The 70,297-nt window shown below is 38.5% G+C and overlaps 5 protein-coding genes and 1 pseudogene across 27 annotated transcripts in view; 2 read left to right on the top strand and 4 right to left on the bottom strand.

Moving 5' to 3' along the window:
• The window catches only part of LOC131326710 (serine/threonine protein phosphatase 2A regulatory subunit B''beta-like), a 20,364-nt gene extending 4,288 nt beyond the window's left edge, over positions 1-16,076 (top strand). The window contains exons 5-13 of one of the 2 annotated variants that reach the window (XM_058359568.1): positions 2,228-2,333; positions 2,574-2,664; positions 5,074-5,215; positions 5,620-5,767; positions 5,888-5,997; positions 8,319-8,475; positions 13,845-13,970; positions 14,069-14,219; positions 15,532-16,076. In XM_058359568.1, the coding sequence (XP_058215551.1) occupies positions 2,228-2,333; positions 2,574-2,664; positions 5,074-5,215; positions 5,620-5,767; positions 5,888-5,997; positions 8,319-8,475; positions 13,845-13,970; positions 14,069-14,209 (1,021 nt within the window). In that variant the 3' untranslated portion in view covers positions 14,210-14,219; positions 15,532-16,076. The remainder of the gene's footprint in view (positions 1-2,227; positions 2,334-2,573; positions 2,665-5,073; positions 5,216-5,619; positions 5,768-5,887; positions 5,998-8,318; positions 8,476-13,844; positions 13,971-14,068; positions 14,220-15,531) is intronic. The other variant, XM_058359569.1, reaches the window with a different exon arrangement.
• Positions 16,077-16,560: 484 nt separating this feature from the next.
• Positions 16,561-20,238, bottom strand: LOC131326712 (putative pentatricopeptide repeat-containing protein At3g25060, mitochondrial; annotated as a pseudogene).
• A 2,409-nt stretch (positions 20,239-22,647) lies between these two features.
• LOC131325837 (diphthine--ammonia ligase) lies at positions 22,648-33,019 on the bottom strand. 6 transcript variants are annotated; one of them, XR_009199839.1, is made up of 13 exons: positions 32,842-33,019; positions 32,664-32,735; positions 31,292-31,371; positions 30,154-30,379; positions 30,038-30,070; positions 27,979-28,061; positions 27,814-27,886; positions 27,129-27,474; positions 26,611-26,942; positions 25,000-25,337; positions 24,393-24,753; positions 23,280-23,648; positions 22,648-22,906 (listed from the first exon to the last, which is right to left on the bottom strand). XR_009199839.1 is itself a non-coding variant. In XM_058358308.1 (13 exons), exons 1-13 carry the CDS (start codon positions 32,917-32,919, stop codon positions 23,373-23,375), a joined length of 2,220 nt encoding a protein of 739 aa, XP_058214291.1. In that variant the 5' UTR covers positions 32,920-33,013; the 3' UTR covers positions 22,648-23,372. The 6 variants fall into 6 exon arrangements, 3 of the variants coding, with proteins under 3 accessions (XP_058214291.1, XP_058214290.1, XP_058214292.1); XR_009199838.1 differs by having other exon boundaries at positions 22,648-23,072; positions 32,842-33,013; XR_009199841.1 differs by having other exon boundaries at positions 22,648-22,886; positions 32,842-33,013.
• A 1,432-nt stretch (positions 33,020-34,451) lies between these two features.
• Positions 34,452-40,517, top strand: LOC131325956 (uncharacterized). 3 transcript variants are annotated; one of them, XM_058358477.1, is made up of 4 exons: positions 34,460-34,612; positions 35,173-35,279; positions 35,359-37,296; positions 39,782-40,517. In XM_058358477.1, the coding sequence occupies exons 3-4, from the start codon at positions 35,710-35,712 to the stop codon at positions 40,163-40,165; spliced, it is 1,971 nt and encodes a 656-aa protein (XP_058214460.1). In that variant the 5' UTR covers positions 34,460-34,612; positions 35,173-35,279; positions 35,359-35,709; the 3' UTR covers positions 40,166-40,517. The 3 variants fall into 3 exon arrangements, with proteins under 3 accessions (XP_058214458.1, XP_058214460.1, XP_058214459.1); XM_058358476.1 differs by having other exon boundaries at positions 34,461-34,612; positions 35,168-35,279; XM_058358475.1 differs by lacking the exon at positions 35,173-35,279 and having other exon boundaries at positions 34,452-34,612.
• Positions 40,518-42,290: 1,773 nt separating this feature from the next.
• On the bottom strand, positions 42,291-52,204 carry LOC131325738 (protein PHR1-LIKE 1-like). 7 transcript variants are annotated; one of them, XM_058358158.1, is made up of 9 exons: positions 52,073-52,204; positions 49,584-49,673; positions 48,867-49,490; positions 47,680-47,869; positions 47,508-47,584; positions 47,370-47,409; positions 47,171-47,228; positions 45,464-45,533; positions 42,291-42,877 (listed from the first exon to the last, which is right to left on the bottom strand). In XM_058358158.1, the coding sequence occupies exons 3-9, from the start codon at positions 49,461-49,463 to the stop codon at positions 42,524-42,526; spliced, it is 1,386 nt and encodes a 461-aa protein (XP_058214141.1). In that variant the 5' UTR covers positions 49,464-49,490; positions 49,584-49,673; positions 52,073-52,204; the 3' UTR covers positions 42,291-42,523. The 7 variants fall into 7 exon arrangements, with proteins under 7 accessions (XP_058214141.1, XP_058214142.1, XP_058214143.1 ...); XM_058358159.1 differs by having other exon boundaries at positions 49,632-49,673; positions 52,073-52,184; XM_058358160.1 differs by lacking the exon at positions 52,073-52,204 and adding an exon at positions 49,936-50,077.
• Positions 52,205-55,259: 3,055 nt separating this feature from the next.
• Positions 55,260-69,225, bottom strand: LOC131326733 (histone-lysine N-methyltransferase SUVR4-like). Of its 9 annotated transcripts, none has more exons than XR_009200099.1 (10): positions 69,074-69,225; positions 67,338-67,569; positions 66,673-67,213; positions 63,532-64,100; positions 62,164-62,429; positions 60,114-60,180; positions 59,948-59,998; positions 59,163-59,254; positions 57,703-57,773; positions 55,260-56,158 (listed from the first exon to the last, which is right to left on the bottom strand). XR_009200099.1 is itself a non-coding variant. In XM_058359597.1 (8 exons), exons 1-8 carry the CDS (start codon positions 67,518-67,520, stop codon positions 55,636-55,638), a joined length of 1,776 nt encoding a protein of 591 aa, XP_058215580.1. In that variant the 5' UTR covers positions 67,521-68,591; the 3' UTR covers positions 55,260-55,635. The 9 variants fall into 9 exon arrangements, 3 of the variants coding, with proteins under 3 accessions (XP_058215580.1, XP_058215581.1, XP_058215582.1); XR_009200101.1 differs by lacking the exon at positions 69,074-69,225 and having other exon boundaries at positions 55,260-55,642; positions 55,933-56,158; positions 67,338-68,593; XR_009200102.1 differs by lacking the exon at positions 69,074-69,225 and adding an exon at positions 67,845-68,593.
• Between the last annotated feature and the right edge of the window lie 1,072 nt (positions 69,226-70,297).

The raw sequence follows: 70,297 nt of genomic DNA, 5'->3' as shown, positions 1-70,297 counted from the left end.
TAGAATACACATGCCGCAAAAGGGGCATACCATATGCATATCCCAGTCAATGAAATAAAAAAAGCACCTATGATTGTAGACCATTGGTATTTGAAAATGAAATCTGAGCCTTTGATATGGTTCGTAACCAACGCTTATTGGGGCATAACCATAGACCACCTTGGTCGTAACAAAAGACTACATTGGTCATAACGTGCACTATCATAAGTCCTAACCAAACACTGCTATTCGTTACAACCAAGCTTGATTCATGACCCAATTGATTTGCATTTAGTTGGCTCCTTGGTACTTTAACTTATGACACCACCACATTAGGATTGGGGCATGACGGAAGATCGCTAAGATCATAACCACTACATGCATATCCACCCATAATGGTATGTTCAGTATGGAAGTCTCCGATTTTTTGATAGTGAATTAATACTGGTTGTGGAGGGGTGTGTATCTCTGTATTAGGAAGGAGCTATGTTGAAGGCTGACTTCAACAAATCCGATGATCACATGTATTCGAGCTTTTTTAGTCTGTGTTGGAAAAGAAAGGTTCTGGAGATACCTGTATAGGTGGCAAAAGTGGCTTTATGGCTGTCTCAGGGTTGTCTTCCTTTCTGTGACCTTTTGTTGACGGGCCTGACGGCGAAGGAAAAGCAAGGGTGTGATTTAAAGCGACTCGGGGGCTCAGCAAGGGGGCTTGTTGGGCCACGCCCCTCATCACACACATGCACTTTCCCTTCCAGCCTCTTCAATTTTCCTTGTGGTGAGGTGCATTTCAAACTCCAGTTGGAAGCACAGTACCTCTCCTCTATTTTAACCCCCTCCTTCGAATCTTACTCTACCTTACTGTTGTTGCCTCTCGTTCCATTCACATCTCTTGGAACTTCTCTTTTCCATAAGAACCTGAATGTTTGGGTTGTTGATTGTGCTTTCTTGTCATCTAGCCTCCTGTTATTTCTCCGACTATCAATTTCAGTGATAAGAGGGTTTGATCTATTTTTCATCTGATTTTCCTCATGCAGCTACTGTGTTGAAAAACTTATTGACAGTGGTAGGGGTTCATTGTCAATGTGTCTCTTAAAACCTATGAATCGAAGTATCGCAGTGTCGGGACACGGCGGGGACACGTATGGGACCATAATTTAATTTAATTTTTTTACGGGGACACGGCTGGGGACACGGGAGGGACACTGATGTGGACATAGCAGGGGCCAAATTGTAAATTTTTTAAAATTTCGGGGGCCAAACTGTAATTTTTTTAAAAATTTTGGGGCCAAATTGTAATTTTAAATTTTTTTTGGGTGTCAAACTAAAATTATTTATTTATTTATATAAATAAATATACACATGGTGTGTCTCCTGCCGTGTCCCCATTTTTTTAGAATTCCCGTGTTCGCGTCCGTGTCGGTATCCATGTCCGTGCATCATAGCTTAAAACCAAATATTTTTTACTTTGCTTGGAATATGGCTTGTATAGAGCTAAAAAACTAATGATATATTGGTATGGTTTAGAAAAGGAGGCCACGTAGTAGTTTCCATTACTGTCCATGTGTTTATGTGTAAGATGAATGAAGAGACATGAAAATCAGGGGTTTTTGATTTGTCTTATTGCGTTGGCCTGATGGTTGAGCGTGTTCTTCATGGTGGAGGTAGACTGGGTAATGGCTTGTTCTCATATGCTTTCCATTTATTTCAGGAATTTGGGTCTAACCCCAAAGCTAGGTTGTTTTTTAGGTGCGTGTTTGGTCCAGCGTTTAGGTTATTTGTATTTTGAGACGTACAATGTGATTGAAAACAAATTTGATGACACATGGGATTTATAGGGTAACGAGCTTCTGTGCATTTGGTGGCACTTTTGTTCCAGTAAGTGCCCTTCTTTTAAAGAAAAGTTGGAAGGCCGTGTTGACTTGTAATCATTTTGTATTTGGGTTGGTTTTCTCTTTTCTACTTTTTAGGACTTCTTGTCCTCCAACTCTGTTCCATATTTTCTTATTTATTAGTGAATAATTAATTCTTTGTTGCTCAACAAAAAGGGAACACAAAAGAAAACTGCAGCGATAGATGTCTTAGTTTAGGCTTTCCATATCTGCTTGAACTGCTTGCCTTGTAGTACCTTATTTATGACCGCAAAATTACCAATTTGACAAATTTTAATTCATAAGTGCTGATATGTGTGGTGTTACTCTAATAGTTGGATACTTGGGTTTACTTTTTCTTATTGTTGACATGCCTGCAGGGATGCTTTTGTTGATTATTGGGTGGATAGCCAGATGATGACAAAGGAAACAGCCACCCAAATATTTACAATTTTGAAGCAGCCAGATCTCAAGTACCTCACTCAGGTGTCATTATTTGTTCCCGTTTGAAATCTGTTATGCAGTTAAATCTGTTGTTGGTTCTTTTTCCTGTAGATTAGTGAGATGTGAATGGAGAGTCTTGTCAGAGGTTTTAATGCCATAACAAAAGACGCTCTTGCATGCAATTTTTTTTTGAATTGATGATTGGTGTATACAAAGTTTTAGGTCTGATTCGTCTGAATGATTGATTAACCTTTTATTCCTCATTATTGAATCTGACTGTAGGATGACTTCAAACCTGTGCTTCGAGAACTTTTGGCTAGTCATCCAGGGTTAGAGTTCTTACAAAGCACACCGGAATTTCAAGAAAGATATGGTATGTTGAAATCTTTCAGTTAGTTTAAGTGTTGCTTTAATTTGGTTTTATTTTGTTGGCTTGACTTATTGGTAGTATTATGTTGGTTCCCTGGCTGCTGCTTGATTTCTATGCATGCCGATTGTGAAAGATCTCCATCTTTTTTTTTTTCAACAGAGATCTCTCCATCTTTGATATTTATGTTCTCTGTTCTGGAATCATATGGTTGCACCTATGGACTGCTCTGTGTTCTAATTTCTAAACTAAGAAAATTCAATACTATGCAACAGAAGTACAACCATTAGCTGTTTGCTAAATAGTGTTTCAAATCACAGTTGCTAAATAGTAAGTAGGATATAGCTTGTCAAGTAGTATACATTAGGTAAATTACAGACACCTTCCCTCTGTTTTTTTGACAAATACAGACAGACACCTCCCCTTTGGCTTCTGAATGTACTCTGCTCTCTGTTGTTTGAACTGATGATATACCCTGACCTCTGTTTATTAACTGACCACTATTGTGCAGCATAATTTGTTCACATTGTCCACTTGGAGTTGAAGAATGCCTAAACTACTCGCTTTCTTTACCACCTGAGCCAATAGCCCAAAACTCTCTCTCTCTCTCTCTCTCTACATTTCTGACCACCGATCTTCCAACCATGAGAGAGAGAGAGAGAGAGAGAGAGAGAGAGAGAGAGAGAGAGTTTAACGAGTGTCATCACCATATAAACTACCATCACTTCCTCTGCTCTAGACAAGTAAAAGGAACTCAGTTGATTCACAATCAATTCAACAGAGTAAAAGCAAATAGGCTCATATTCTTTATTTTGCATAGCCATTTCTTTAGTCCTACATTACATGGATTCCCCATTTTTGGGTAGGCACCTGTGTTGATACAGGTGTGGGATTCGTACCTGACACTGCTATATTAATCTGGACACTGCTATATTAATCTGGACACGACTATATTAATCTGGACACGACTGTATAGCTTTTTCTCTTTTTGTCAATGGAAACATAGAGTTAGTTGATGGATCTTACAGTTAGTATTGTTAGCAAGTTGCCAAAAAAGAAGAGTCAGAATCCAAGCTTTTGTGTTGAAAAATGGTTCAGCTTTAAGAGTTGGAGAAGGTTTGTCGTAAAAATCATGGATCTTACTGTCAGTTATGTTAGCAAGTTGCAGAGAAAGAAGTGAGAATCCAAGCCTCTGTTTTGAGAAATGGTTAAGCTTTAAGAGTTGGAGAAGAGTCTTTATCAAAAACCCCAGAGATGAACATCCTCCTCCTTTGCACATTAGCGATTGCAGAACAAATAGAGAGAGACCTGGTGCATTCCAAATCTTTTTTTGGTCGAGGAGAGAGATTGCAGATCACATAGAGAGAGAGAGATTGGTATGCCCCTGTTTGTTTTTGGTTGGGGAGAAGAGATCCTCGTTAAACTGAGAGAGAGAGAGAGAGAGAGAGAGAGAGAGAGAGAGAGAGAGATTTTTTGGGGGTTCGGGAGAATACATCTGTGTTAACTGCTGAGAGAGAGAGAGAGAGAGAGAGAGAGAGAGAGAGAGAGAGAGAGAGAGAGAGAGAGAGAGAGAGAGAGAGAGAGAGAGAGATTTTTTGGGGTTTCGGGAGAATACATCTGTGTTAACTGCTGAGATATCTGTGTTAAACAGTTGTCAGCATAAGACTATCTATTTTCTATGCTGGCATTTGGGGGCATCCAATCCAGGACTGTTTGAGCTGCAGATTGTCCAATGAGTTGTTAGGATTATGTTTTGAGTCTTCCCTTAAGTTGGTAGTATGTTTGGTAGTGTTAGTTTTGTATGGAGTTTACTTTTTGTGAGGCCTATAAAATGGCCTGTGAGGGGAAAGATGAACATCATTGGAGAATGGAGGGAAATATAAATATTTCGAGGATTCTTCTATCCCCCTCTTTGTCTCCACCAATCTCCCTACTCTCTCCCTTATCCTTCCATTTGTTTGTTTCATCATATGTGAAAAAATGACGATCTGCCCATTTGTCTGCCAGCGGGTAACAGTTTGATTGGCTTTTCTATTAAAGCAGTTCTACCTTGAAGAATTTGCACTTGTAGATGATATTATCTGAATTTCTCTTCCAAAGGTGCCTTGAATTCACTTTCGATTATACATTGTCTGCTTCTGTGCCTTTTGATAGTGAAAGTATGTTACATATCTAGCGATTGTAGTTTTTCTGTTGTTTTTGTCCTTTGATTCAGTTGAGTTTCTCGGGTTTGAATTGTCATTGCAATTTGTTGCTTGCATGAGCTAAATGAAGAGTGTTATCTCTGGTCCACAAAGCACATGTGTAGGCTTGACTGGTACCCAGTTCAGAGTTGTTCTCTTATTTACTTGTGCCATTAAAGATGATACATTCTTTTGATACGTTTTTAACATTTAACTTGTGCCAATTTGCCAGCTGAAACCGTAATATACAGAATATTTTACTACGTGAATAGATCGGGTAATGGGCGTCTTACACTCAGGGAACTGAAACGTGGAAACTTAATTGCTGCGATGCAACATGCTGATGAAGAGGAAGACATCAACAAAGTTTTAAGGTAGATAGTCTGAAAGTGCTTGTTCCTGGATGCGATCTAAGATTAGGAGTTTGGCTTTTTTCTGCTTAGTTTATTTCTTATTACTACTCTCGGTTTTCGCTCTTAGGATTCATGGGTTGGTCCGGGGTTTTCTTTCTGAAACTCTTGGTGTGGCTTCGTAGGATGGGCTGACCCAGATGGGAAATATTGTTGATAACCACATAGCTCCGCTGTTATATTACTCACGGCAGTTTAAACACATCCTTCTGGCAAAGTTTCCCCCACCCCCCCCTTCTAGCTTTTCTCTCTTTTTGAAACTTCAGCTTCTTAGAATCTACATATATCATACATTACTGCATTTATTGCATTCTGATACATGCTTGGTTCTTGCCTTCTTGTTTTTAACTTTTCCTATTTTTCTACAGGTTCTTTTCTTATGAACACTTCTATGTAATATACTGCAAGTTTTGGGAGCTGGACACAGATCATGATTTCTTGATAGATAAAGAAAACCTTATCAGATATGGTAACCATGCACTTACCTACAGGATCGTTGATAGAATATTTTCTCAGGTTTGTGTCATTCAGATAATTCTTTCTATTAAACATGCTGTTTGGGCAGAGAGATTATATATGAGAGTGCTTCGCCTATTTCTTCTTCTTATAACTTTTAATGATTCTATGTTTCCTCAGATACCAAGAAAGTTTACTAGTAAGGTTGAGGGCAAGATGGGATATGAAGACTTTGTATATTTCATACTGTCGGAAGAGGATAAATCATCTGAACCTAGTCTTGAGTACTGGTATGTACCTTCATATGTCAAGTGCAAGGACTACGCAGGCACTGTTTCTGGATTTTTTACGAATCATGATCTTTTTGCATCGTGTTTGATTCTTGAGAATTGAGATAAGGTGTAATTAAACTTGACGTAGTCTGAAGAATACAAGTAAGATGCTGGAATAAAACTTGCAGACAAACTCCCAAATTTCCTTATGTATATTGATATTTGGGATGGGTGCAGATGTCATTAGTGTGTGGCTTCAAGGAATTCCTAACTTTTAGCAATCTGAGCATCCTTTTATTCACATTCAGGCTCTTTGGATTATGGATTTGTGGAGGGATTTATCATGGTAAATGACGATGATATGGAAACAGCTTCTTCACCTTGTTGTTTGCTTATCTTTTCCTTTGTCGATATCTTTTCCTCCACAAAGCCCTCCATATATTCATCATCCAATTATAGCCTCGGCCTTCTTCTTCTCGTTTGATGGACCATATTCAACAAGGTGTCATTGCTCAACTTTCATCATAACTATGGACCAATAAGTATTTAGTCCATTTTAACTTTCAACTATTGAGTTGTGGGGTGTTAGGAAAAAGTACATGATTTGGAAGCCGAAACCTTCACAAAATAGGACAATCACAATTCACAAGCCTCCACCATTTGCACCTTTAAAATTGGTGAAAGTACACAAAGACCCCCTCAACTATCACTTTTTTCCACGGAGACTCCTTAACGTTTAAGATCACCCATACAGACCCCCTTAACTATATGAAATGAAAAATTGGCTTCTCTATTAATAGAATGAGGAGAAATGACAATTCTACCCCTAAAACCCTCATTTATAAAAATTGTCCACGCTGACACCCTCATCTTAACGGTCTTTTTGACAGAAGGGTGCTGATTGTTTAACGGTTATAGTTTTTTTTTTTGCTTGGCAAACGAAGATTTTTATTAAGCTCGAAGGGATACATCGAGAAGAAGAGAGAACAGAAGGTGCCTCTCAAAGAAACAAAACGAAAAAACAAGCAAACACCACCATAGCATCCAACCAAAGGTTGGATACAAACACCTCACCAGAAAGTTAACGGTGTTTGTTGAGGGGGTCCGTATGAGAAATTTTAAATGTCAGGGGGTCTGAAAAAAAGTGATAGTTGAGAGGGTCTCCATGTACTTCACCTTTAAAATTTTCCACAACTTGAGGTGAAAATAATAAAAGTGTCACAGGTCGAGCTATAACTTGAGCAACACTCTCTGTTTTTTGTTGATACTTTATAATAGCGGGTCTTGTTTAGGTTTGGGTTTTTGGTAGATTCCATTTGGTGGGAATGGGTCATGGAGGTGGTGTTTTCCCAGTCATATGTCCTGGTTGCGGGTCTGGTTTAGGGATGTTGGTTACTGGTCTACTGAATTTGGGTCGTGGGTCTAGTTTAAGGTTTATGAGTCATCTAAGTTGAGGTGGGTAGGTCAACATATCCGGTTTAGTAATAGAAGAAGAAAGAAGGGGAATAACAAATCTGGTTGTTTTAGAATGATCTTTTTGGTTTTAACTGACAGAAAACAATCCGAAAGTTAGTACTCTTTGTTCTTCTCAGAAACCTTTCTAAGAATCAACCCGGAGTAGAAAAAGGAGCCCTTGTTCAGGAAACAAACACAAGGACACTCATTTTGTTTTCCAGTGAGAGAATCTAATTGCACGTGTCTCGAAAATCTTCAGTGTTACCAGAAAATGTTTTTTGAGAACCATTTGCTGAAATCTACTGCAAAACCAGCTCCGTAGGACCTCAGTTAAATCTTATATACTATCAGGCTGAATTACTGTTATAGTTTCTATTTTGGCCTTATTCTTTGTATCTCTGGTTTTATCTTTAGTCTAGTCTAAGACTACTACCTTGATCGTTGACCTCGTGACAAAATCTGGTCGAGTAGCTGAGGCCTGCGTTCTAAGTTGATATCCTGCCTGTTGCAGTGAGAAATTGCTACTTACGAGTTGCTGCATGTCAGAAGTGTTAGAAACGGAGCGACAGGTTTTTTTACATTCGTCAAAAGTTGGAATGAAACCCTTTTAGTCATTTGCAAACGCTTAGTTCTAAAGTGCCAAGTCGCCAACTCTTTTTTTTTTTTTGCCTTCTAAAATGAGGTTGGGAGTAGGAAATTATATGCATTTTTCACTTCATCATCTATAATTTTTTCTCCTTGCTTTGTTTCCTCATTTTTTGTGATGTTTTTTTCATTCCAATATAACGCAAGATAGATGGCAAGATAGAAGGATTGATAGTCAGAAATCATGCTAAAGCCTTTTTGTTTATCTACTGCACTTGATATTGAATTTTCTTTATCAGGTTCAAGTGCATAGATTTGGATGGAAATGGGATTTTGACAAGGAATGAAATGCAGTTCTTTTACGAGGAACAGTTGCATCGAATGGAATGCATGGCCCAAGAGCCTGTGCTCTTTGAGGATATTTTGTGTCAGATAGTTGACATGATTAGACCGGAGGTTGGATATATTCTCTTTTATTTTTCCTGATTTGGTTCTTTATTTCTTCTGTTCTGGATGTCCTTTTGAAAGAAGTTTTAAATGACTCTAATGGACACTGTAATTGCTTGTGATGACGAAGTTGGCTTACATGGTTTTTAGGGTAATAACTATTTGGTAAGCTTTTTTTTGGTAATCAAACCATTTATTAGAAAACTCAAACAAGAGGAGATCCTCAAGATTTACAAATCACTAAGGCATAACCCTATACAAGAAAAAACCAAAACAACTAGAAAACACAAGGAGGAATATGCCAATTTACTAAACTAGCATCAACACTTTTAGCTGAGTTATATATATAAACACGTATCACATTTAGCTCCTTCATGCCTACTATAACTAGTTATAATAGGTTTTATACAGGCGGCTTCAACTAGAATCCCAGCTCTATTTATTGGTCTGAGCAAGATACGACTCATTCGAAATTAATTGAATGCACAATTCATAAAAATCAATCTTTCTGTGGAATTCCAGGTATTCTAGAGTTCCTTTCCCGCGTCAATTGCCAATTCTTGGTCATTGAGATTCATGGGCGATTTGGATGTTTATTTAGGGAACCCCCTTTTTTTTTGAATCCGCAAGAGGAAAAATGTTGGTAGCTGTTCAATACCACAGTACCTAGTCTTCCCTTGAAACATGTTTTTCTGTGTTGCGGGAGTGGATTTGTTTTATGCCATTGTGATTCTTAATATTCTGTGCAGCAGGATGGCATTGATAAATTCTTCGTTTGACCTTTTTTCCCTCCTGTTGAGGGTGGGGCTATCGCTATCTTTAATATGTGTCTTTCCTAAGTATCCTTAAATGTACTCGTGTTTTTCGTTAGTCATCTATCTTAGTTAGCATTTAGCAAGGGTAGTTTGGCTTGCATGTTTTCTACATTAATAACTATTTGCTAAGCTTGTAATTGCCAGTCACAGCATACCACATTACCTAGTCTTTCCTTTAATTATGTGTTCCTGGAGTGGATTTTTTTAATGTGATTCAGTGATTGTGATTTTTAGTATTGTGGTGCGGCACTTTGCATACGGGGTGACAGATAAATTCCTTGTTTGACTTTTTTTTTGTCTTGTTGAGGGTGGGGCTACGGTATCTTTAATTGTGCACTTCTTACTTGTCCTTAAATGCTATTGAGGGTGGGGCTACGGTATCTTTAATCGTGTACTTCTTACTTGTCCTTGAATGCTGGTGGTTACTTTATTTAGTATGAATACTTTGTTCTTTATGTTCCCTTGGGTTGATTAAGTGTGTGCCTATAACCTCAGTGTTATTCTGGTATTTGGCCAACTCAGAACCAATTGGCAATGAGTAGAGAGGCCGCCCAGGCTCATATGTTAGTTGTGGAGGAGATAATTAACCAATGTGGGATAAACTCCAACACTCTCCAGCAAGTGTGACCCCTGACACGCATGCAGAGAGAGAAACAAACGATCCATAACATATGGATCACCACAAATAAATGTGCACTTATGGCACAAATAAGGGGGAACAAATTCCCCAAAACCCTAGCTCTGTGGCATTTGTTGGCATTTGTTGTGGCATTTGTTGGAGCTTGTTCCACATCGGTTAATTATCTCCTCAAAACTCATCCTACCCTACCCAAAACGACTCATGCATACTATGATAATGACTCAATACACTCTACTAAACAAATAAAACGACCACATGGTCACTACTCAACTACTACGACTTACCATCAAAGCAACCAGAATCCTAATCTTGAATAAATACTCACTCAGCATGTTTGATCTCGACGCCCAATCTGACCCATGCAAAGCCACACTCACAAAAATTGGTTTTGCATAGGTCAGATTTGGTTTACGGTGATAGACGGACGGACGGACATCTACACTGCAGTTGTGCTGGCACTACTGTTCCATCCAACGATAATTTTTACTGTGTATCCAGATGTTGCGGCTATCAACTCATGGATCGCTGGGCTAAATCGATATAAAAAAGAACCTAGATTTGCCATAACGCTTGCTTAAGCTATAAATATGAATTATAAGATAAACGCAGCGCCTGTGATGCACCGGGTAAACATCATCATCCTCACTTTAAAGCTTGATGAGGCCAAGCCGAGCCAGTTGCCAAATGAGATGTTGAACTGGTCAATTGGGACCTCACATTTAGAGAAATAGGGCATGACAATTTCTTCCCAAAATACATGATTGAAAGGTCCCATATGCCTACGAGACAAAACAGGAAATTGATTGATGTATTGGTCAGAAATGCACTGGTTGTCGTTGACTTTCAGATTGTCAGCAACCCGGCAATGCATATGCCAAGGAACGGCTATGAACGATTTGACAGCTCCAACATCGGAGCACATAAATCGAAGGTCACCCACTGCAGACCCAGCTTTGGTGGTAGCTTTATATGAGCAAGGCGAAGGTGTTGCTAACCACTCAGGTTAATGAACCCCTCACAATAGAGATAGGGCTAAGAGCGAGGAATATTCTGCTTGCAAGCAAAGTCTGCATTGCCAATGTAGCTTTTTTGTGTGGCAATCCAGGTTGGTTGTGCAACAAATCAAGTTTTGCAAATTATGGGACTTGATCTTCGGATTATTGATGACCACTTAACCCCGGGTATAGGGTTTGGGGACCAAATTTCAAGCGCGATCTTTACTGCCTCTTATACATTAGGAGGACTTAGGATGCCAATAAGCGCAGTTCTTTTATCAAGTCAACACGGTGAATTCCGCAAGAACAGTGCAAGTGGCAACATGGATAAAAAATGGAATGGTAGCGACTCGAGAGGATGATTGTAGTTTTAGGCTTATTCTATAAGGCTCTTACCGGGGAGATTAAAGAGTTATCGGCAATCAAAAATATGTACGATCTTATTGAAGTAGGGAGCTATGCTGTGTCTGTTCGACCTTAATGCTAGAGAAGACGAAGTTAACTAGCGTTAGGTGTCTGATACATGAACCGAATAGATTGGTTTCAAAATTTTGACGCAGGGGTTTGACAAGATGCCCATGCAATTGTCTTGTGGGTGGAATCCCCACAGTTCGCGTAACACTTGAATTTTTTAACGCGTGGGCGCCGAAAGCTCAAGCAATGGATAATCCCCATTATTTTTTCGGTACTATTTCTGCCAATCTTGTGGATTACCAATTGTTGACGAATTAGCTACTCAGACATTTCAAAAACACAGGTCTGGATAATGTGTTGATTTGCCAACAATTGGTAATACATAAGATTGGTAGTGATAGCATCAAAAAAAATAATGGAGATTATTATCCATTGCTTGAGCAATCGGTGCCCAAGTGTTTAAAAAGCCAAGTGCTGCACCAACCTGTGAGTATTCCACCAGCAGGACAATTGCATGGGCATCTTGCCAAACCTTTGCGTCAAGGTTTTGAGACCAATCGATTCGGTTCATGTATCGGGCACCTGAAGCTAGTCTAACTTTCTCTTCTCTAGCATTAGGGTCGAACAGACGTAGCATAGCTCCCTCCTTCGATAGGATCTTGCATATTTCGATTGCTGGGAACTCTTTAATCTCCCCGGTAAGAGCCTTATAGGATAAGCCTAAAACTACAATCATCCTATCTCGAGTCGCTAACATTCCATTTTTTATCCACGTTGCCACTTACACCGTTCTTGTGGGATATGAGGATCGAGACCCGTAATTTGAACTTGATTTGTCGCACAACCAGTCTGGATTGCCACAGAAAACCACATTGGCAATGCATACTTTGCTTGCAAGCAGGATATTCCTTCCCTCTTGGTCCTATATCTATGGTGAGGGGTTCATTACTCTGAGTGGGAATCACAGCACCTTGGCCCTGGTCGTATAAAGCTACCGCCAAAGCTGGGTCTGCAGTGGGTGACCTTCGACTTATGTGCTTGAATGTTGGAGCCGTCAAATAATTCATAGCCGTTCCTTGGCATACACATCATTGGGTTGCTAAGAATCTGAAAGTCAACCATTGCATTTCTGACCAACACATCAATCAATTTCCTGTTTTGTCTCGTAGGCACATGGGACCTTTCAATCATGTATTTTGGGAAGAAACTGTTATCCCCTATTTCTCCAATGCGAGGTCCCAATTGGCTAGTTCAACATCCCATTTGGCAATTGGCTCGGCTTGGCCTCATCAAGCTCTAAAGTGAGGATCATGATCACGGTGCATCACAGGAGCTGTGTTTATCTTGTAATTCAAATTTACAGTTTGAGCAAGCATTAGGGCAAATTCAAGTTCTTTTTTTATAATGATTTAGCCCAGCGATCCATGAGTTGATAGCCGCAACATCTGGATCACACACGGTAAAAGCTATTGTTGGATGGTACAATGCCAGCACAATTGCGGTGTAGATGCCCTTCCGTTTAGCACCGTAAACCAATATTTTTTTGACGCTTCATAGATCAATTCCCTCAGACTGAATTAAAATAACCTATATTGAAATTTTGGTTCGAATCATTGCTTATTATTAAGATGGGTCACCAGTTTCTCAAGAAAGTTAGCTTCAATAAAAAGACTTTTCTTTTCATTCAAGGTTCCTAAGATACAGGAAAGTACCGACCGAACACAACAACAACACCGGCATATGAACACAGGTGTACCCACATGCACACATAGGCACAAGAATCAAAACATCAGTTTTCCGCCTGACAAGATGCTTAAGGTTTTGAACGCCTTAATTAGTAAGGAAAGCTACCCCGACAGTCGTGGTCCTCGTGGGGGAGGTTACACTTATGTCATTTGCGAAGTCCAGCGTATCCTTGAGAATAATCGAGTTCTCGCTATTATTTTAATATCTACGGGTAAAGGTCCTTTAAAGAAAGGGATGGAAGTGTTAGCAGAAGAAAATACGAAATTGTAGTTCACAATATGTTAATATTGCGCATTTTGTTAGCAAACCTACAAGTATCACTATATTTAAGTTCTAGAACATAATTTTCTCACATCTTATCCAAAATTCGTAAGAGAATAAACCACAGGAGAGGAAAAATGTAGACAATCACCAAATATTCCGCACTCACAAAAACCATGATCTCAAAAAAGTTGTGGAGGAGATAATTAACCAATGTGGGACAAACTCTAACATGCTTTATCGCTTTTGTTTGCAATATGCTTTTACTTTTCTCTTCTCTCTTTTGCATTCTATTACTGAACTCATATCATCCATTTATGGCTGGTTAGCCTGTTACAAAGCATTGTTTCAGTGCAATAGTTTATGATGGTATGCACACCTTCATCAAATATGTTCTGGTTGTGGTAATATGGGGTGAAGACAGGCATTCAACCTCCTGGATTGGTTGAACGAAAGCATTTAATGGCAGAAATGGAATTGAGACACTCCATACTTTCTTCCTTGCAGAATGAGAGCTATTTTACAATACGTGACTTGAAGGGCAATAAACTTTCAGGAAGCATTTTCAATATCCTTTTTAACCTTAACAAGTTCATGGCCTTTGAAACTCGGGATCCATTTTTAATTCGTCAGGTAAGCTAGCCAAGAGTCAGTGATTCTGGGGAATTTTTTGTTGTTTCAAAGCGGCTTAATTAGCTCTCGCAACGACTACCATGTTGTAATGTGAACAGGAGCGTGAGAATCCAAACTTGACGGAATGGGACCGGTTTGCCCACAGAGAATATATTAGGCTTTCAATGGAAGAAGATGCTGAAGATGCGTCCAATGGAAGTGGAGATGTTTGGGATGAATCACTCGAGGCCCCGTTTTGAGATCTGGTTGGTAAGCTATTGAAGTTTGGATTTATGATAAACATGAAAATGAGTTTCAATTCAAACAGCAATTTTGGTTTTGTTTGAGCTATATGCATACCATGTGAAGGTAACCTTTCTGTTTTGTCAGGTATAGTTGGAGGTCTATCTATGTACTTAATTAAATTCCACGATGCACCCATGGCGTAAGATTAGAAATCATAAACCATTGGTAACTGCTTATCTTTACAGTTAAGTGTCAGAAAGAGCTTGACTAGCAGAAAGAGAGGAGGAAAAGTGTGACGGAAAGCGAATAAGTGTCGCATGGTATTGGGATGACCAGATGATTTGAATTATTTGATCACCACAATTTCTTTAGGTGTTGGAAAATTTCTGGAGGGAAGTGTCTGCAAAACAGATGGTGGAAATTATCCAGCCATAATGTTTCACGTTATCCCAGCCTAGATAAGGAAACAAATGGTCCTGGATGTCTTTACAGTGTTCGGTCATCATCTACGTATAGTTAATAGTCCTTAATTCAGGTTTCTCCTCTCTCGGGACTTAATATGCTTTTGTTCAATTTTAAGATGGTTATAATTGTGCATCTCTTTTGTTTTCATACGTTGATTTTATGAATGAGTGGTAAACCCAGTTTGAAATAACTAGATGGGCTTTGAACAATTGACACTATTCACTTTCAAACATGCATAATACGTTTCTGGTTCATTCCTGGAAAAAATTTGCTGCCGAATGGAATCTCCAGCCCAAGGCTACCTGGAAGATGTACGATGTGGTAGACTTGCACTAAGTAGTCGATTAGAATATAAGATACTTCTCGGTAGCTTTCTTCTGTCAATTGGACATCCAGTAAAGCATGTTTATGCTATTAGGATTAGTTGTGAAACATATTTCTTGGAGAAGTAATGTCATTCAACATGTTGTCCAACCAAAACTCAACTACTTAAATTTTACTTCATAATGTATGTTTCCTTTTCTGCCCAGGGAAACCTTTAGGTTGTGTCTGCAGTATGGATTTGTGGAGGGATTTGCTAAGGGAAAGGAGATGAATAAGTTTAGCTTCTTCACTTGATTATGTTCTTATTTTCCCTCAACCTTTTCATTACCGTCCACAGATTGTAAATCCAAGTGCAGTCTGGTGGAAATTAAATGACAAAAAATTATGTTTGTTTTGGATCAATAAATCTACCATTGTGTAATGAAAGTGTTCCATACTTCCATACTTCCATGTTTTGAGACATAAGTTTAGGAGCCCATATGGGTATTCACGCTTTTTGCCAACACATTTACTACTTCTAAATCTTTTTATTTGTCTTAAATTGCAGCTGCTTATGAAGAATCAATGAACCTTTTCGTCAAGCTGCTCCCAACAAGGCGAGCATTTTTGGTGGATTGGTTCAATGGGCTCAGCACGCTTTCAAACCCAGCAAGAAATTTCAAGGTTGACCCATTGAAGTTTCTGTGTGATTTGCCATAGAGCGCCTTCTGGGCAAGAAAACATTTGGAAAATGATGCACTGAGAGGAGCATTATATGATTAGAATACTGCTTCAGACAGGGCAGGCTAATTGGCGATGAGTGGTTGATCAAAAAATAGTTCAGAAACTGTTGGCACTTTCTATTTATTTTAGTTGTAAGATACAGTCATTGTTTTTGTATCATCTTGTAGAGCTGTATTTGGTGGTGTTTGCATTCGAAATGGGGCTCAACACTGAGGGTTTATCTTCTTTTTTTTTCTTTTTCTTTTGGTTACTTGTTTTTGTTCTCGTCATCTTTTTGTTTTTGTTTCCTTTGTTCTTTGCAATTTAGACAAAGGGCGGTTCATAGTAGACTTGTGTTTTTGTTTTTAGTGTATGTTTTTCCGATTCAAATGTTTGTCTATTTCTCTTTGAGCATCCCGAAGGACGTAAATATAACCAGTGTTAGCTTGAATTTTGGTATATGAAGCATGGTTTCCTGACATCGCAATTTTGGCTATGGTATTGCTCGAGTCTTGGATTAGAGGAGAGATTTGGATACCCATCGTTTTTTCATTTCTTATAGAGCATGCTGAAGGACCACGTATTCTATTCTACTAATATATAAAGAGAGCATAAATTTGGTGCCACACAATAAGTGAAGCTGTATGAACTTTCTCTTATACCCAAATTGCCTTCTTTAAAATCTAATTTTACAAAGCATTCAACTCCCGTGGGCAAACACTGTAGGGGCAAAATAGTAAAATCACAACAATTGCCGTACCCAAGTTTGAATAGGCCCCTTCTGCCTTAAAGTGCTTCGTTCCTTCACCTTTGCCAGAAGTTAACTAAATCGCTTGTGTTTACTAAGAAACCATTCAACTCGAGCACCACAGTCTTGACTTGAATTGAGTTAGTTACATTGCACTGCAAGGGGGTTTTCACGAAGACCGACCAAAATTTGAATAATAGCTGGATCACGTAAAATAAGAAACTAATCTCAGAGTAATGTAAAGCACACATGCCAATTCATTGATCCCTAAAAATTCTCTTGACCTAGTTTCCACCAAGAGTATTTTCACTTGTGAACAAGAAAAGGATCCAGCTAGTTCCATTCCATTGCCCTCCTCACCATCATTCACTTTCTCCAGCTGACAACTATCTGGGGCCCCACCTGAAAAGGGATTCCAAAGGATGCATCAAAATAGAAACTGGCAGAAAGACTCATTTGCAGTAACAAAACAACACATGTTTCGTGTAAAGTGTAAACATGCAGTAGCCACATAATAATAACATAGCAGTTAGACCTGCATTAGGCTCAATCAAATATAACATCTACAGAAGCAAAGCACCCTTTCAGAAAACGTGAGTGAGATTTTACCGTTTACTCCGTAAAACGGAGTGAAATTCTAAAACTTTCTTGATTCAAACAACAAAGGAAAAAACCTGATTCGAAAGACAGTTGCAACCTAATCATTCTTTAGGTTGGAAGTAATTTTTTTTTTTGCTCAGCAAACGAAACATTTTATGTAACTCGAAAGGGGTACATCGAGGGGGAAAGCAGAAAAGCATAAACAAGCTTAACTGCGCAAAAGGAAACATAAACACACATCCAACCAACAATTGGATGAAAAGAAACATCTCAAAGATACATTACACTTTCACCTTTCCAATACCATCTAAATAACCCTTAAAATCCTCCACTGTGTAGATTTTAGGTTGCAAGTACTTGGCCACTCAATACCAAACCCAGATTGAAATTCATGAAGGCCATCGTTGTTCAGCCAGAAAATTAAGATAAACAAAAGTTGAATAACAGCTGGATGATGGATCACATAAACTAAGAAACTATAATTTAAAGCGCACATGCCAATTCATTGACCACTGAAAATTGTCTTTAAATAGGATCCAGAGAGTTAAATTCCTTTACCTTCCTTGACATCATTTGCTCCTTCATTACCTTCTCCAGAACCTTCGTCTCCATTGCCTTCCTCACTGTCCTCAAAACCTGCACCATCTACAGCCAAGAAAGACGATGCCAAATTAAATAATGTGAAGGTGGGGGATTACAGAAGATAACAAAAATTTGAATAACAGCTGGATCACATAAAATAAGAAACTAATCAGAGTAATATAAAGCATACATGCCAATTCAATGAGCGTCTTTTACAATTTGCTTCCGAGTACACTGCAGACTTGCATGGAAACAATATGCTGCAAGAACACCCCAGGCTTAGATTCTTGTTAGAATACTTTCAAAAACAAGCCCCTGATATGACAAAGACCTGTAATTTGATCTTATAAGAACTCTTCAAATGTGAATCTCAGACGGATATGGATGAAACGTTTCACAGACAAAGGGTTGAGAATAGAAAGTCAGCCTTATTCTTGTCGTGTCTATGTTATCAATCGTCACCACATGAGCAGACTCCATTCATGAAGTGTTGTAATCGCTTCACCTCCCTGACAACCATCTCCCATTCCACAATTCCAGACATGAACTTAGTCCCTCCATGAAAGTCCCCACAAACTCTTAGGTTCGTTGTGATCCCTAATCTGGTTCCTAGCGAAGTGCTCAATACCCCGAAAGCAATAGCAAGCATCTCACTGTGATTACACAACATTCTCACTTAGGCTTTCCTCGTCAAGATCATTCAGCACAAACTCAGTACTCGCTAAACAACCCTTGTCACTCATCTCTTGTTCCAACTTCCCCAAAATCCCTGCTATATGTTCATATTCAGCATGGCTCTTATCTTCCATAACAAAAGCGTGGAGCTTACCATTCACTTCCACAACACTGTAACCAGGTGTTTTCACCCCAGTTCGTTTCATGGCCTTTCTCACCCCAGCCACTTCATCCCACCGCCTTGCTGCAGCGAAGAAGTTAGAAACCAAAGCATAAATGCCTGGGTCATCCGGTTCAAACTCAAGAACCTTCTTTGCTGCCATTTCACCAATCAACAGCTTCCTATGATTTCTGCAACCTGATAGAAGAGCAACCCAAACTGCAATCCCTGGTTCATTTGGCATGGAATCTATGAGATCGCAAGCTTCTTCCACTTGCCCTGAACGGGCCAAAAGATCAACCATACCAGCATAATGCTTCTCACTTGGTTGGATCTTGAATTCACTAACCATGCGATTGTACCAGTATCGACCTTCTCTCACTAGACCCGAATGACTTAAGGCTGAGAGAAGAGATGCAAAAGTTGTATGGTCTGGTTTTAAATTTGTTTCCATCATTTGGAAGAACAACGAGAGAGCTTGTTCTCCATGTCCATGGATTCCATAACTAGCAATCATTGCGTTCCAAGAGATTAAGTCCCTAGAACTTATCCGGTCAAATAAGGCTCGTGCACAAGAAAGGGATCCACATTTCGAGTACATGTCAATCACTGCAGTGCCCGAGACTCGGTCAAAATTAAATCTTCTCTCAATATATCCATGAATCGACTTACCCAATTTCAAAAAACCAACTTGAGAACATGCTAGAAGTGCACCCACAAGTGATACTATATCTGGTTTAAATCCAAAAGTTTGCATCTCTATTAACAATTCAAGTGCATTTCCAGCAAAGCCATTTTGAGCGCAGCCAGAAATCAAAGCACTCCAAGAAACGACGTTTCTACAATGCATTACCCTAAAAAGACTGGAAGCAAGACCTAATTGGCCGGTCTTGGCATACATATCCACAAGGCTAGTTTGAACCACTACATCCATAGGAAGATCTCTTCTAATCAAATACCCATGAACAGAAAGACCCATCTTTGTGTCCCCTAGATTTGCACAAGCTTGAATCAATCCTATCATCGCTACCCCATCACCTTCCGGTCCTTCCTTCCGCATCAACCTATAATGGTCTATTGCCTCCTTAGCATGACCACTCTGCACAAACCCTGAAATCATTGTCGTCCAAGAAACGAGATCCCTTCTCGGCATCTTACCAAATACACCCATCGCTTCATCCATCTTCCCACACTTGGCATACAAGTTCAAAAGAGAAGACCCAACAAAAACATCATATTCATACCCACATTCTATTGCCTGGCTTCGAATTGCTTCACCCATTTCCAAATCCAACAAGCTTGCACATGCCTTGAGTGCTACCGTAAAGGTCGAGCTATCGGGTCTAACCCCTTCCAAAACCATCTGGTGATAAAGATCTATTACTTCAACACTGCGACTGTTACGCGAACAAGCGATGATCATAGCGTTCCAAGAATCTATGCCTCTGTGGGGCAATTTGTCAAACACTTCGCGAGCCAATTTAAGGTCACCAATTTTTGCATAAGCCGCTACAATTTGGCCATTAGTATTTCTCTGGTTAAAGATCCCAGATACAATTATGAAAGCGTGAATTTGAGCCACGGATGCTCTATCTTTGCAAGTCAAGAGGGTACTTTTCAGGCCCTTCGGCCATGGGAATAACCGCATGGGATGGCTCAAACTTCATTACCCTGTACCCCTTCAAAATTGCAGGGAAACCACTCCGTATAAAGTTAGCGTTTTGCAACCGCCAAGGGGAGCCTGCCACATCAATTGAGCAAAGTGAGACTGCAGCAATCTACATCACTTGAATAATTTCACATCTACATAAGGTAAAAATGACGGAAAAAAACATCAGTAAGAACTTTTTCCATCGTGTTCTGTGCATCAACGAGTCGACACGTCCTGTTTTATGTTTAGGCAGCAATGGGATGATTATCTCTAAATGTTTGGGAACTGCCTTAATTCTCAACTCTACCAGAGCTGCAACTGATGCACATTTAGTATGTGAAAAGTGCAAGTTCCGAACTAGGCTTAACCGTAAGATTGTCTCTTGGTGGGTCAAATACTCTGAAATTGTTGGCCGTTTTCCTGATGATAAATTTTTTGAACTCAAAGTCTGTGCAATGGGCGGATAAAAAAAAAAGGTCTGTGCAATGGATATTGCGTCAGACTTGGCCTATTCTTGAATTACCTGGAAAAATGGTAAAAGAAAACAATTTTGTCGGCCCCCTATCCACAGATTCTATATTTGTGGGGCAAAAACTCTATTTTACAGGAAATCCAGGCTTCTCATATTGTGTGGCGTCCGCAAGATCTTCTACCGTTAGAATCGCGGCTGAAATCTTTGAACAGCCGTGCGAATCTGTTTTTTCCGACCCTAATAATGTCGATTCCGTTCATAAAATTATGGAAATTGACACATATGCCGCCCCTAAAAAGTTATGATTTTTATTGAATTATTTTTCAAAAATATCCAAAAAAAAACAAAACAAAAAAAAAAACTCAACTTTTTTACAAGTTGGTAAAAATTTTTCACAGAAAAGCTAAGTGCACAGCAGCAGCTGTGCACAGACCCCGTTTTCTCCCGCTTTGGGTCGCGCAAAGATGATCGGAGCCGCTCATTTTGTTCAAAATATGTCGTTTAAGGTCTCTATAAAAATTGAGCTTCGTTCGATATCGTTAGAGGCGTTAACAAAACACCCAAAATCACTTCAGAATTTAGGCTCCGATCATCTTTGCGCGACCCGAGGCGAGAGAAAACGGGGTCTGTGCACAGCTGCTGTGTAGCAGCTGCTGTGCACGTAGCACTGCTCATTTTTTCAAGGAATGTTCCATCACAAGGCCAGAAAGAGCTGTTTCATAGAGAAGGGAGGCACCATTGAAGGTGAAAGGGCAAGGGAGAGCTACAGAGAGAATTGGGGCCAGCGATTGATACTTGCAGATAGTGATAAAGGGCGTTTGGATTTGATCAAATTTCTTAAGACGGTGGTAGAGAAATAGGGGCTAGATACAATTTTCTTGAGTTCAAATAGGATCACCCCTTTTTCTTTTTCTTTTTTCCCTTGAGGTTGGTTTCGGCGTTGAGGGTGCTTTTGTGTTATTTCTTTTGAATTTTATGGGGTGTTTTGTTTGCCATTGTTTATTTGGTTGATTTCGTGGGGTCTTTGTTTTGATTTGTTGTGCTTTGGTTGTTGCCTGCTAGAGCTGTTTGTATGGTTTGTAATTGACTGTTTGTACTGCTATTTGCGATATGGAGTACAATATATCTAGGATGATTTTGTTTGTCAATATATATGGGATGATTTTGTTTGTCAAAAAATAAAAAATAAAAAAAATAAAATCACCCATCTACGCTTTATAGCAATACGAGCATTGTTAGAACCACACTCATTTACACATCTACACTCAAGTATTTGGACTCCACATTGGATGCGTGCAGCATAAATAGGACCCACACACTTGTGGGTGTGAATGTGTAAATGAGTGTGATTCTGACATTTTTGATACAACATAGCAGTCCGTAGGACCGTGGCAAAGAGGTTTTTGTTTTTTTCTTAACCTTGTACTAAGACCAGTTCTTTTTCCTATCCATCCAACTTATTTTAATTGTTTGCACACTTGGTGTCCAGAGACAAATATGGGGTGTATTTAGTAACCCTCTCCCAATTAGTGACCTATCATACCATCTGTTAAATAAATAGGTAAGTATTCTTTTCCATTATGGATAGCAATAATATAACCGATCATTGCGGGTATAATGGTAGATGCCTACGACCAAGTTTTTATTATTTATTTTTCTTCTATATAGATTTTGAATATCTTTTTCTATGGAATTTATATGTTAATATTCCAATTAATATATGATCTAACCTTCCTAACCACAATTTTTTCTTCTAAAAATGGCATTTTAACAATTACTTGTTGACTTGGTTGAATCCAATTCATCAATCAAACAAGGGAAAAAATGTAATTGTTTACCAGATATATCAAATTGAGAATTCTTCGTCTTTCCTTTTTTCTTTTCCAACAGAATATTTTCTAAATTGATACCAGACATGAACGTCCAAAATCCACCAATTAATTGCAAAAGACCATCAATATGGACAGTACACAACAAGGCAACCAGAAAGCACTTTTTCCAGGCGAAGAAAACAAACTCAATCGACCAATTAAGGAGAGTGACTGAAAAGAAAGCAAGTGAAACACAAAGCCAAAAACCAAAGAAACAAAATTGAATGACAATAACAAGTTGGATCTTCACAAGTCTTCGTACATGTTTTTCGATCGCTTTCTAATTTCCAATGGAGCTTTTACAAAACAGCGGCGTTCTCTATTTTGGAGAAGCCGAAGAAGATGATGAATGTTCTATTCAACATCATGAGGAAGGAGGGTTGTCTTGGAAGCATATCAGGAAAATGTTCATGAAGCGGTAGCAACTGAAGAAGACAAATGCTACAAAACACAAAAATAGCCTGGAAAAACTGGAAAATCAACAGGAAGTTTATACATCATGAAATGTTGATATTGAGCAAAAGCGAAGCGGGAACATTCCGTGCAAGCAAAGCTCGTATTTGCTTATCAAGAGGACCTTCAAAATGATATTTGATTTTCGGGTCTGCAACTCTTTTTCATCCTTTTCTGTATATGAACTTAGTTGTATGAGAAAATAAGAACAATTAAGAGAAATACCAATGATTGAAGACCGTTCAAAGTATATAAAAGGGTTGGGTAGTAGACACCAAGTCACTTGATAAGCTAATATGGAACAATGTTTCCCTTTCATTTTTCTCAATATCAACAATCAAGATTTCAATTCATCATAAATAAATTTCTAGCAAAACTTACACTTTTCACTGGTTCTTTTTGTGCATGCGTTCATCTTCTCCTTGAACACACCATGATTTTCTTCAACTTCTTCCTATACCCTTCCTTGTTCCCTCACTTAATCTTGAACAGGCCCTCTGCTCTTTCAAATTCCCCAGTTTCACAAATCTGAGAAGGATTTTTTTGGGCAAATAATTCACAGGTAATCACGTCAACCATAGATGTTGCAGACCTCCCAGCCCCTAAGACAGGAACAAGGGTGAAAATTGGTTCCTCGCTAATCTGAATTCTCTTAGTCATTTCACCAAATTCCTCGAATACAACGGTGAAAATGCGCGACAATGATTCATGAGACATGAGCAGACATGATGGGTAATAGAACCTGAAATTCTACACAAGGAGGAAAGGATATATATATATCGATTAGAGATCAATAAACAGGTAAAAAAAAAAATTTAATATCTAGACAAATCATCAAAATAAAAAATTGAACATAAAACATGACTACAGAACATAAAGCTGGACTCCGGTTGAAAATTTTGAGATTAAATATATTATATGGAGTACTATAAGGTCATTGGCTGCTTCTAGAAACTTTGTTAACATTAGCACATGACAATAAATCAAGCTCACTAATAGTGAAACGTTTAATTCTATCAACAAAATCAACGGTATACCATAATAAGACTATAGAGCTGGATCACATTATATGGCTAATTACTAATACTCGTTTTGAAAAAATAAATCCATCAAGGATCTCTCCCCTCCTTCCCCCCCAACAATCATCCCCCGACGCACATCTCCACCCATCTTCTCCCCCCTCTCTCTCCCCCTCCATCCTGGCTACTTCTCCCTCCATTTCCCTCCTTCCCAGCACTGCGTGCTACATCAAACCCTAAAGATATTGTTTTTCCATTTCATTCTTCTAATATGTGAGTAGAGGCCTCCCACTTGATCTGCTATAAGAGGCCATATAAAATTTGAGCTTAAGCAATAAGTTGACCACTAAACGGATACACTCCCTAGTTCTTTTATTTAAGCAATTTGTGGTAACTGGAGATAAAACAAATAACAAGAGGCCAATCCATCAAAGATTAACTTAAAATGAAGGTTTCTTCCAGGAAAAAAACTAACCATTACATCATCCCAAGAGAAGTGGTTCTCTGAAAGGATTCTGTCAGTAAGGAAAATGCAAAACTTTGCTATTTTGTTCATCTGTCTCTCTGTCAGCGAATTTGGACAAACCCCATCAGCAGGATTTGCACCCGTACACTCTGAGCAGATCTTCACAGAAAGTTCATCCGTAATTGATAGGATAACTGCACATAGTTTTCCAGGAACAATACATTTCTGAAAGCAAAAATCATGCCAGGGTTCATGACCAAAACCCCCAAAACTTTGTCCTGTTTTGCTAGGTAGGACTTCGGCAACAGAACCAGTGCAGGTTTCCGTGTCATCCACAGCATAAAGGATGGGCTTTACTTCTATAGAAGCTCTACAATATTCATCCAAAGAATATTAAATTAACAGTAGTAAGAGAAAAGAATCCTAGAGTTCATGTTTATGGATTCTTAACTTCTTGTCATGTCTACTGGTATAGAGAAAAAAGTGATTAAAAGAATCCCGTTATATTCATGGATAAAAATAACCTTAAGTATAGCGCAGAAAGGTTCTATCCCAATTTCCAATGACAGATACATATTGCCACTAGACCCACCGACAAATGAGTAGAAATAATTACCTTTTTGGCAAATCAGGCACAAGGACATATAAAAATATGGAATCAAGCACTTCAGACTTGTTTTGACTACATGAATGAAGCAACTTCACTTGCTTCAGGAATGTCTCCAGCGTGTCCGGAATAGTGATTCTTTCTGATAAAGGAATACATGCCGAACAGTAAATGACGAAGAGAATGGCAGAGGTCGATATCGAACAGTTAAAGCATTTTGCCACAGCTTCACTATTTTGTAGTGCTTGTTCAAGCTCAGCAGCAGGGCCTCCACTGCATAGCAACATTGTTGGAGGGTCAAGCCCCAATTGCCCGGCCATATGAAGTATCTGTTTATGCAGGGTCGCCTGAAAGAGAACAAAATGTGAACTGATGGGCTCATCAAATGGAGATTGAAAGAATAGGAAAGCCAGACAAGTATTACGTGAACAGATTACATGTAAACATACACAAAGGTGAGTCAATTATTGTTATGTCTAAGGAAATCACTTCAAGTGTTCAATGCTAGCATATAATAGTTGAAAACATGTCACTGACAGCATGGACCAACACCTGATGCTGACCAAGAGGCTCAAGAAAAAGAAATTGAAAGCAGCAGCAATATCTGGAAATTGACCTGATTTCTAGGTGGACATGAAGGAACCATGCCTGCGCAAGTACAAGAGTCATCTTCCCATTTATGGTTACTGCAGGGAAAGTATGGTGCCGTCAATCTTTAATTCTATTTATAAGTCCTAGAGTTCAGGGTTTTGCTAATTAGCACAGTTTCTGCACATGAGAGTTTAGGCCGCCAATTAGCTGTCATATAAGCCAATTGTTGCAAGTCTTATTCTGATTTTAAAAGTCCAATTCCAGTTTCATATATAGGAATCTCACTCCTAGTTTATGTAGGAAGTCCCCTCAGTGTATGCCAAGAAAATATTCCTTCATTCAAGGAGAAATTTTACGAAAATATTTCTGAAGTTTTTCAAGAGCTGTTGTGCATCATGTGTGATGCAATCAAACCACAGAAGTCATGTCTAAGGCTACCAGGAAACATTCCTAGGATTACCTTCTAAATCTATTCCTGCTTCTTGAATGTCTGCATCTTAACCAGATTTCAACTAGTCCCTAATTCACCCCTCAGGCATTAGAGGTACCCGTGTCCTGTTTGCAGCACCCAGAATAGTAATCAAACAGCCTCAAAATCATTTCTCTTTTCCCTCAGGCGTCTACCTTTTTGCTACAGCTAGAAACCTGAAAGGCCGTTATTGTCCTACATCTCTTTAGCCACAAAAGGCTTCAAAATACCTTCCTTCTCATCGCTACACATTCAAGCTAGGCTCAGGCACACTCTTAGTGAAAGATTATCCCCTTATTCAGCATCGACAGAAACCTTTGCAATTCTTTAAAAATTATAACCCGTCTTAAAGATAGTTACTTGAAAATGACGTATTGAGAAGATTAAAACACTGTCCACATGTATAAGAGTTTGGCATGGCAAGATATAGAACAAAAAGGAGATGGAAGAGTAATACTATGATCCCCAGGAATAAAATAAAAAAGAGTGCTGAAAAAAGGTTTCATTTGGTAAGAGGGGATCAAATTAATGAAAAGTTAAAGGCTAAGTAGAATAAGTACCTGGCTATATGGTCCGATGCAACTAGGAGCCCAGCTGGAAATACTTTGCACATGCAAAACTCTTTTGCTTTGATCATTTGCCACTAGGACTTCAACATATGCCCTCCCTAAACCAGTTTGCAACAGGGGAAGTTCAATTGTGCTGCGGGATGGAACACCAAACTGGCACTTCTCCTGTGTAATAAAGGTCACATATGTTTCATTTGCCTTTGCAAACTCACACATATCAGCAATATACAGATGAACATAAAGAACATTCTCCCAAGAGAATCCACTTTCCGCAAGTTGTGATTCAATCTTCATTAGAACAACCCTCAAATCCTCTTGCAAATCTGCCAATCAGACAAAAACTAAACTACCTGAAATTAAAACATAAATACCACCGAAGGCCAGTAAATAGGAACACTAAAATGGGGAAAAAAACATGCAATAAACATGAACAAGAGATAAAGGAAAAAAAATTACAAGGACTGCACGTCAGGCAACTTATTATCTTGCCATTAAAACATTAAACTTACCGGCTGAAGTTTTGCATGAATCTTGCAACCAGCAAGAAATGGAAACGGTAGTATTCATTCCTGTTTTTGAGATGTGGACTTTATGCTCCTTATTCTCGGCTGTGTCACAGCTTTGATCAACAGATTGGCACTCCACCTCACATATTTGTAGGCAGTCGCCAAGGACTTCACAAACGGAATCCATGTTCTCCAAAAATAATCCATTGCTTCTTTCTATATCACTTACGGTATCAGCTGCCAGCTTACTTTCTAAATGGAATGCCAAAGGATGAAGGATCCCAACCGGAGCAATAGAATCTGAGGAGTGCAGTACAATGTCAAATTCGTCTAGAACCAGACAAGCATTCTGGGGCAGAAAAAAAAAAAAGGTTAATAGTTTTGAAAATCAAGATCATTGCCTTGTTAAACACAGAAGCTGTCTAGAAGTTCTGCAACATTAGACTACATCATGCATTGGCTTAGTAAGAAAGTTAAAGTTTTTCCCTAATAGAAATTGTTTTAGTCTCTGTGCCAATGCATTTATGGAGGAAAATTAAATATATGCTATGACACAGAATCAAATAAAACAATTCCTGCAGTTGACTCCTGGCTCCCGCAAATTGGGTAAACACGGGACAAGCAACATATCACTAGATGAAACTTGTGCATTTTTAAAAGTAATAGAACCAAATAAAGGTTAACTTACTGTAAACAGGGGGCAGTCAAGAGTCAATGTTTCATATTCTCCTCCTTCACCACAGACATTTATTCCATACAGCCTGCCAAAAAAAAACACAAACAAAAGATGAAGAAAAGACCCTAGATACTACAACACACTCCATCGCAACGGTTTTCACCAGAAAATGCCTACTCTTTTAGCTTGTGTAGGTAGGACTCCAGGTGCGCAATTTCTTTGCCCAAGTGCCTTCTGGGGTTCAATCCAATGGCTGCAACCTATAGCCATCAAAAGACACAGCTTCACGTCATAATCCACTAGCTGTTGAAGAAAGATACAAGAATTTGCATGGCATTGGAAACTCTGTTAGCTCGTGTGCAGGCCATGGAATGACAAGCAACTTTGTCATGAATAAGTAACCTTGAAGTCCGTTCAATATATCTTCCATGCAAACACTGCATGTCTGTTTGTTTTATTTCGGCAGTACATCATGCCCCAAAAGGTCCACTCAGATGCATATATGATTCAGGAAATCGCAATGGATTGAAAGAGAAGATTGGGAAAGAAGAATCCATAGTAGACAACCTCAAGTGATTCACAAACAGGTTACTGCATCAAGTTCATTGTTTAGAAGATCTGCACCCTAATATGTGTGTAGACAAAAGAGACATAACCGTGAGGCTGGTACCAAACACAGATGTGCACGTGTACAGCGTTGTCAGCTCAAAATAATATTTCATTACTAACTTAAGTTATTTCAGTATAAGTATCTTAATTGCAGACTTGCAGGCCACGCCCCTCACTCCCATCCCGTCCAGACGGAATCACATTTCCAATTGGGATGGGAATTCTAAAACATACAAATTCAAAAAAACATAGAAGAGGGGCTACCAAGCGAGAGAAAATCCAACAGCATCATAATGAAAGTTTGACTTGGGAATATCCTACTACAAGTTACTTTACCTAAATATGATTCATCTTACATACAAAGAAACAATTTGCAACTAGGAACAATTCGCATAGTAATTACAAATTTGTGTTTTAAGCATAAGCGTAACAACAACGCAAAAGAGTTAAAAAAAATATAATGCTCAGAAGTTGTATTTACATAAATACAGTAACATTTATCAACATTTGAATCTTCTCTATGTTATGCCCTCCCTCCCCTACTGGGCCCCACCCTTGCCACTGCCACTGCATCATCTTGTACGAAAAAGAAAAGGTATTTATCTATCACTTGATAAACGATTAAGGCATGAAGATGTTTCTCTTGACTCTCTTATGCCCCTTTAGACGGGGTACCTTCCCTCCACTTCCTCAGTCAGGCTGATATGAAAAAAAAGATGGCCGACCTTAATCCTTTTTCATTAAATGAAACTGCCGAATCTAGTTGTATTTTCCAATGCTGCATCTCTATTCAACATAGATCATTTTGCAGGCCCAATTATATAAGTAGACAGAAACTAGAAAACGATACCTAGACAATCTAGTATATCTTCCAACTGCTTTCTCAATACTTAAAGATTGGGGATAAGTTGGATTTTGCTAGCACATAGCAATTGGATTAGCAGAATATGCAAAGAAAAGATCACCATTGACGCCCCATCAATAATTTTTATCCTTTATCAGCAACCTCAGTCCCAGTATATACTTTTACAGGCAACCTATGTGTTTGCTTCACTGGCCAGTCTAAGTTTTGAAGGGACTTCCCTTAACTATATTCTTGGCCGCACTAAATTTCCCCAACTGTTGGTCCCCTATGTTTTAGATGGACCAAAAGAGAAAAAGGCTCAGCTTCTGACTTGTGTCAGGAATTTGAACCATAAGTAACATTGATCTCAGACCTACAAAACTTCTAGTGTAATCATTAAATTTGTGAGAAGAACGGGTTAGGCGCACCAAGAGACTATGCACATCGATAGTGGATTTGGAGTGGAAGCGTAATGCACGACCAGTAGATACCGGAAAACGAAGAAAAGATGAAAACAAAACCAAGATACACTAGGACACAAACTAGCTAATGGCTGTGCCACAATTATGAGAAGACGAAATGATTACTTTGAAAGAAAAATTAGCAATTATGAGGTCCAGTTCTTTGTTAAACAGCCAAGTGCTTTTAAGTGAGAGAAACGCAACCAGGATTGGGTGTCAATTGTTATAGGCATACAGCAGCAAGAAAAACATACACAAGTATTAATCATACAAGGATATTGCACGAAAGATAGATATCACCATTCACCACCACTAGTCATACCTTTACAATAATGGCCACAATTCCTTTTCTTATCTGGTCGTGACAGAAAAGGAAAACAATCAGTATATGTAAACTGAGGAGGGCAATTGTTATTCTTGCTGATAAACACATCTTACCATTTCTTGGAGGAGCAATGACTGATCTTGCTTCCACAAATATGCCAGAGAAATGAGCCCTAATCTGGAACATACATTTTCTACCCGTAATCTTTGATAGTCGGATGCAATGGCACCTGAAGATACCGCTGAGATGGAGGGCATTTGCCGTTTTACCTCATTTAACAGGATGAACAAATCTTCAACTTCATCGCCAGGAGTCATACTGTAGCTAAGTTTGTGATGCCTATGAAATCCACATAAAATAAATCTAAGTCCAATTATCATTCAAAATAGACAATAATATATCTTGTGCATTGAAAGATATTATCAAATAATAAGTTGTGAATTATCTCAAAATGTACTTGAAATCCAATGGGTTTTTGATTCAATCCGGGCATTCAATCCCGTCACTGAGATGCTCAGTTGACTCCTTAACCTCGATAGGAAGATGACTTATTCAATCATTTGTGGGAACTTAAAACGAATTCATGCGAATGGGTGTAAGCCTTGCTGCTAGGAAACACCCAGTGCTGACCACACTGAGAGAGATGAAAGGACGGGTAACGCCAGTTGGTGAAGTGGCATGAAGAATCTCTAAGAAAAAATAACAAATTTCTATTTTCCTTCAATGTAGCTACTTTTTTTTCTTCATACATCACAATGTCAAGATTGGGCACATGTTTCAAACACATATCCCTCAAATTTAGATCCAAGTAACATAGGTCAGATAAATGAGTACGTTGCTATTCAGTCAAGAGTTTTATGGAGGGTTTTGCATGAAACAACATTGGTAACCCACCCAAGACCAGAATTTCATTCTCTGTCCACTATTATCCTTTAGGATTCATTTGATACTCCCAAACACCGAGCAGCACGAAAGAGGACTAATAGAGATCAATAAGGAAGAATAATTTCTTTTCATAACTCAATTAGCCTGAAGTGTATTGTGAACACAATTAAGGAGGATAAATACAATCAGAAGGAAGATATTTCAGGTAGTCTGATCTGATAAAGCAACATAAACACACAAAATTTGGTTTTGTTAACCATACAAGATTTATGCTAAATTTCTCAATAACGCAATGCAGAGAGACAATCCTAGCATCCCCAAAGTAAGATTCATTGTTTAACTGAACTTCCAGCTTAAACGGCTTGCCTTGTAGATCCTTGTATTCGTCTTCGGAATAACGGTACTCCCATGCAATTTGCAAAGCTGACAACTATCTGGTGCCCCACCTGGTAAGAGATCCAAAGTCAATAGATATTTAAAAAAAGTGAAAATTAGACATCAAAGGGTCCTCAATCACATTAAAGCACGTCGTATACTCAAGACAGTTAGACCCGCATTAGGCTCAATCATATTTAACATCTACAGAAGCAAAGTACCCTTTGAGAGTCATCGCCGAAGCTATTTTCTTACACAATAAAGCTACCCTCAGGAGCACAATTGTACAAGAAAACAAAAATGAGATAGAACGTTGCAACCTGATTCGAAAGACAGTTGCAACCCAATCATTCTTTAATGACAAACTGGGATTGAAATTCATGAGGGCCATTAGTGTTCAGCCAGCAAATTAAGGTTGTCGTATTTCTGGCGAACTAAGAATGTGGGGGAAGAAAGTACTGGATCTTAGTGGAAACGTATGGGAGGAAATGACTAGTATTCCTTACCAAACAGCATAACAAATCCTAAGATAACATCAGAGACATACTTTATATCGGGATATCATAGAGACAGATATATGCATTTGTCTTACAAAATCAACTACGGTAAGGAGCTACCTTATTGTACATGAAAATAGCAATAATGTTTATAGCTGCTCCCCCACAAAGCTCTTAAAATATATTAATATCAATCCCCGGGAGAGGTGGGAGGATTAAGGAGAGCGCCCGGGAAACTCATTTTAACGAGGTATGAAAGTTACAGAAACTACCCTTAAATGTAAGTTATAGAAACTACCCTTAAATGTTCCCCGCGTAGTACAAGTCCTCGAAAATTACAACAAAAACCCTAGACAACTACAAAAATGCCCTCTCTCCTCGGGAGGTAATCCCACGAGAGTCAAACTTGAAAGAAGCAGTACCAGAACTAGGGCTGCAAATGAACCGGGCAGCTCTTGGCTCAGGTCTTTAAGGTTTAGCTCAACTCGTTTAGTAATCGAGCCAAGCTCAAGCTTGAGTTTTGGGCTCGTTTACTAAACAAGCCGAGCTCGACAGTCAAAAGCTGGGCTCAGCTGGGCTCGCAAAAGCTCAGCTCATTCAAAGAGACTCGTTAAGTAAATTAACTAGGCTCTCGAGCACGAGTTTTAGTCTCATTTAGTAAACGAGCCAAGCTCGAACACCACGTTCGCAGCTCGGCTCAGCTTGTTTACACCCCTAACAGGAACAAACAATCGAGGAACTACCAATACCGGAAACCATAAATCCCGTCCATTTTAATACCGGGAATTATCCGAGGCCTTAGAATATCCATTTTAAGGCTGCACAGCTGACAGCTATGAACCCATTTTAGAGTAAGTGAAGCTCACTGTTTGGTACATGTAGCTATCCAGCTCGTCCAACGAGTCATCGGCAGGTAACAAATTAGCCAATGCAACAATCTGAACAAAAAAAAAAAATCAGACATTTTTGTAAGGAAAATCATAGTAACGGCGAAGCGTGGGAAAACCCTAGTAAGTGAAAAAAAACAAGGGAGAGAGACAACACCTCGTGGCCGTAATCGATGCATTTCATCATGGCATAGCAGCTGTCCTTGCCCCCACTGACCAATCCCACCACCTTCATCTCTGATGAGGGTTAGGTTATTGAATCAGTTCGACGGGCTGTTCGTGCCAGGAACGAAGGTACTCCACTGGTATTTAGTAGGGATTATTTCCGAGGCCAGAGAGAAAAAATGGGAGGAGAAAAATTAGTATTCATTAACGCTCCGTTTGTTTGAGTGTAAAATATTTTAGTACTTATTTTTCGGTATTTGTTTGTTTAAAAAATTAAAAAAAAAAATATTAATTGGAAGAAAATGATTTACCTTTAAATATTTCGTAAGTTATTTTTTAAAATGAACCCGCTTGCCTTCTACTGCAATTCTCACAGCTCAGTTTCCTCGATCGTCAGTCCTAACCTACCGTTTAATTTCAATATTCTCATATCTCTCCACCGTTTAAGCTCTCCCCTCTCTCCCTACACTATTTTGTCGATTTCTAAAAATATTTTTCGAGTGCCAACCAAACACTGAAAAATAAAAGCTTAGAGTTTGTTTTATGAAAAAACATTTTACATGAAAAATATTTTACATCGAAACAAACGTAGCCTAAATTTGAAAGTTTTATTTTCCTCCCTCATTCTCTTCCAACTAAACAATAGAAAGGAAAATTTTATTTCCCTTAGTTCCAAACAGATAATATTTTCGACATCTACATGACCTATACTTATTTATTATTCGTTTTGGAGTCTCAAAATTTTTTACCATGACTTTTTAATAATTTTTTTTATCTATCTATTGACTCGTACTCTAAAAAATATTTCTCAAAAACCCAAACCGAATAGGGCTAGCTATTTGGATTGGAACTCATAGATGCAAAGGGAAAGGAAGGAAAAATAATAGTAGTAATAAATTGAAAAATAGTAGTATCAAGTATCAACTCTCATACAACCACCTTTGAAATTTGGTAGAGAAATCCAAAATCTATTGACATAAACACAAACAAAGTGTCCTCTTTTTTTAATCTCAACCATTGCATATTAAGTGTATACCCAGTTTGTCTGGTAAATAAAATTTCACTTTTTTGGCAAGAAAATAGTAAGACCATCTCTTTTTGTGAGTGATTTTCATCTAAAAATTTATCCATTTTTTTTTTTCAATATAAAGATCCATATTAGACCCTGCTAAGAGTACACCAACAACTAAACGAGAAAGTCTGAACATAATAAGCTTATAAAAATAGAAGAAAAAAAGGCTGAACAGAAGTAATGACCAAAAAAGGAATTGATTTTGACACTCAATCTTTTTTTTTTAATGTCACTCCTCTTTTATGTGGTATTAACAAAAATGGTAGTGGCAAAATCGCTCCTCCAAAGAACTATTCCCTCCGTCCCAAATTGAATGTCAATTTTTGATATTTGTGCTAATTTCAATTTTTTATGTATTTCAGTATGGATCTTGTTTCATAATTTTCGATTAATTATATTATATAAATTTTTTAAACTCATAAAAAATATTATAAATTAAAAAATATAAGCAATGCAAAATAACACAAATTTCAATAATTGTCTTCCTTCTTGTTACGGCAGGTAATACTGAACAAACGTAGCCCAACACAAAAGAAAAAAGAACCCCCTGTTTTATTCGCATTTGTTTGAGAGAGAGAGAGGGAGGGAGGGGAGCGTGTGAGCTGAGCTCGGGGCTAGTTGAGGAAAATCCACATAGCAGCTCATCTCTCCAACTACACACTGTCATTCTCATCTTTCGAATCACAATCAGGTGCTCATCTCTCTCTCTCTCTCTCTCTCTCTCTCTCTCCACCTCGAGAATTGGCACACCGCATACGCACATCTGGTTGGTTACGTACGTAGAACCTGGGCAAGGAAATGAATAAATTGTAACCGATATTTAAATGGATTTAGAATGAAGAGAGATTTTCTTCATACAGGCAATCGCATTGATATATATAAGAGCATCCCCAGCCCTAACCCTTTTGAGAAAAAAAAAAAACTCAAACTCAGAATTTGACCATAAACCCTAAAATCCACCTCCACTCCTTTCTTTCTTTTCTGGTGTGCCATACAATAGGATGTTAGGGGTCAGAGGTTAGATGTTACAACGGGAGTCGAGCACCTCCTTCACGAGGACTCGAACTCGGGACCTCTCCCTTAGAAGGGGAGAGTAATGAAACCAACCACATTTCTAAGTTTGGTGTTCACCTCCTTACTTAAACACATACTGAGTTGAGTTTTACTCAAATCGAGCGAGACTAAAATTTTTACACAAATTTTGCGAGGATATTGCAATCATGCCATTAACTAAGTTTTTGCTTAGATTAGGATTTGCCCATTGGAGTGCTATGTACCAAATGACGCTTTTACTCAAATTTGAGTGAAAAAACTGGAGCTGCCCTGTCATGTATGTATGACTGAAGGGGTGTTACCGGGTATTTGGATACTGAAAAATTTCTGTTGATTTCGTTGTAGTAGTTATTTATTGGCTTGACCTTGTTTTTGATTTATTAGGTTTTAGCTCTGGATTAGGCTTCGGACACTGGACTGGAGTTCAGATCGAGTGTAAAGTCTGAATTTTGGAATTTGACCCGCAACGCGTTTTGGTTTCAATTTGTTTGTATTTAATTGAGAGCCACTGAACAATTTCAATTAAGAACACTGAATATTGAACCGGATAATGGTGTAGGGACTTAGAACTCTTTTTTGGCTTCTGGGTTATTTCCAGTGGTTGGAAACTAGAAATAGTTTGAAGTAGCTGGAGGAGATAAAACTTCAAATGAGCTTTCTTATTGAGCTCCCTAGCTCAATAACTGGAAAGGAAAAGAATAGCTTTGTGTAAGTGACTGGAAAGGAAAAGGATTGATGGAAGATTGCTCAAAGTATACCCACAGTCCTGCTCATTTGGCGGTTGTGCAGCGTGACTACGTTACCCTCAAAAAGATTATCTCGACCCTCCCTCGGTTGGCAAAGGCTGGTGAAGTTAACACAGAGGAAGAATCTCTTGCTGCAGAGCTCCAAGCTGATGCTGTATCCGCAGTTATTGATCGGAGAGATGTTATTGGCCGCGAGACCCCTCTGCATCTTGCTGTGCGTCTTAGGGATCCGATCTCCGCTGAGATTTTAATGGCAGCAGGTACCGACTGGAGTCTCCAGAACGAGAATGGCTGGAGTGCTCTGCAAGAAGCGGTTTGCACCAGAGAGGAAAATATTGCTATGATCATTGCTCGCCATTACCAGCCTCTTGCCTGGGCCAAATGGTGCCGTAGACTACCTCGAATTGTTGCTTCGGCTGCTCGAATTCGTGATTTCTATATGGAGATAACCTTCCATTTTGAGAGCTCAGTGATTCCTTTCATTGGTCGCATTGCCCCATCGGATACTTACCGAATTTGGAAGCGTGGTTCTAATCTCCGTGCTGATATGACGCTTGCTGGCTTTGATGGGCTCCGGATTCAACGGTCTGATCAGACATTCCTCTTCCTTGGAGACGGATATTCTTCTGAGGATGGGAACATATCTTTGCCTCCTGGATCTTTGATTGTGCTTGCTCATAAAGAAAAAGAAATAACAAACGCTTTGGAGGGAGCTGGTGCTCAGCCGACAGAAGCTGAAGTTGCACATGAAGTGGCTCTGATGTCTCAGACAAACATGTATAGGCCTGGTATCGATGTTACTCAGGCTGAGCTGGTTTCACATCTAAATTGGAGGCGACAAGAGAGAACTGAGATGGTTGGAAATTGGAAGGCAAAGGTCTACGACATGCTTCATGTAATGGTGAGTGTTAAGTCAAGGCGGGTCCCTGGTGCCATGACTGATGAGGAACTATTTTCTGTGGACGATGATGAGAGACTAGGAAACGGAGGTGATTATGATGATGTATTAACAGCTGAAGAAAGGATGCAGTTAGATTCTGCACTTCAGAAAGGGAATTCAGATGTTCTTAGTGAGGATGAGGAACATGGGGTTCAGGATTCTCACGAAAATGGTGATGGAGGTTCCTTTGACAGTTGTGAACCCAATGTTAGTGTGAAAGAGAAGAAGACTTGGTTTGGCTGGAATAAGAAAAGTTCGAAACATGGAGGTGATGATCGTGAGGATTCAAAAGCACCAAAGAAGTTCTCGAACTTGGCCCCAGAAGGTAGCAACCAGCGAGCCAATGGTGGTCAAAGATCGCCCTCTGAGTTTTCCAGGGAGGATTTAGGGGATGCTAAAAAGAGCAAAGATAAAGGCAGCAAAAAGAAGAAAAAGAAAGGGGTCAGTAGTGAGTCTAAGCATGAGAGTGAGTACAAAAAGGGGTTAAGGCCTGTTTTGTGGTTGACCCCCGATTTCCCTTTGAAGACGGAAGAACTCTTGCCTTTATTCGACATCTTAGCCAACAAAGTGAAAGCTATTAGAAGACTGAGGGAGCTTTTAACTACTAAACTACCTCATGGAACATTTCCCATTAAGGTAACTGGTGAACTTTATTTCTTTTGTATGTTTGATTCTGTTTGTGCTATATATTATTTCATAACCTTTCTTCTCTCTAGTATGGTTCTAATTTCTTGTTTCATCAAGATATTTACTTATGGTGCTTGGTTCCTGTCACTAAGAGGAAGCTCCATATTTGCCAGTTTGAACTTGCTTTATTATATATAATCTCTAGAAGCAAGGAGTGGGACCTACTGAATACGCTTAAGTGTGTCCCTCTATCTTGTGCACACAGAACATGCAATTAGTATATTTGGTTTGGTCACTACTACTTTGTGCTCACTGAATCACCTTACGAACAAAAACAACTTGGTTTGGCTATTTCCACTGATTGATCTGGTCAGATGCTTGCTTTTTCTCAGGTTCTTGTTCTCTTGATATTCTTTTTACAACCATTGAATCAGCTTCCTTGAATCTGGAACATGTAGAATAGCCTCGGGTGCACCTAAGACAAACCCATTTGCTTAGTTTAGGATGCTAATTCCCGAAAGCAACAGGTTTCCTGGACCACTTTGTGAGGCTTTGCAAATTGATCCAGATGAATTGAAGGGGCTGAAGACACAAAATACCGGTCATTTGAAGAAGCCAACGACCCATGGTTGACAAAAGCAAAAGAAAGTATGGTAGAATACCAAATTTTCTGTTGTGTTACATTTTCTTCGTTTAAACTTTAAACCCAGTTTTATTGGTGTTTCAGATTTGAAACTGGGATTGAGTTAGAAATTGAAGAAATGAAGAGATTAGGTATTCTCATCGAATATGTCTTATCAACTCTATGTTGTGACTGAAATGTACGAACTCGGGAGTAGTTGAGAAATTTTTTCAACCAATACAATCTTGTGACTGGGAAGAAGTCGAAAATGGGAACACCGATAATGCAATTAAGAGTTTGGACAGGAATTAGTTGAACTATTTCTTAGTCTTGATTTTCTATTTGGTTTTTTTTTCTTAGTTGACTTACCAGCAACTTTCTTGGCTCACATACCGAAGTATGTCTGCAACTTTCTCACTTCTTGTAGGTTGTGTGAATCGTATATTAATTTCCGAGTCATAGACACCAAAGAAGTGTCGAATACATTGCAAAAGGAGTGTCGGGCACATCCCTGAATTGATATTTTTATTTTCTGATAATGGACACGAATAGGCACATGTCCGAGAGAGTCTGAGGAGTGTTGGTGTCCAACATGTGTCGGTGCTTGGTAGCCTATCATTCCCTCTCATCTTAGCAGAGCCTTTTGCTTGTCTACTCATCACAACTAATTAATTCCAGCCAGAGATGAGTATATGGTAGATAGCGACTGTAGAAGAGTAGTACCCCCACTGCAGCACCAATGAATCGGATCTTAATAAGAAGAGTGGGACAATTGACCATGTAATATTCAAAATTGTACTGCAATTATAGCTAGAGATTATATCTTTTACTTTTTTGAAAATATTATCAGACCAATTATTTCGGAGTTCTAGGAGAGAAACTCAATGTTACTATAAAAAAGAAATTCCATGGTCTGAAATTTTAGTATGGACAAACTTATTTATTTCCATATCACAATTTCTATTACTATGTTTGCTATTTTCTGCTAGCATTCCTGCGAGAACTTTCTTTTCAAGGTCTATCAATAGAATCAGATTATACTCTTGGTGTACAGAGGTTGTGATCTTCTTGGTGTGCTTTTACTATAGTAACAAAAAGAAAATGATGGTTGTTGTTACTCAAAACTACCTTATCTTGAGTTGTCCTTTTCTGGAACTAGTTCTCTTGGCAATTTTGAGGATTCAGATTATTCTCTATAAAGAATTTGTGGTGTGTCCAATGGATTCATTTAGGGCTTTAGGTAGCAGTTGCAGTCCAACTCTTTTTTCTTTTTTTTTTTTGGGGGGGGGAGGGGGTGATTTCTGCTTTGGAGTACACGTTATTTTGTTCAATATGGCCAGATGATCTATGTTGTACTAGCTTTCCCAGGTGGTCATGTGAACTAATTTTGTAGATGGTTAACTTGTTTAATATAGATGTTACTGGTTACTTTGGAAATCACATCTCAGTTCCCGCACCCTTACCAAAAGTGTACTTTACTTGTTTAGAAGAGTCCGTGTCATGAGTCATTAAATCTGGAAGCCTGGAACTTATACCATGTTTTGCAGATTTGGTGGAACTTAAGCAAACTTTATGCCTCTCTTTTGGATGTTAATGAGGAACAGTGTGGCATTCAGTTATTCGAACACATACAATAAGTTAGGTTCTGTATCATTAAAATTGATATTAGGAAGGAATGTTCTGTAATTACAGTATCATGATTCACACAGTTCATCTGTTTATTAATTGTTTACTTTGTTTCCCCATTACTGAATTCTAGCTAACCAACCTGACTTTATTGAGACTCAAGGCTTAGTTTTGTTTGATTTGGTTTGTTGTACTCAAGCTCTGCCTCTTTCACTAGAAAATAATTACTTGCTTCCTCCACTGCAGGTTGCTATCCCTATCGTTCCAACCATTAGGGTCCTTGTCACTTTTACAAAGTTTGAGGAGCTTCAGCCAACGGAAGAGTTCTCAACGCCTCTCTCCAGCCCTGTACATTTTGAAGACGCCAAGTCTAAGGAAACAGAGGCGTCCACGTCATGGATTTCCTGGATAAGAGGGAGCCAAGGCGGGCAATCAAACGACAGTGAAAGCTGTAGCTTCAGGGATGAGACAGACCCGTTCCACATACCATCTGATTACGTGTGGGTTGATGCCAATGAGAAGAAACGCCGTATGAAGGCCAAGAAAGCTAAGAGCAAGAAACATAGGAAGCAAACAGCAGCTAAAAGTGGGGATAGCGGACGTCACATGAGCGAGGATTTGGAAGACTAATGGCATAGGAGATACCTAATGGTTCTCTGTTGCTTCAAAATGCTTTGCAACAGGTAATGGGAGAGCTGAAAGACCATTCCTTGAACGCTGACCTCTATTATTTCCTTTGGATGTGATTGAACAACTCGTGGGATAGAAGTAAGGAGATTTCTTACTAAGAAGATATGTATCTTCTATCATTGTTGTATTGTCATGTGATGAAATTGCTATGGAACAGAATATCCCTCTCTTTAGTAGTTTCCCTTTCTTTCTTTCTTTCTTTCTTTTTTTTTTTCAGTTTCTCTGATTTTTTTTCATGTATCTATATATGTGATTACCTAGTTTACATTTATGATTGGATTTAGTTAGGCCACGATTTCTTCCCGAACTTGAATGACATTTTCTGCTTCGCGCCAGGCTCGCGTAGGTTTATGTGTTGTTATTTGACGGCATGGCATAAATGTGGCAAAACTATTCTCTGATAGAAGTTTTTTTTTTTTTTGATCCTATTCTCTGATAGAAGATTGCTTGAACTTTCGGATTAGCTAACCGATGTGCACAAGAGTGGAAGAAAATACTTGGTGTGAATCGATCCCTTCAAATGCAGATTATGGAATGTATCGACTTTTTCTGTCCGCTTATTTTCATAATCCGAATTGAGTAGCTAGTAAGTTTTTTTTTCTTTCGACATGGGGTTCAAAATTTAGAAGCCATCTCTAGTATGTGTACCTGTCAGTGTGCCAACTCCATGGTCAGAAAAAAAGAATAATGAAAAGTGCCAATTCCTCTTATAGGTCCCAATTTGAACCACTTTTGTTTTTGGCTAAACAGTAGTCTTACATTTGCATTGCATCATCCTTTTTGGAGAATCCATGCCCTCCAACCCATCTCCATTTGGAGTCTCCAAAATGGGAACCGGGGGATGGTGCTGTGCGGGTGGTGCACCGTGCTGTGCACCATTCGAGTTGTCTGTTTGGCAATCCAACGGTCTAAATCTCATTAGCATGCGAGTTGTTCATTGCCGAGATGAGATTTGAACCGTTGGATTGTTGAACGGACAGCTTGGATGGTGCACAACACGATGGTGTGCACCACCCGCACAACACCATCCCCCGTTCCCCAAAATGGAGACTCAATTCTCATTCTCCATATTTGCAAGAATTATATCAATTACATATAACTTTTACCTTGTACATCCTATTTTTATAAAATTGGTATCATTGGAAAGATATCAATAGTACCTTTAAAATGAGTCTAATATTAAACATATATAAATATATTTTGAAATAACATTAAATGTAAATTCAAACCATTTGAACTCCTAATTATTTTTTTTCTCAATTACACTATCCTATCATTCCACTGGTTTGAACTATGAGTTGAAATGAGAAAACATGCAAAAACTTCCTATCTATTCATAACATACCAACCACACCAGTGAACTTTCTATCTATTTATATCGTGCATTACTTTTCCTACCCACCATGGTTTGCAACTACAAGTGTTCCCCTGACTATATATTCATGAGTGTTCCCCTAACTACAAGGAATTTTGGAGCCGTATAAATGAAAGAAGGAAGAATTGGGGAAAGTTCTGGAGGGAAATTTTGAAAGTGAAAAATGGAAAATTGCGGTTGGAGTTGCTGATTCTCTAAAATTGCTTTTTAAATAAAATATATTTTTGAGTCTCCAAAATGAAGAAAGAGTAAGAGATGGGTTAGAGTTGCTCTTAATCTACATATTTGGATAGTGACACTTGATTTACGAGATACCTAACCTGTCAGTATCCTGAGTGTTCCGCAGCTCTATCCCCAGTTATTGCATTATAAGTTCCTGAGCTCAATACTAAAGCTGTCGAACCAAAATACATTAGCTGGGATAACTGAAGAACCACCCTGATTCGTAAAGTCTATTCCGAAACAATTGACATTTATACTGAGCTAAGCGAAACATTGAACACTACTCAGAGTTGCCCAGATGACGTGTAACCCGGCCTTAACATGCCTGCATCAAGTTGTGACTACACTTTTCCATGATCAATACGTATGAGAAATGGAAACATACCGAAAAGACCCATTATCATCTATGGAAATTTGGTGTATATCTACTTTCCTATGTCAGAGCCAGCACCGCTTAGGAAGAAAAGATGAAACAAGCAGAACCTCACAAATATTCCTGCAGAGAGGTGTGTTCACAATTACAAACAAGCAGCATTCTTTGCCAGTTTGGATAGCGAATTTCACAGTTTGGATAGCGAATTTCATCCCTCTATCCTAAAACAGCAGAAAATTGATGAACTTCGTTAGGTGAGTTTCTTATTGCTATAAGCACATGTCAATGTCAATACTTGGAGAATTTTTGCAAAATGTTTAGTTAATGATCACTGTCTCTCATCTCCTCTAGCACGCTTTGTAGGCCGAGGACTAGACCCCCTAGAATCGGGATCAAGATCATTGACAATTATGCTTTCTGGTGCTGTTTTGCTCGTACTTGAATACTGAGAAATTTCATCAAGAGCTTGACTTCCGTTGGCATTGTCCTTGTCCTTGTCCGAGGCTTCTAACTTACTATTGGCATGGGAAGACTCCATCGTACTTGAAATTGGTGTAGGTGGTTCAACTGGATTTGAGGAAGACGATTTCGACCTCTCATCATCTACCTTCTTCTGTTTCTCAAACATCATTTGTAGGTGCCTCCCCTGTTCTTCAATTCGCAATTGGAGGTTTCTCTGAATCTGAAGTAATAAAAGAACGAAGCGCAAAGTCAGAACTAACTGAAATGCATAGCTCTCTAACCTTCTCAACCCACACCCTCAAAATCCTACCAGAAGAAGAAAGGAAAAAATGGATGGTGCAATGACATCTCAATTAAATATTCAGGGTGGATGGCAAAATGGAATAGAGGCACGAATCAAAAAAGCCCTCCTGAGTCCCTGACGGAGAAAACAAAAAAAATCAAAGAGAATATTTACAGAATCCAATACTTCATGTCTAGGAAGATCTATTGATGAAAGGGACACAAAAGAATTGTGTTCTCCCGCAGACATGGCCACTTATAGGTGTTAGGAATTCTATCACATATTCTACATTCAAATATATCTACTATAAAAACGGACAGCTTCAGAATTTCTCTGATGCAGTAACCATCCTAAATTTTCTAGCCAAATAGGACATCTAACTTTTCATCAATCACTCTGTCCTCAACTGAAAGTGTCAACTTCAAGATTTTGTCAGTTATAAAATGTGGCATTCATTCCACTAATTTGCTGTATAATTCACATTTTCCCTTCTATAAAAGGTCTAAACAAGCAGCTAACTATAAACAGAGGATAGTTTGAATTCCACATTTTCCCTTTATCTTCTATAGAGGCATGAATTTTGATGTGTCAGATATTTAATGCAATGAGTGCTGTGGGTGTATGAGGGACTACTAATACCATTCTCTATTCGTCGCTGTCGTGGAACATATATTATAATATTAAGCCTCTACCTTAGATGTACAGTGCATTATCAAATGCCACATGAGATTATTGAATAGTTTGTATATTGATCAAAACATTAATTTGCTCAAAATAAAAAGTCACTCCTCAGCAACGACCTCTTCTTCATCTGTAACAGGGGTTTTTCTTCTTTACTTTTGGTAGTTTGGTTTCATGTTTTCTGCTAACCTTTTGCAGGTCTCCGGTATGGGCTTTTTCTTGGGATTGTCTGGCTTGCAGTGTTGCTTGGGTTTTTGTTTGTTAGCTTCAAAGCTCTCAGAGGATATTCTTTTCATGCTTCTAGTGCTAGTTAGCCTTGATTACCATAGTTGTTCACTTTATGCTTAACTTAGATGCTGTATGATCGGTTTTTGAACTGCATGTATCTTTGTTTATTGGGTTTTGTTAATGTGTGCCCCAAAGGCACATGATAAAGCACTTGATAATGTTCATTAAATGAGGTCAACTAAACCCCACTATTGTAGAAAGTAGTTGCAATATTGGATGAAGAGTAAAATTTGTTTAGGAGACCAAAATACCCCTTAATTTTATCCTCCACTCCATTTCATTTGTGTTCCCTCCTTTTTTATTTTGCTCTTTCACCTCCTTGTCTTTTGGCGTCCAGGTAGCAACATTTTTCCTACAAGTACTAGTCATACACAGTAGCGCCATAGCCCATTAGCAGCAAGTAAAGAGAAACAACGTGGCTAATGAAGAGTGGGTTTGGATTAAAAAGTAGGCAGCAACTCTCTCTATTTTTGTCTTTTTCAATTTTTTTTTTGTATTTGTTAGTTTTGTGTCGAACTTTTGTGACTTATTTGATTCGTCTTGATGAGAGGAGCCGAAAAAGTACAATTTTTTTTAATTGAAACTCTTTTTTTTTAAAAAAGACAAAAAAGAAAAGTCAAAAAGCTCTCTTTTTTTTGTTGTCTTTTTTCTTTTTTTTCTTTTTGTATTTGTTAGTTTTGTGTCGAACTTTTGTGACTTTTTGATTCGTCTTGACGAGAGGAGCCGAAAAAGTACAATTTTTTTTATTATCGAAACTCGTTTTTTTTTTTTTTTTGAGAAAGACCAAAAAAAGAGAGTCAAAAAGCTCTCTTTTTAAGTTTGGTATATAAACAAATTAAACTCATTACAATAAAATGATAGCTATAAGTCAGTAAACAAAAATTGTACACCTTAGTTTGCTGAACATTTAAATGAATGGATAAATATATATACTTTAAAACAGACAAATGAAAAAAAAGGAGTTGGACTACCCCTCGCTTGCTGAAGAATGCCACGTACGAAGGACAAATGTCAAGCCAAAATGCCAAAAGACAAGAAGATGAAAGGGCAAAATAAAAAGGAGGGAACACAAATGAAATGGAGTGGAGGAAAAAATTAAGGGGTATTTTAGTCTCCAAAACAAATTTTACTTTTCATCCAATGTTCCAACTACTTTCACTACTTTCTACAATAGTGGGGTTTAATTGACCTCATTTAATGAACCTTATCAAGTGCTCTATCATGTGCCTTAGGGGCACACATTAACAAAACCCTTGTTTATTTATCATTAATGAAATTCTTTTATTTGCACGAAAGATATCCCAAGAAAGAGAACCAAATAGTTTTGCGCAGTTAGCAAGGCATAGCACTATGCTACTACTTTGGAGGTGTCGTCATCAGGTAACATAACAATACGTGGTACCTAAAAAGGAAAGACACAGTAAAATCTGATACATATTACCCTTTATGCTCCAAATGCAGATTTAACAAAATTTTAAGGGAAAGAATGCAAGTCCATAAGAAGCAAATACCCAATAAATTAATATGGGATCCCCACTCCCCAATAAGGCATACCTCCAGTTGTTCATGCAACCGTTTCTGGACTTCCATCTGCATTCTCAATGCTTCAGTAATCCCCATACTCCTGATATCAGAATTGAAGGAACAGAGTTGAGTTCCAGGTTTAGGCATAAGAATCATATTGTAAGAACTTTAAAACAGAACTTTACACACAAGGAGAGGATTAGAAAATCACAGCCAAGAATGTCTTATCCGCACTATGAAAATTACTTCGATAAATCCAGTTTTTCCATCCAAGCCAAACAAGAAACAATTAACTTGATTTCATCAAGCTATTCCGGGTTATAACAGACAATACCCAAGACAGTACCCATAATTGGTTGACGCAAAAGAATCAAGAACAGTTTTTTTACGAAATTATGTGACAACGTTAAGAAGAAAATTAATAACAACATTTGGCAGGAACATAACAAGACTAGAACTAAGGAAAGCAATTCAAACTTGCAACCCCACAGGAGGGATTTGGTTCCCACTTTTAGGGTTGTTTTGGAAGGAGGGTGTGGTGTGTATCTGGAAAAAAAGGGGGGGGAGGGGGGAACAGAGGGAATGGATTTACACAACAAATCCAAAATTTATGTTAAGGTAGGAGTTAGTCAGATGTGACAGTTTTCCATGTCAGCCTAAGTAACAGTTTCATCCTTGTCATTTTGATCAGCCTGGAAGCATATTATTTGAGAACTGTCATTGTCTGATTTTATGAAACTTAAAATACTAAGAATTCGCGAACAAGAATAACTATAGGCACTTTTATGACACAAGTATGAAAACCTTCATACACCAATAAGCTCCAAGAAGAATTTGGTGAACACCATTTCACAAAATACATATCAACAACAGAAGAAATCGAACATTTCAGGACAAGATCTTAATACAAAGTCATGTATCAGCATGACCGGGCATCCAGATCAGTCATCAAAGTTCAAAACCTACAAAACTTAATGCTGATAGTTTTTTTCCTTGGAAAATGAAAGCTTTAGATGCTTAAATGAAGATGCTGAGTTTTGGGAGCAAAGGTGTCAAAATTTTCGAGACTACTATGTCTCCATATAGCAAAAATGTTAGATTCACAATAGGCCCAAAAGCATAAGTTGTTCGGGAAGTGAACCAAAAAAGTATATAAGGCTATGCAACATCCCTCATGCACAAAGGGCTAACATCCATCCATGTGGAGAACAAAATGCACGTAGGGAACAAATGCAAATGAAGAAACTTAAACCTGGGACACCCCAACCTAAACTCTAATACCATCAGAGATCAGAAATTATCTCAAAAGAGTAAGCAATTAGGGAATGCACCCAAAAAAAAAAAAAATGCAGAAGAAGTCAAAAGAACAACAAAAGCATAAGATGTAGAATAATGGGTACAGTACAACAATGCAGATCAAACTCACCAACCACCATCAGGCGAAACTCACACGCATATTTGTAGACACAAATTCAACAAACTTGTTCCAAAAACACAACAAAACATAATCCATCCAAATAGACTAAGCGAAATCGAATACACAGAGAGAAGCTTGAACCCATGCCTCTAAAAACCAAAGCAACCGCTATACCTAAAAACTGAGCTAGTAACTTCACACGATGTACAACATGAAGCACTTTCCGAAACAAAGCATCTCTTAACATAGAGTTTTACAGTAATATTATCTGAATACTATCTGAAGTAGGGAAAGAATCGAAACACAAATAACAAACTTACGTTTTCAAATCCAAAGACGTAATCTCCTCAATAGAAGTTGACTTTTTCTCTGAAGTTCCTGCACCAAAAACATAACAATTAACACAATTTCCTCACACGCATATTATAGTGTCATAAATTTAGAAATAAATAAACACAATTAACAAACACGCGAAAACTGATAAAATGACAATGAAAATAAGACCACAATCACTGGTACCTTCTGATGACTCGGGTTTGTGCCTGGCCGTTCTAAATTTCTGAAGTATAAGAAAAACACACGCACTGAAGTTTAGCAAGTTCACAATGGTTTTGGAAAAGCTGACAAGAAGAATCCAAATAAAAAAACTATCCATACCTGCAGGTGACTTTTAACGTGAAAGATGGTCAGGCTTTCAACGTTCATGAGCTTCAGGACACCCTTAGGAGTAGCTTCTGAGTAAAACAAATCAGTCATTTCAATGAGAACGCTGTGATTCATAATACCTTGATGAGTTCACAAAATAAAACACTACTGAGGTGGTACGCACTTTCACCACCACCAAGCTTATTGACTGCTTCAACAAAGAGTTCATGAAGTTCTGGTGTCCAGCGCATACGGGCCTTGGTCAGGGCTGCACTGGATAGTGGGCTAGTAACAGGACAAGTTTCTGTAGATGCTATGGAATGATGAAGATCTTGGGGCTGCCGTGCAGATAAATCTGCAGATGGTTCAATCACCTGGCATCCCGATCAAGTAAAATAACAACCACGGAGAGTAAGAAAACTTTAGTGGAGGTTTCCTGATATGTAGAAACAAATAACCAGGAGACAAGGACCAGTTGAAATTTGTCTACTACGGACTCCCTGAAGCACATCAGGAGACAAGGACCAGTTGAAATTTGTCTACTACGGACTCCCTGAAGCACATCATGAAAATGCCAGTGGTAGCGCTGGGTGCTCTGAACCATGTAATGGATGTGATATTTCTTTAAAGACACTCAACCACAAGGATATATTCCTTCTTATAGAAATGGAAAACATGAACTTCCATTTGGATGCACATACAAACATAACAGGAGAGAAAACCATATTCATATTTTCTTAATAAGTACGAATGGAGATTAAATAGCCAGCAGGGGTGTAAAATATATAGAAAAAAACTATAACATAACTCTCCAAGAATAACAAGTGCTCAACACACGAATTAAGCTCACCTGTAAAGTCAACAAAAGAAAAAGAAGATTCACAAATAAGTACTTTACTCCAAAATGGAAAGCTTAATGTTGCTGTAGATTAGTCTTTGACTCTTTGTGTGAGAACAATACAGGTTTTTTTTGTTTGCGTCTAATGGGTGCAGAAAAGAAATAAACCATGGAATGCTTTCTACTTAACGCTTTGACGTTAAAACCTTATTTCTTGCATATTGTGGAGGCACATCATGGACATCAAACACAAGCATGTGTAATTTCAATTCAAGTAAATCTACAAGAAGTTTTAACTTCAAAAATATAATCACAATGAATAAACCAAAAGAAAATAACAGATAGAGAAGGGAATGTATAGTTTCTATATCGCTGTTCCATAGTCAGAACCTTATTTCTTTGAAATAATATATATGTTTCGTGGACATCAAACATGGGACAGGTACATGGACACGAGATGCAATCTATATGCACTTCAATACAAACAGCGAGTGTTCCACACCCATAAATCTAGTCTAAGTTGAGCAACAAACCTTTGGCTTGGGATCCTGCACATTGACATCACCCAGGATATCACTCCAATCTGACACTAGAGCATCATCAACGTCGATTAACTCAAACTCTGCCCATTCCTGCCAATTAATTCTCTTGGCATGGTCTTCAGATGCCATAATGCCAATATTGCTTTCAACCTGACCAGTTTGCATGAGGACATTTTCTGGAAAGTCAAGGAAACTCTGCAGCGAGTCCGTAGTCCAGGACATATCGTTGCTTTCCTTGGGGTAATTTGTCGGCGGTGTGGATTGAACACCAGTATGAGAAGACTGAATTGGTGGAAAAGATGTGCCATCACCAGATGTCTGGGAAATGAATGGAGCATCACTGGGATACCTTGCTTGGGGTGAAACTGAAAAAAAATGAACATCTGAGGGAAGACTAGAAGCTGATGAGAACATGTGGCCAACTGTTCCAGTCTTAGAAGCTAACAGAGTTGACTGAGGGGATATCGAGTGTGTCATCAGTTCGTGTTCTGGGGAAAAATGAAAAGTATCTGGCAATTTTGGATACTTCTCTTCCAAAGGGGTACGAAAAACTGGTAAAGATGAAGACATGGCTCCAGAAACGTCCATGTTACTCAGCTGCTTTTCGCCAGATCTCTGCATAAATAAACCACATCGCATGTCCATTTTTGTCCATATAAACTAACATTGCCAAACAGCATCAGATGCCACCTTCTACAAACATCTTACAGTTTGTCAACACCAAGAAGTTATTAGAACCCAATTTAGCTTTGCTACCTGAGAAGATCAGTTGGGTGCTAGGTTTGTGGCATGCAGCATCTGCCAAGAAATAAGAAACTCCCATGTCAACTAAGTTGAACAATGTAAATTGATGATAAGAAGGGGAAAAGAACAGATTTTTTATTTTATTTTATTTTATTTTATTTATTTATTTTGTGGGGGGGGGGGGGGGGGTGTAAATTGTTTTTTGAACAATTGTTTCAATACAGAATGAAACTTTCTGTACAAGAAAGGCCGAAACAGTTTGATCCTGCTATCCATGATTGACCGATTAAGGGGTGCCCATTGAGAATAATTATACCTGGCCCTGATGCACTTGTACTAGGTTGACCCTTTTACGAGGTCTGAAGCCATATTTTGAGATAGTGCTATCAGAGCAAGTCAGTGTGTCACACCAGTATCAGGCAGGGGAATCAGTATGGGAACTTTGGATAGTCGGCAACCTATGAAGTACCAATACAGGAAGGAATACAGGTACAGTACGTTACAGGTAGGCCGATATGTTTTTTATCTATATTCTCAGAAATAAGGAACATGATCTTTTTCTTTTATGGATGTCCCACCTCTACTTAATGAACTCAAATATTTCGTATACCATTCCAATTTTTTTCGGTGTGTGTAGGTACTCTAAAATAGTTCCTTTGCAAATAAGAAAACATAATAAGAACAAACACAAAAATAAAATTTAGAATTGGAAGGGGGAAAAAAACATCAGTTGTCAATTCAAGCATCTAGAATATACAAATACAATAAAAAAAACTAATGTACTGGAGCCGTACCCAGATATCAAACTTACCCTACATGTTTTTGGCATACCTAGTACATATTTTGTTGTACCTGAGCCGTACTTATGATGTACCAGTACCCTGTACTCATACAGAAACATTTTCGGAGCACCCATGCTTTATAGTCAGCGAATCAGCAACAATGTGACATTCAAACAACAATATTCACAAGTTCGATGGCAAACTGACAAAAGCCACTATCCACTACCAATCCAATCCCAATTAATAGTCACTTCATGTCATTGTTCTAACTTCTTTTCCCTACACCGGTCAAAGACCTAGTTTCCTAGGCCTCTCTCTATCCAGATATTGATATTGGCCATATCCCACTAACCACCATTGTCTTATTCCCTCATCTTCCCCGAGAACAAGAACTTTATTCCCTCAGCCATCAAGAATTCTGTTAAAATGATACAATAACCTCCACAAATTAACTCGTAATTCTGGACCTCTACTACATAGCCGAAAGTTGTGGGCTACCAACCAACATAGCGGAGCTAGCCTTGCCTGATTTCTGACTTTAAAACTATGCAATAAGACATATATTCTTGGTTCCCAATCCCACTAGAAGCATCCAAACCCTATTTTCTACTCAGGTTCCCGTGTTTTTTGTTCTATAGTCTATCAAAGTAGTTTTTTCATCTTGCTTTGATCTCATCACCCCTCACTAATACCCTAAAAATCGTGAAGCATGGAAAAAATTTACAAGAGAAACCCCTGTTTGAATATTCATAGAATCATATTCAAATGGCCAAGATAGGATTATTATGGTCAGTAGAGCCCTTAAATCAAGATTAGCACCAAACAACAGAGTCGGGACAAGCCACCAAAGTCAAAAAAAAAAAAAAAAAAAACGCTTCTGTTAGCCACTCATCCCTTGTAGGTTGTTCTTTTGGAATGATAAATTCATTTCATTGATCCACAAAAAGGGGGGGAGGAGGGGGGGAAACACAAAACCAATGGCTTCAGAAACGAACCATCCAAGATACATATGATTAAATTCAACACGGGCTGAAACAATCTTGAAGAAACCATGACCGGGAACATACCAAAACCACCTATTGCGAAAAAAACTAAAATACGTATTTGAGGAAACCATGGTCACTTTTACCATCAACTGAAATCACAATTCCCACAATAGCGGGGTCCCCAACCAATCACCCAGAACAACTCCAGCCTACAAATTCATATTCAGCTTCAGAAATACATAAAACAACCACCCCAAGGGGTTGGCCTCGTGGTGAGAAATAGGGATTTGCACCTCCTAAAGTCTCCCGTTCGAAACCTAAACCTCTTAGGTGCTATCAACTCTTTTGGGGCCCATCCGCGTGTAAGATGGCCTGGACACCGGTTATAAAAATTAAAAAAAAAAAACAACATAAAACTAAAACATGATTACCCTGAGCAAAAGTTTTCCTTTTCATGATTTCCATGACCAGAAGGAGAGCTTGAAACCCAATCCAATGTCCCAAAAAGGGAAGAAAAAAAAAAAAGTGAAAATCAAAGACAACCGACGTACAATCCAATAAAAAGAAGATTCATGAAAAAAGTAAACATGGAAATAAAGCATGATAACCACAAACGATCACAATAAAATTCGAGATGGGTTCGCTGAATCGAACTGAAAAATTCGGAGGAGAGGTGGGATTGTACCTTAGGAAGAGGAAACCGCGTACCAGGAATTTTTTTTGGTGGCCGAGGAATTATCGAACGCAAGATAGAGAGAGAGAGAGAGAGAGAGAGAGAGAGAGAGAGAGGGGAATATACGAGTAACATTTGCAGTGTGGCGTGACATGATGTGGATAAAGAGGGCTACCAACGAGGGAGAGATTATTCAGTGCCCACGCATCACCCCGTGGTGTCTAGGTCTAGAGGTTCAAACGAGCCGAGCTTCATCGTGTTCGAGCTCGGCTCATATCCTAAACAAGTCTCAAACTCAAGCTCAGCTTGTTTCTAAATGAGTTGACCTGTCTAATTTACTTAACAAGCTTTTTTTACCGACTCGAGTCTATACAAATCCGCCGAACTTTTACGAGCCGAACCAAGCTTTTTAAATATGGAGCTCCACTTCTTTACTAACCAATTCAAGCCAAACTTTAATGAACCAATGTGCAAGTTGCTCGCAAAGAGCTTAGTTTATTTGCAATCCAACCTAAGCCCCTCCTCCACCAAAAAAACACGTGGGGTCCGCATAGTGTTGGAGGGAAGTGAGAAATCACTTGGCAGTGTCCAAATTTTTTTTCCAAACAAGGGGTTGGGGTTGTCCTTGATGGTTAAATAGTGGAAACTCGGATTTGATGAACAAGGAATAACTACGAGTCGGACACGACCTAGATTCGAGTCTCCATGTTCCCAAACATATTCTTAACATTATGAGTGATGAGATTTTAGCTTCGTTCCCGACTTCTTAAGTAGGTAAAGTATAGTGCATTCATACAAATGGTGATATGATATGACGGAAACATACACTTTGTAGAGGTGAGAGGGTACCTGCATTTTAACTTTTTTTCTCCAAAGAAAAGATTACGAATTACTCTCTCGTCCACATTTGTTGGTCCCTTTTGAGAACTCCAACTTAATAAGGGAACACAATCATTCTACGTTGTATCACTTTATTTTTTCATTTCACCCTTCAACCATTATTTTCTAGGAGTATTATTTTGTTCGGTATTGGTAATTTTTATAAAAAGGGTAAAAGAAAATTTCATTAAATATTTGCCCATTTAATTTCGATTTTGGACAATATTTTTTGTGTAGCAAAAAGTGCTAACTGGAGCTACAAATGGAGACGGGGAGAGTACGATAAGAGGATGTCTATTGCTTGCAAAATGATACTGTAACCTGCAAAATATTGAGCAAAGTATTTTTTTTCTTTGATGTTACAAAAGTTTTTTTTTTTATCAATATTGTATATATCAGCGGGGGTTAGCAATAGGGGTGTGCACGGGTCGGGTTTGGCCCCAAACCCGACATGTCGGGTAACATCATTTTTGGCCCCGAACCGAACAAGTAGTAAGAACCGTCCGCGAACCCGAATTTATTTATTTATTTTTTTAATGTCGGGTCGGGTCCGGCCCAACCAAACCCGAATTAATCTATATGAATTGGTCGGGTCTAGTTGGGTAAAAAACACAGCACCCCAAACCCCGAACCGAAATCTGATTTTTAATAGAAAATGAACCCGTACTCGACCGAACCACATGTTTGGCCCTGCCCGAGACCCTTCGGGTCGGGTCGGTTTTACGGGTTTTTTGCTCACCCCTAGTTAGCAAGGTGTTAGTACATTAGCCCACAAACTATCAATTGTCTTGAATCCCAAATGTCCATAATGAAGTTCAAACTCTGACCTCCCATATGAGGAGGACTAGGCTAGAGCGTTGGAGGGATTATTCAATGCCCTTCGGGCACCACATGACAGTGACCCATGCATCTTCAAAAAACCACACATTACAATGAGGTCCACACTTAGTCTCAAGTCCCGCAGAATTTTGTGATTGAGAAAAACTCTGGAGCACCACTTGACAGTGCCGCAGGAGCGATGAATAATTTTTCGCAACGTTGAGCAAAAGTTGACTCATGAGATTTCCTGGACAGAGAGAAAGAGAGAGGCATATATCTAAACAATTCGGGGTCCACTAGAACATAACAAAGATTACTAGGACCCACCCTATGGCTAAGGAGCAGCAAGCCATCCCACCTGAAATACTAATGAATTTTAGGCTGCGTGTATCCGTAATTTTTTAACCTCCCCAACTCCATCCTATCGGATATCCTCTTATAGCATCATTTTATCCTTTGAGTGATTCTATTCCTATTTGAATTCAAACTCTAAGCAATTTCTTTGTTAGTTCTAAATTTCTTTTTCACAACAACTTGAAATACTATAAACTAATGTAACCCCCCCTCCACCCTCAATCCATATCAACAACTTCCGTGAGTTAATTAACGGAATACGGATTGAGACGACACCTCGTTCCATTTAAGGATCTTATTTTTTAAGCACTTATTTTCGTTTACGAGACATGTCATTCTCTTACAATACATCACATTTAATTCAAAAAATAATTACTTATTTTAATTAGTGGAACACACCCTAACGTCGTAAAGTTTAGGTGTCTAGTTATAATTTGTGAAAATGCACGCGGTTATGAGATGAAAGTTTGGAGGTTATTTAAAAATCTTCCCAGCAAAAAAGACCTCAAGACTCAAGTAAGTTCTTGGCAAAACACCAGCAGATGTCACAGTTGAACCAAATAGATCCCCACCATAATCCAATTGGTGAATTCTCGTTCTCTCTTTTTTTCGACAGCTTAGGTGTTCGAACCAATTTACACATACCTCATCTAATCCTGATAAACCAAAATCACCATCCGCTAGTGGATGACACACTTAAAAGCAGGTAATTTCTCTTTTTTAAAGCCTCTTAAATCTCAACGTCTACGACCGAACTCAGCTCGTTTTAAATGAAATCTACTACAGGCTACAGCACCATCTAAATAAGTCAGGTTTGATTGGTTGGACTATGGATGATAAGATTGCTTGAATCCCATAGAAGAAAGGGGAGGATTACCGCTATTATAACATTTCCTAAGGATATGCATATCCATGTTTTGCGGGATTGAATTCCCCATCAAATTTGCAACTCCTTCACAAATAATAGCATCCAAATGCCAAAAATACGGCCACATGAATAATGTAGTAAAATTTCAGGCAACTAACAAGCTGAAAAAAGAAGTTGGACCTAAACATGGAAAAACATCACAGACAAGAACAAATAGTTGGGAGAAGAGGGGAAGGACAGATAGAAAGAGAAGAACAATATAAACAATTTGCGGCGAAAGAGAGAAACTTGTGTACTTTCCATTGCCAAGTAGTGGCTATACTGAATTAGGTCTAAAGTACGATAATTACCCTTTCCGAGGAAGAACATATAGCTTGACAAAAATGCCGAGGGCAATTGGAAGAGTCAACAAAATCACTTATATCTAGGTTTGTTTTTCCCCTGGAAAATTACCAGCATGAATTTATTCACCTGTCAGAAAATCCTCTACGACAATATCCTAAAGAAAACACTATAGTGCAGCTAAACGAATATCTGCAGTAGCAGAAGTACAAAAAATGTCATTAGGAAGGTTTGTACTCCATTTTATGCTTCTCAGCATATCTTGGAACAGGACTTAGTATCTCACCGGTTGGTCATCTGAAAGGCACTTGATTCAGTTCCTGTCAGAGAAGTTAATAGTAATATTTAGGCTGTGTCTCCATCGTGGATTTGCAGAGGGATTTATAGAGGGAAAGGAAACTGTAATGGAAAAGACAAGAAGAGAATGAAGTGACGAATTCATATTTTTGGTTCCCCAACAATTTCCCTTCTCTTTGTAAATCCCTCCACAAAGCCAAAATCAAAACACAGCTTTGGCAGAAACACAAAGGATAAACACAGCCTTATATACAAGCGAAATCAAAATCCTCTCATGTGATGATCATCTCATGTAACGCAAAATAGGACCTACCAAGGTCCAACGTGACGATCCAAGACATTCATTTACATGTCTCCATGTGTTTATCACGCATGTAAAAAATTAGGTCCATCGGACATCGGTAAGGGCTGGTCGAGTGGTATTGGTTATAAGAAAAATAGACGGTCACTGTCGACATTTATGCTTTGCTCAGGTGGGTACTGATATCCAATCAATATGAGTTTTTGCATGGCTGACGAACAAACTGAGGCTGGTATTCCTGTAAAGTGAACGGTACAAGTGAATTGTGGTGAGTTCCATTTTGCATCACATGAGGATCACATGAAAGGATATCACATGATAGGAAGCTACCAAAATTTTGAAGTGGCAAGCAGTAGAAAATTCTTTTCTTCTAAAATCTGAAAGACGATTTCCATGTTCTTATCCAATGGGTATTCCAACAACAGAAATGACATTGCACAAAAGACAACGGATGCCCTGCTTGTGACCGTTGACAACCCTTGGTAATTGCGTCAGAGAAATTCTTCCCTTTTTTTTCAATTCAGTTTGCATTATTGGTTGGACACGCCGACACTTTTTGGACACGTGTCTCACGCTCAAATTGAATGTGTCCTAGTTTTTTTTTTTCCAATTTGTCGTGCAAACACTCTAGTTATACTCTAGAGCACACACGGGACACGTTACAACACCCTCCTGACATTTTATGGACACTAGCGGGACATATTGAGAGTGTCAAATGAAATAGTAGGCTATGGTTAAAGAAAGCTTGGAGAATTCTCAACATTTTATGTGATAAAAGATGTTGGATAGGAAATATTGACCCGTGTGAATGGTCCAACACATTTTGTAGGAAGACTTCCTGTGTATGACTTAATGACATGCGTCAATGAATTGAAGGCATATATGGTATTTTATCAGAATTAGAGCCTTGTTTTGGAATTCTGCAATAGAGTCATTTAAGCAGGGAGCGTGATACGAATGTACAGATATTTAATTATTTATCTAATGTGTCCCCAACGTGCCGTGTCCTCCCTTAAGTTGGAAACTCGTGTTTCGTGTCGTGTCAAGTGTTCGTGTCCGTGGTACTTAGTTCATCAGCCTTAAAAGCCCAAGGCTAGGTCTCTCTCCTAAGCATTAAACCTTGCGTCAAAAGAAGCTAAAACATCTTCTACTCATACTCTACCTATGCCTTTCACAGCCTTTCACAGCATAACTGTATATTTCAATCGAGAGGTTCCTTGGTAAATGAAGATACGAACAGAAGGGCCAATGTAACCGTGTATGAACTGTTTTTGAGGATGGAAAATATATGGAGGGAGAAGGCCCACCATTAGAGCCACCTGTCTTCCCCTCCAAAATGAGGGAGATGTTAAGTGCTTGTTACTATAATATTTTCTAATACCACGTACCGTTCATTCTTATTCTTTAAGGATCAATTGTGAGTGATTCTATATGAAACCAAAGAAGCGCTCTCTACACTTTAAAAGAAATTTAGATTTTTAAATACCTCTCTCTGTCCCCAATAATTTTACTACCATAACCCATAAACAGTAAACCCAGAATCTCTAAAAACTCATCATAGTTTGTTTTTGCTCACACCCTATGTTATAAGGATCCCCCCATTTTTGGGGAGGTACCCGTGTCAACACAACACAACAAAGATCAGGTAAGGGATCGGTGTCGAATACCTAATTTTACTCGAACATGGTTGAGTTATGAGATGATACAAGAGATTAAAGATGAAGAAGAAAAGCTGCAGATTGAAGAAGAAAACAAAGATGAAGAATATACAAGGTATAATACCTATTGCAGAGGATCCAGAAGCGTATCAGCAGATCAACCTCTCTTTTTTTGATCGGCATCAGCAGATCAACCTTGACAAAGACCAATGGGAAAGATGAAGAACCAGGCAACCAGCAGACATCAAAGCCATGGAGAGAGAGAGAGAGAGAGTCTCTCTCTGTGTGTGAGTTGGTGTTTTCATTCAGGTAGGGAGAGAAAAGTCACAAAACTTATAACAATGTGTCTTCCACCTGCCAAACATGCAGATTGATGGGCCTATGGTCTCCAAATGTGGGCGGCTTGATGCATTCTTGATGAGTTGAAAACCTTTTACGTAAGTTAAAAGCATTAAACATGCTGGTGGGCTTTCAACTGTTTATGTTTTACAAAACATATAATCAGATTCACTATAACTAAGTGTTAGTCAAACTTATTGACTTGGTTATTGAAATTGATTATTTTTTCATGAAAATCAAATCTTGCCTATATGCTTCACGTTTCAACAAAAAGAAAAGAGCAAGTTAAAGCAAGGACATACATAAAAAAGAATGGAAGAGAGAGAGCCTTACCGAATGGTGCCTGGCACTGGCGAGGGGTGATTGACGGTCAGTGGGGGGGGGGGGAGAGGTAATTGACTAGTGTATGAGTCGATATATATTACAGTTTGCCTTGGTCAATATATATCAGCCCTAATTCCCTAAGTATTTGTTATGTACCGGGAGTTCTGTTATTGCAATTTTACCCCAACTTCAAAGGTTTGGTTATTAGAATTTCACCCACTTGGACACGTGTCCGGAGCGTATCCGAGTTCAGAAAGTGTTTGACACCGGTATGTGCTTCCAGTGAAGTATCAGTGCCACATAGCTCATATCTTTATCCAAATTTATATCCATGTAAATTTCATATGCTTTTGTCCTTAATCGCATTTATAACTAAGGGATAAAATTGTGATTAAATGTTTCTAAATTTTTGTGGCTAAACAAATGTTTTTTTTTTTTTTGGTTCAAACAGAATCACCAATTAACTATTTAGCTTCTCCACCTCCCTTCAACTTATACTCCGTAACTATTATCAGAGAACACAAGGATAGATACTTCCCCTCCTTCCGTCCTCCTTCCTCTCCAAACATAAACTTCTGTTCATTACCCTACCATGCATCCAAACATAGTTTAAAAAAGTCTTGTCTTGCCAATCCAAGTTAAGCCCATAACTTCCCTTTTCAAATCCATTACTCATGCGAAAGGCAACATCAACTAGCTTCTGACCACAAAACAAAAGATTATCAAACAAGAAAAACTAGGACAAGTTCATATGGGCCTTTTGGGTAGAAGCTCCTATATGCTAAATATACCTCCGAGTAGACTCACAATAAGGAATATGGAAATCAAATTTCATACGATAAGGACAAGGGTTATCAAAAGAATCTACAAGCAGTAAGGCCACAATTGCGAGCATCTTGCAAAAGATAAAAACATACTTACATTTTCCTCACTCCTCGACATAATCCACTTCCACAACAGCATTGAAATGCCTTGATAGGATGATTATGATCATAGAAATCAATCCCGTAGTCCTGCAATTCATACCATATGCAATATAAATAGTTGTAAGGATAAAGTGAAATAGCAATTGATTTGACCAAGCTACATTGCTACTACCACATATTTGCACACATTCACTATGTATTACATGAAATACAACCCATGTTGTTTCAAGAAATACCATTATCAGTGCAAATCTGACAACTCACCCACAGATTCAGACACCCAACCTCCCGTTAGTTATGTTCCTATGATATAACCAAAAGAAGGGAGGAGGAAACGATAACATTTTCAAACCTTTAACAAATAACAAAAGATTCAATTTATAAGCACACGGACACATATAGTTCCACAATGAAGAACGACTTATTTCCCAATCAAGGGAAACTGATGCAACACATAAGAAGCTTATGAAATACTGGAATTAAAGAGAAAAAGATAACAACTAGTTGAAACTGCAGTTCTTTTTAGCAAGGTTTAAATATCCAGGTTACATCACTATTCCTCTCCAATCACCCAAGAGTAACACAAGGAACATATACTTCCTATTTCTTCTGATAGCTACTTTTCACAACCTGCTCTCTCTCTCTCTCTCTCTCTCTCTCTCTCTCTCTCTCTCTCTCTCTCTCCCTGCCCTTTCCAAGTTTTACTGACTCTCCCATACCACGTTCTACTGACCATGCGTAAATACATTTCAATTAACTTCATATCGATCATCCACTTACCCATGTAAGTTCTTCCAGAGCATCCACTTTTCTTTTGGTAAAAAAGGCAAGCTGCATAAAAGGAGCAAGGCCAACTTTAGATGTGGTTCACTAGAGGTAATTTTGTATTAGTAGCCCCAAAACCAATATATGCATGTAACTATGCAATGAAATGTCACACCCTTACATGATAATAATGGCGATCAGGGGTCTCTACTTCGACAGGGATCTCGAGCAAATTTGCATCAGAGCATCTAGAACAGACAAGCAGTTAAAAGAGAAAAAGAAACTAAAACTATATCTTCAAAAGAAATAACCAGTTCAAAAAAAAAAAAACTAATGAAGGTCCCATCACTCTCAGTAAATGTTCCTGTAATTAGCTCATAAACAATCCTAGTTCAAGTAACCATATAAATATGTCTCTCTCACTGCGTGTCCGTGCAGTTCATATTTGTACGACTCTGAGCACTGTTCTCGTAGCTGTATGCAGAATGTGAGCCATTCAAGCTATCTGCCCTTGTAACATGAGAATTAACCAGTGTTGGAATGAAATCGGAGACTCCATTAGGTAGAATAGATAAATGAAACGATAAGCTACTCATTAAGCAACCATTGAACAGTACAAGAAAATAACAGTCTTCTATGTCGGTGGAAACAGAAAAATTCCTATGCTTTAAGAGAGAGGTTAAATTTTTGCTATTAAGGAATAAAATGTCAATCTCAGTAGCAACTTTGGGATCAAATGGATTGCAAAAGCTTTTCTCTTGCTCTCCAGCCATTCAATCGAAGGTTAAGTTGAGTTGAGTTTTGTTAGCCTCATTCAATCACATCTGTTATCAGAGTCCTTTTTGCAAGTACCCAAAGACTAATACCCTTTCAAAAGAGACGGACTACAACAAGGAAAAGCACTTGATTTAATTACTTCAAGATATATTAATTTTGCTCACTTGTTTCTATGTTCTACTGCTTTATTTTGTTTTTTTGTTTTTTGATTTTTGATAAGTACACTTCCATTGAAAAGCCCAATTCCTGGCTAAACACAACAGAGCTCCAAAAATAGCTCCAAAAAAAACAATCAAACTCTCTCAACCACTATACAATTGACACAAACAAAACAACAGAGAAGACAAACTTTACAACCTAAATAGCCATCACCTATCCATTGCACCTAAAATTCTTGGTAGTTTTAAGTTTTTTAGGACTCTAAAGATTAATTTTTGTGGTTCCTTTGTTGGAAGTTATGCTGGTGGCATTTTTGTGGTTCCTTTGTTGGAAGTTATGCTGGTGGCACCTTGTCAAACGCCTCTACAAGCATAAGGATTTGAAAGTCAACAAAAAAAAAATATGCCCGCACGCAAGTCAAAATGATTTTGGATGGTTGTGCACTCGAGAAGGGTTAAATTCTTTGCATGGATTAATGGAAGAAGGTTCACAACAAGCTTAATATCATTCACGTGGTTCAGAAAAGAAATAACTGCTACTTGCACCCTTAATAGTGTGTTGTGTGTAGGGTAAGAAAATATAGACTGTTTACCTTTTGCATTGCCCCAGGGTTATAATTTATGGTGAAGACTGCTTCAGTTGTTGAAGGTAGATTGGGAATTCGACTGCAAATGATTTTAGAGGATCTGATGCAGCTGACAAGGCTCGGGATATTGGACATGCATTTCGTGTTCCGCTTTTTGAGTCCACTGAATAGAGAGGAATGACGGAATTTTTTTCTAGGAAAATGTCATGCTAGAAAATTATGAGACTAATTGGGGCAAAAATTGGTTTGTTTCTACTTCAAGGATTTCATCTCTCTTCTTAAGGGGGTACCGTCATTTTTATTTCTAGACATTGCAGAGCTATTTGACAATGTGACCATTCTGTAGTTTTTCATTTTCCTTTTGGACTGTTTGAATCAATGAACTCACTTGAACACTTTCTTTCTTCATTTTGTTCCTTTCAGAAAATTCTCCACTGGATTGTCAAGCAAAAAGTGTATGCCTCATATTAAATCGAAGTCCTTGAGAACTTACTTCCCTCGGCAAAAGAAGAAAGATATACATGTAATCTACTTTTACCACAAGTTGTAGTGTGTGTGTGTGTTGTTTCAAGATATGACTGTACAAATATATAGCAGATAAAATGAGAAGTGAAATCTGAAAATGACTGCAAAAGAAAGATACAAATATTTCCAGATGATAAACCCATAGGTAGTAGAAAATCACAGACAAGTATACTTGCTAAACTACCTGTGATTTATGAATCTCGCCACATTCCCATTAAATGTTGCATCCAAGCAAAGTGCTTCTTCATCCTTCAAAAGTCCCTCAGAAGCCCAATCTGCATCAAGTATCACTGGGTATGTATGTCTCTCACTTCCACTGCTTTGCTGATTCCGCTCATATAATTCCATGTTGGTCAAAATTTCCCCAACATATTCGCAGACAAAAGCACCTTTCGGCAAGTCCTGGAGGCTTCTAAGACCCCAGCCTTTACCTTCATTCGTCAAGAACACCTGAAACATAACTGGAGTAACTTGAAGAGATAATAATGGTGCAGAAAAGAAGAGCTAAGAAGGGAATTCTGAAGAGCCCAGGATATGTACATAAATAACTAATCAGCAGATGGAATCAAGATAAAGCAAAAATGACCAGGAAAAATCAACTTCGATGCCTCCCTTCGATACCAATCAATGGGGGAAGGTGAAGTTGAGAATTGAGCATCATTCCACACAATCAAATATTGCGAAGTTGAAAAAATGACGTAGTGACCTCCAAGAAGCAAGCATAATTATTGTTAATATGGAATGCAACTGGTGGAAACACTAAGCTTATACCACTAGAATATGCGCATGGGTGGGTGGGTGTGTAGTTCGTACATTGAGGCCCAAACTTGAGTCTCTTTGGTGGGGCAATGCCGCAACACTAAGAAGCACTAACACTTTAAAGAAGGTGTGGCCTACCTGTGTCCGAGGGGCGTCTGGCACTCTTTTTTTCGCGTCCATAATTAGAAACAAATAATTTTATTCGGACACATGTCCAACACTTTGTTTGCAACATGTCCAACATTTCTTAGGTGTCTATGACAAAGAAATTAATATGTGCTTTTGACACTTCTTAGACGCTTACTAACATGTGATTACCAGAATTGTAGTTTAGCATATCACTGTGTTAAACTTGTTGGGAAATTTCTTATTTTTATGGCTAATCATATTTAACCTTCAGAACATTCCGAAGTACCAAAAAAAAAATAATTTAAACTTCAGTTAAAATGTCTAGAGAGAAGCAAAGGCTACGTTTAAGGATTTCTTGACTCTTGAGTCTTGTGCCCGTCCAAATATTTCATAATTTATTGTATCCTATCCACTATTCAAATTTGGAGCACAAACTTATGGTCATCTGTATAACTAATACACAGATGAATATATCACATTCAACGTATCCGCAACATGTACAGTGTACACGTCCTACTATTTAAAGAATTAACGTATCGGCGTAGATTTTAGAAGTCCAGCAACATACTAACTATAATGACCACATGCCACTCTCTTCCAAACCTGATTCCGCACTTGTACAGACACCAAAAAAAAAAAAAAGGAATAGCAGATCGTGGCTCACCTGCAACTCACGTGAGATACCTCGCTGCACAACTCGATTTCCACACAGCATGTCACAGCCACATTTCCTCCAACATTCCTTGATGAACTTTCTCACGAGATGGCCCTTGCATTTTGCAGGCATGTGTTCATTCTTAGCCCTTTCTAATGGGCAATCGATGCAATATACTTGATAATGCTCCCTAGGAGCTTCATTCATAGAAATACACTTATTGAGAAATTCTTCTCTCAGCAGGCCTTCGGATGTGTAGGCAAACTCTCCCCCAGTATCACCAGCACATTCACAAGGTACAGGTAATGAAAGACAATCCCCTAAACAACTTGAACAGCAATCAGTATCCGCAATCCGAGCCAACGCGAAATGGATGTAAGCATTCTGATAAACTGTGTTCTCAGGCAAATAATTGAAATTCGGTAACTGCTCCTTGCCACTTTCATCAAGTAATGAAATCCTTACCTTTTCAGTCCCTTTCGTTATGTCAGCATGCATTTTACAAAAAGGCCGTTTCCTATCACGACTCGTAGGTTGTTGCAGAGAAACCCCCAAACTATGTGAACCCTCTGGATTACCTGGAAGAACAAAACAAACCCAGGGTAGTAAGTCAGATCTGAATAAAGGGCCTTGCTAACCGCTGGGCAAGAATATTCCAAAATATGTAGCATATTGACACACTTTCCACTTATCTGAAAGCACTTTTACTACCTATACGCCTTACACTCATATCAAGGATATCCACCACTTCTGGGGAGGTCATATCCCATGAATAAACAATACTCGGTAAATATGTAACAGCAATTGCACGCCCATAGAAGCTAGAGGAATTCTCCATACAAAAAGGAAAAGAGTAAGTCATGGGTGATTGAGGTACGGGTTCGTTGGTTTCTTACTCGATTCAGGTAGCTGAGCATTTACACATCCATCTTTTTGGTCCTTTATTCCATTTGGAGATGTTATAAAATGTACCTCCGTTTTGAGAATGAAAGCAAAAAGTTTGTAACTTTAGATGATTATCCATTGTAAATAGCAATAAATACATTTATAGTGAGAAAAATTGGTGGCAAATTAGGAAATCATGTTTGCGATTTGAATCCAACTACATTAATTGCAATATCCCTTTAAAAAGTTGAAATTCTCATGAAGTACCAAAAATATGGGATGAAGGTAGTTTAATCAGCATCCATAAACATTTAAATGGAAATAATCAGAGAAGTGATAGAGGAGTCAAATCCAAAAGTCTGGCCTCTCTTTTCCAATTACGTAGCCCACTGACGTTGGCTTTGACCAAAAAGCATACAGGAACTAGGAAAAGAATAATACTCCCTCTGTCCCAATTCTTTTGTCCTTTTTGAGTGTTCGTGCCACTTTTCTATTGATTATATCTTGCAATCTATAACTTTTTAGGTGATTTTGAAAACTTTGTTTAAAAGAGCTCATTGAGATCTATCATGTGACATCCCGTCTTTTTCATTAATTATTCTAGCAGATTAAAGGTGAGAATAGGAAATAAATTACAAAGAAAATATAAGCAATATAGAATTTAATGGATTATTGTTGGTGGTGGAGTTATAACCGACTGGTGTTTTAAGCCTTAGGATTTTTAGAGTTTTGTATTGCCATGTGGAGATTCTAGGTAGAGGGAGAGAGAGTGACTCATCACTTTTAGCAAGTGAAGTTTTCGGCTGTGGGTGGCAGTGGCATTTGGCCATAGAATTGATGTAATGTTTCAGACAGTGACCTTTGGCCAAGAACTTTGTATCACATATTTGCCAGACACGATCGTTTTTTAAGGTACCGGATAATGTGCAATACATTCTAGCTAAATCTCTTTGCAAAAAAGAGTGTTCTGTTGATTCTCTCATATTTTGTACTCATTTGACCTCTAAGTTTATTGATTCAGTTATTGTCATTTTTTATATCATGACACAAAGAAACAAATTGGTACATGTGCAAGCCTGCCGGGTCAGAGAAGTATGAGAAATGTATGATTGACTGCCCTACGGGGAGTCCAGAGAAATTATGGGGCCCAAGTGGCCTATACAGATGTTGACCTGTGTGGTACTTGGCATGTTACTGAAATAAGCCGGGTGATAGGCTATAGATGAAATGAAAAACGTTCAGAATGATCTACTTGATTTGCTATCCTCGTTTATTAAGCATATCTTTATTGCTAGCCATGTTAATTGTCCTCGTATTGCATATAATACCCGGGCGTTTTATATTTTTCAGGTGCAGAGCAAGTTAAGTAGGGACCCGAGTTGGAGTATTGGAAGTTTTAGTTATAGACATTATTTTGGAGGATTTTAGGGCCCATCATGTATATTTATTTGGACACTTGTACTTATTGGAGATATTTGTTTTGAGGAATGTAAAAATTCGGGTCGTCACATATCAAACAAGATCCATATTGCATATAAAAAGTATTACCAATTAAAATTTATCATCAATTTGCAATCCGGTTAGGATAGAACGAAGGACAAAAGAATGGGGACAGAGGGAGTAGTATCTAACTTAGTAACTTTAATTTCCGTTTAAACACCAAACGTGCCAAAAAAAATCTTGAGGAATAAGATTGCAAAGTATACGTTTTAACAATTTGCGTTGCACTTCAGTGCAGGTGCAGATCTAGGGGTCATCAAACCATCAGCTTAGTTTGGTTTTTGTGACAGATGGACTCGGATTGGTCTACCGTGTAGGTCTAAGGGTGCGACCATCAAACTTTAATTAAAAGGTATGCAGAATCCAAAAACAAAGATTTTATTTTTTTTCACTTTCTAATCTATTTGGTGGGACAAAATGGTGCTTCATATGATACAGCGTGCTATGAAGGCACCTTACTCATTTTGAAGCAACAATCCAACAGAATAGGCATAAAATCGAAATGAAGATTATAGGCATATAATGGAAATGATGATATAACATGGGAAATACAGTTCCCACATCCATGTCAAGTGCTTAGTATCAAACTCACATAATTCATTCATTCTGAAGAAGCCATGCACGTGATAATAAACATGGATATTAAGGAATTATGGAAATTGCCAACATTGAACATCCTAAGACAACCAAGCACAAAGGTACACATGCACCCAAACAAGCAGAACTATTGCATATGGTAATAACATGTTGGACTGACATAAGTACCTGACTGGACCACAGAAGATGGTAATGCCAAATGTGGTACGTCATGAACAGTTTGCTTTCTTTTAGGCACCACGAAACCATTACCAAGACAATCTTTGTGCTTCTTTTCTCTCAGCATATGGTCAAAACCAATTCCATCACTCCCCTGATTAGAATGAAAGGCAGATGATGCCCTCTCGGAAGATGATTTTGTTACTTGGGTCAAACCAGAGCTAGAAATGGGGTCCTTCCCTTTGTTTCTAAAAGCTGAGTGACGGGAATGAGAACTAGATTCAGTTTTCTTATCTTTCGAATGCGCCTGAGAGGACTCCATCAGTTTTGGAGCAATTGAAGTCAGTGGCATTCCATTAGCTTCTAGAACCAACACGGTATTCCCGCTATTCGCTGTTGACGAAGCCTGATCTTCCTGCGGTTCCAAGTGTATTTTCTTCAATGGAGGTTCTGACGAAGCCTGATCTTCCTGCGGTTCCAAGTGTATTTTCTTCAATGGAGGTTCTGACACATCATACTCCATGGCATCTTTCTCGTTATCTTGCCTTTTCTAAAGAAAGGTAGTGGGATAAAATTTGCAAGGAAATCATAAACAAGAAGAAAAGGAAGGTGATAAGAGAAAGAAGATAATGTAAGGATCGTTGAAAAAAATAGTATTTAGTAAAAGAGTAAACCTTATCATCTGCATACTCAAATATAGCATCAGCAAGAGTACGATAGTTATCCTCCTCAATGAGTTCCCAATTCTTGTTATACAGTTTCAGAAGGTTCTTGAGCACCGGACTGACAGTCTCCGGAGAAATGCCCAAGTTCTTCATTGCTCTGAAGGCCTCCAAAACTCTTGGATTGGGTGCCATCAATTATTCAAAAGTTACGAGGAACCTCAGGATATTTGTAATTCAGTATCTACGAGCACACATCAAATTGGCTTAACGTTTGTCAGTCTCTCAAGAATGACCACGAAAAATAAACAAAAATAGTTCATGCGAATTAAGCAAGTCCAATGTTACAGGAACCTAAAAAGGTAACAGAGCTGTCGATTACTTCCATTCTTTACATCCTAGTGCATTGACCAATAAAGGGTACAAAAGTCATTTCAAAGAAATGCAAAACATGAACAAATGATCTGCAATACATTCCAAATGAACTTCAAATAAGTACTTTGACCAAAACAAACGTACTCTGTCAATAATTTCAACAAGTTCAACAATCTTGGAGAACGTTGAACAATAAAGACATGATAATATGAAGCCTTTCTACAAAGGACAGGAACTAAGAAGCCCAAACTTTGAATTCTAGCTGTGATTTTGTTTATAACACATAACAATCTTGGAGAGAAAGCAAAGGTGATATTAAAGGGAACCCAACAGATCTCATAGGCAGCTCCCCAGTTGGAACATGATACTCTAGCGATTATACTAGACACACATGAAACAAATATAGGGGTCATGGCGGAGCCTGGATTTGGATAGGGGGTTGGCGTTGTTCAGTTGGAGTCCACTAGTAATGTTGGATGTTTTTCCTAAAATACGAAGAGAAAGGTAGGTGTAAAATCATGCTTGGTACTGGGCTTTGTTTTTAGTTTAAAAAAAAATAAAGGCTCAGTTCGACTATCTTGTTGTCTTTAAGCCAAAGCCATTGAGAAATTATATTTATTACTACTCGAAACGCGTATCGTCTAAATTGTTCCTTTTTCATTTTTTGCCTAAAAAAATTCAAGACATTTGGATACCGGTAAGTACCGAATCTGACTTTTGTTTTGTTATAAATTTTGAACTAGGGCTTGCAAGTGCCACACCCTCCACACACCTCCGCCCAGATTTTCGCCAAATTTAAGGGAAATAACTCAACAATCATTGCTCCTAATCCAAAGCTAAGTGAAGTATACCTATAGATCATCTTTAGTTTTGTAAACCCTAAAGCTCTCTTAAACGAATATCAGGCTATTTCATCATCATTAATATTCATTAACAGCGTCAAAAATCACATCCAATAATAAAAGCTTGACCCCACCCCCAACCTAAGGCACATAACTCATGCGTGCATGCGCGAAGAGGAGCGCAAGCGGAACATTAAAGCGTCCGTGGAACACATCCCAAAATACTAAAATCTTTGAGAGCAAAAATGCAAAAATTGACAGCATGAACGCAGTGCGAGAATCGAGAATGGAGCACACAAGGAGATTTTCAAGTATTATGTGACAAAGCCCCGAACAAAAAAAAAAAAAAAACGAATGTAAGCATCACAGAATGAAACTACCAGACAAATTGGTGGAAAAAAACACAAGATAGCTTTTACAAACTTGAAATGATACATCGTAGTTCAACAATTTTGCATTCATAAAAACAATGCTCTGTTTGGTAGCCCGAGAAAAAACAGAGTAGAGAACGAAGGTATAAATATATATTACCGAAAGGTTGCATCTAACACGAAAGCAATGCGTAGTAAAGGCGGCCGGCGCGATCCTCCCTCCCGGTGGTGTTTAGAAGAGAGAGAGAGAGAGAGAGAGAGAGAGAGAGAGAGAGAGAGCGAGTAGGGCGGTTAGAAGCGGAGTGAGAGTACGTACAGCGTGCCCGTTAAGAAAAGCAGCTTTAAGCGTCTGTTTGGAGTACTTTATTTAAAGTTTTTTGAACTGCTGAAAAGAAAAATGGTTGTACTTTCCTCAAACAAGAGTTTGGGGAAATATTTTCCTTATTTTCTTTTCTTTTTCCAAACAAACCCCAAGACTAGGTTTAGATGATAAATCTGGAGGGGGAATGAGAATCAGCTGTGCTACAGTTCCCGACCGAAAGGGATCCCGACGGCACGCCGGGCCCACTTCAGCCACCGGACGGCTGATCCGAGCAATCCAAAAATTCTATAAAAAAATCGAGTGGCTCTACGTGAGAATCAATGGCATCCGATGTGTGTAGGTAGTCGATCCAAACACTCTATTTTTTTTGTATCGGCATCCTACACACATCGGATGCCGTTAATTCTCGCGTGGGCCCACTCGATTTTTAAAAAAAAAATTTGGACGGCTCGGATCAGCCGTCCGATGTCCGAAGTGGGCCCGACACGCCGTCAGGATCTCTTCGGTCGGGGTCCGTAGACTTTCTAAATGAGAATATGATTATGATTATCAGGGATCAAAATTTTAATAATTCAATACTGGAACTAATAATCCTATTTAGTTTCATTTGAGCGTTTTGATTAATTCAATAATCTTATTTGAAAAATTTGCTAGGGTGGACGTTTATTATTTTAAGTATCGAATTTGGAATCTAAGATTTTATCCTATGCAACGAGGCAAAGGGATGAATTGAATTCTCACTTAATCGTGGAATGTGATTTCTTGTTGAATTTGTCATTGGGAATCGCATTCCAATTTCGGTCTGTTACAAATATAAGAATCACGGAGATATAAGATCAAGTTTACATTCTTACTCAAAATTTCTGTTATCAAAATTGAATCTAAGGCTTAGTTTGAGTGACCAGAATCTTCAATAAGAATAAGAATGTAATTATTAGGAATCAAATTTCTAGAAATTTTATTGAGTGGGAATATTAGAAATATGATTACTTGGAATGATATTCTTATAAATACAATACCTGGAGTAATTTCATTCCAGTGTTTGAATTAATTCAGTAATCT

This window comes from Rhododendron vialii, chromosome 5a, assembly GCF_030253575.1.
Source record: "Rhododendron vialii isolate Sample 1 chromosome 5a, ASM3025357v1".
Classification (NCBI taxonomy): domain Eukaryota; kingdom Viridiplantae; phylum Streptophyta; class Magnoliopsida; order Ericales; family Ericaceae; genus Rhododendron; species Rhododendron vialii.
This window is presented reverse-complemented; position numbering and strand designations above follow the sequence as displayed.

Excerpts from the sequence above, each read along its gene's own strand:
- LOC131325956 (XM_058358475.1), top strand. The coding sequence starts at position 35,710 with ATGGAAGATTGCTCAAAGTATACCCACAGTCCTGCTCATTTGGCGGTT. Across the intron at positions 37,297-39,781 it reads ATGGAACATTTCCCATTAAG|GTTGCTATCCCTATCGTTCC; the intron begins GTAACTGGTGAA and ends CCTCCACTGCAG.
- LOC131326733 (XM_058359597.1), bottom strand. The coding sequence starts at position 67,520 with ATGGCACCCAATCCAAGAGTTTTGGAGGCCTTCAGAGCAATGAAGAAC. Across the intron at positions 64,101-66,672 it reads ATCTTCTGTGGTCCAGTCAG|GTAATCCAGAGGGTTCACAT; the intron begins GTACTTATGTCA and ends TTGTTCTTCCAG. Across the intron at positions 59,999-60,113 it reads CTGATCGCCATTATTATCAT|CTTGCCTTTTTTACCAAAAG; the intron begins GTAAGGGTGTGA and ends CCTTTTATGCAG.
- LOC131325738 (XM_058358156.1), bottom strand. The coding sequence starts at position 49,520 with ATGGACATGCGATGTGGTTTATTTATGCAGAGATCTGGCGAAAAGCAG. Across the intron at positions 47,410-47,507 it reads ACGTTAAAAGTCACCTGCAG|AAATTTAGAACGGCCAGGCA; the intron begins GTATGGATAGTT and ends CTTATACTTCAG. Across the intron at positions 42,878-45,463 it reads GGTTGCATGAACAACTGGAG|ATTCAGAGAAACCTCCAATT; the intron begins GTATGCCTTATT and ends TTATTACTTCAG.
- LOC131325837 (XM_058358307.1), bottom strand. The coding sequence starts at position 32,919 with ATGAAGGTGGTGGGATTGGTCAGTGGGGGCAAGGACAGCTGCTATGCC. Across the intron at positions 28,062-30,037 it reads TTGTGGCCATTATTGTAAAG|GTTGCAGCCATTGGATTGAA; the intron begins GTATGACTAGTG and ends TGATGGCTATAG. Across the intron at positions 26,943-27,128 it reads TTCATGCAAAACTTCAGCCG|ATTTGCAAGAGGATTTGAGG; the intron begins GTAAGTTTAATG and ends TCTGATTGGCAG.